Raw genomic sequence first — 71,397 nt, 5'->3', positions numbered from 1 at the left:
ACTGGTGGAGAGGGATGAAGAAAGAAATAGCTCAGTATGTGGCTCAGTGTGACATCTGCCAACGAACAAAGGCCGAGCACCAAAAACCTGCAGGCTTATTGCAACCCCTCCCGATACCTGAATGGAAGTGGGAAGAAATAGGCATGGACTTCGTAACCGGACTACCCCGGACGCAAAAAGGGAATGACTCTATCTGGGTAATAATAGATCGCCTCACCAAGGTAGCCCATTTCATCCCAGTGAAGACTACCTTTGGAGGAGCCACCCTTGCCCGGATTTATCTCAAGGAGATAGTGAGACTCCATGGCATCCCAAGAAAGATAGTGTCAGACAGGGGAACCCAGTTCACCTCCAAATTCTGGACAAGCCTTCAGAAAGCTATGGGCACCAAGCTATATTTCAGCACCGCTTATCACCCTCAGACAGATGGACAGACAGAAAGAGTCAACAAAGTCCTCGAAGATCTATTAAGAGCATGTGTGCTAGCATTTGATAGAAGTTGGGAATCCAGTCTACCCTACGCAAAATTCTCATACAACAACAGCTATCAGGCCAGCATCAAGATGTCACCGTTCGAAGCGTTGTATGGTCGAAAATGCCAGACCCCCTCATGTGGTCCAATGTAGGGGAAAAGCACTAGAAGGATCTGCCTTTGTCAAGGAGGCGGAAGAGAAAGTTGCTCTAATCCGCAGAAGGTTACTTGAAGCTCAGAGTCGGCAGAAGAGTTATGCGGACAACAAACGGAGGGAACTCAGATTTGAGGAAGGAGACTTCGTCTACCTCAAGGTTTCTCCAATGCGTGGTGTCAGGAGGTTCTAGGTAAAAGGAAAGCTAGCACCGCGATTCGTCGGTCCCTATCCCATCATTGGCAGGGTAGGACCCACAGCATACTGCCTTGAACTACCGGAATCCATGTCCGACATCCACAATGTGTTTCACGTATCTCAGCTCCGCAAATGCCTGCAAGCACCAGAAAGTCACATCGAAGAAGAGGCAGTGCAGATTCAGAAAGACCTCCAGTACCGTGAGAAGCCAGTGAAGATTCTTGATTCAGCAGTCAGAAAGACCCGCACCTCAGAGGTGAAGCTCTATAAAGTTCAGTGGAGCAGAGAAGGAGAAGAGGAAGCTACCTGGGAGAGTGAGGACTCCATGAGGAGGGAATACCCTTATCTTTTCTCAAATCCGTGAGATTCCTTTAAGTGGGGTAGGTTTGTAACATCCCAAAAATCCCAACCCAAGGTTTGAAACCCTAACCTCCTAACCCCCCTTATTTTGTTTTCTCCCTTAACTCTACCCTTAGGACACCTCATCATGTGCATACACTTGAAATAATTAGAGCACCTCACATAGACTATATTTATCACCCAAGTTCATTTAGAGAATTTTTTATTCAAAGGAAAAAGAAACAAAAAGAAACAAAAATAGAAAAAGGAAAAGAAAAGAATTAGAAAAAGGAAAGAAAAAGAGAAACTCTCTCCCCTCCCTCGGCTCGGCCGAATCCGGCCCAACCAGCCCCGCGCTCCCCTTCCCCTCTCCCCGGCCCAGGCGGCCCAGCTCCGCGCGCCGCTCCTTCTCGCTGACAGCTTGGCCCCGCCCGTCAGCGACTCGCCCCCTCCCTCTCGCGCTGCTCCCTCTCTCTGGCAGCTCGGGCCCGCCCGTCAACTCCTTCGTTCTCACCCATCCCTCACCGGCGCATCCGCCGCCGAACCCCCTCCTGCCCCCGTCGCCTCGCCATTAAGGCTCGCCCAACCTCCGCGACAATCCCGCCACTGTACACGAGCCGTCCCCTCACCCCCGCCTGCCCGAGCCATCTCAATCGGCGTTAGCGCCATTCCCGCCATCATGGTGAGCTCGCCGGTGCTCGTCGTCCCCTCCATCCCCTCCCTCCCCCGAGCGCCTATAAAAGCACCCGCCCGAGCTCCTGTCCTCACCACACCAGCTCCGCCCATCTCCATTGCTTTCCCCCGAGCCATTCGAGCTAGCGCCGCCGTGCTTCCCCCGTCGCTCCGGTGAGATCCTTTCCCCCTCTCTAGCGATCCTTCGTCCAATTAAACTATGCTCGAAGCTCCGCCACACTCTCACGGTCACAGGCCCCCCACTTCCCCCTATTGTGGCCGGCAACCGCACCGGCGGCATCGCCGCCACGGACACTCGCCACCGCGCCGCGGACCAGCCGCCATAGGCCCCCGCCGGTCCAATTAACCCCACCCCCGTGATCCCCTGCACCCCCCGTGCTTCGCCACCGCTTCCCCGCCGAAGGACCGGACCAGCGGCGGAGAACCGCCGCGGGATTCGCCGCCGGCCGGACTCCGGTCGAACCCCCCTCCTTCCGTTGCCATCCACGTCGTTAACCACCCCCCTCACTGGCGTGTGGGCCCCGCGCCACGGCACCGTCCCCCGTTGTCCCCCGCCATCGCTCCCTCACGGCTGGGCCAACTGGGCCGCAAGCGCGCCTGGGTGGGCCGAAATCCCCCCCCCACCCAGCTAGTTGGGAATTCCTTCTCCTTTTTATTTTCCCATTTCTTTTTCCCATTTATACATATATATTTATATGCTAATATTTTATGTACCAAAAATGGTCCAAATAAATTATAGGGCACCAAAATAACGAGATACAAGAAATGGCACACCCCACTAAAGTCACCATGTTTGATGTATTGTTATTATCTGTGTTGATTAGCGGAAGAGGGATCCAATCCTCCGGAACTTATAGCTCCAGAAGAAGGGCAAGAACCCGACCCCTCCGAGATAAACCTCTTCTGCCAGGAAAGCTTCGACGAAGGCAACTCCATCCTTCCCTTGATGCATTATTTACCTATTTCTCTCTACCACTGCCTAAGCCTGGATTATGGGATGGGAATCGATTTGCATGGTGAGCATGAGAGAGCCCGCATTAACTATTACTTTGATTACAAGATATGGGTTAAGTAAAAGGGTGCAAGTAACATGTTTTCCAAAAAGGACAACCACTTGAGGCTGTGTGGGCAGCCACTCGATCTGAACTCGTACGATCCAACCCTAGGGTTATGAAGGCTGGAGAGCAATGGGAGGATAAGGAGGGGGAATGATTTGTCCGATTTGGACATGGCGGTGGCCTGACTCCTTCCGGTATAACCGTTAAGGTTAGGACGTGCAAGGAAGGAAAGAGTTTCGGATTCGGGTCTCATTGGCCATGAGATCGCAGAGCCGGACTAGTGGGTAAAGTGTACCCCTCTGCGTAGAGTCTAAATCTATTCGAATAGTCCGTGTCCACTGGTATGGACGAGTCTGGTATGGTATGGTAATTAGTGTTTCTACTACAACCGGGAACAAGGAAATGTGTGTGTATGTTCTGGAAAGAAAGTCGTGCCACAGGAGCGGGAAGCTCAGTGGTGGTCAAGCAAGTGTTATTTCTATTGTCTTGGGAAAACCCTAAACAACGAGTTATGCCTTTCTCTGAAAAAGTATGAGTGACTACAACTCCACCATATGAAGCAGCAGGCGGACGACGCCAGCACGCTCGCGAAGGACTTGCTGAGCGTCAGCCTTGTACCTGGGACAACGGTGCAGTCCGTCCCTGACGCGACTCCGCCACCGTCCGTCGATCAAGAGGTACCGACCGTTTCCCATCTCGTGTCTTTTAGATTCAGCTTCGAACCACCAAGCGATCCTGCTTCGGTGGGCGCTTTCCTTAAGGCACGCCCAAACCCTCCGGGGTACCATATGCGGTCACCCTGGGACAGACTGACGGTTGTCTCGACCTACGGGCCCTCAGGTTCCGAGGAAGATGACGAGCCCGACTCTGGTTGGGATTTCTCCGGGCTCGGTAACCCCAGCGTCATGCAGGACTTCATGACCGCATGCGACTACTGCCTCTCCGATTGTTCCGACGACAGCCGCACCCTCGGCGATGAGGACTGTGGCCCAAGTCGTGAATGTTTCCACGTCGATCTAGGGGGTCCCGGCGAAGGCAACCATCTTGGTATGCCGAAGAACGACGATCCCCCTAGGCCTGCGCCTCGCGTTGACATCCTTCGGGAGCTAGCTGTGGTCCTAGTCCCTGCGGGGGGTCAGGACGCACAGCTCGAGCAAATCCGCGGGGTGCAGGCCAGGCTCGACGAGGAAGCAGGAACACTTGCGCAGCTCCGACAGAACATCGGGCAGGAGTGGGCAGGCCGAGCTCTGGCCGGAGAAACACGTCATCTGCTCCAGGACGTCCAGTACCGCATCGCCGACGACGCCAGGGCAAGGCCGCCACCGGCTTCCAGTGGGTCGGCCAGAACCTGGCTGCAGCGGCAATACTACTCCGAGCGATGCCGGAACCATCCACCACCGAGGGCAGCGTATCCAGGGAGAGCTCAAGAATCTCCTGGAGGATGCCGCGGTCCGACGGGCCGAAAGCTCTGCCTACCGAAGGCAGGGATACCCCCCGGAGCATCGCGCCGCGACTTCCCGGCTCATGCGGGAAGCCTCGGTCCACACCGGACGCACGCGCAACTCAGCGCCTGCGGCCCCGGGTCGCCTCGACAACGAACACCACCGCCACGACCGTCGAGCCCACCTCGACGAGAAGGTGTGCTGAGGCTACCACCCCAGGCGTGGGGGACGCTACGACAGCGGGGAGGATCAGAGCCCCTTGCCCGAACCACCTGGTCCGCAGGCTTTCAGCCGGGCCATACGATGGGCGCCGTTCCCGACCCGTTTCCGAACCCCGACTAGCATCACCAAGTACTCGGGGGAAACAAGGCCGGAACTGTGGCTCGCAGACTACCGACTAGCCTGCCAACTGGGTGGAACGGACGATGACAACCTCATCATCCGCAACCTCCCCCTGTTCCTGTCTGACACCGCCCGAGCCTGGCTGGAGCATTTGCCTCCGGGGCAGATCTCCAACTGGGACGACCTAGTCCAAGCCTTCGCCGGAAACTTCCAGGGCACATACGTGCGCCCTGGGAACTCCTGGGATCTCCGGAGCTGCCGCCAGTAGCCGGGGGAATCTCTTCGCGACTACATCCAGCGATTTTCGAAGCAGCGCACCGAGCTGCCCAACATCACCGACTCGGATGTCATCGACGCGTTCCTCGCTGGCACCACATGCCGCGAACTGGTGAGCAAGCTGGGTCGCAAGACCCCCACCAGGGCGAGCGAGCTGATGGACATCGCCACCAAGTTCGCCTCTGGCCAAGAGGCGGTCGAGGCTATTTTCCGGAAGGACAAGCAACCTCAGGGACGTCAGCCGGAAGACGTCCCCGAGGCGTCCGCTCAGCGCGGCGCAAAGAAGAAGGGCAAGAGGAAGTCGCAAGCGAAACGCGACGCCGCCGATGCTGATCTTATCGCCGCCGCCGAGTACAAGAGCCCTCGGAAGCCTCCCAGGGGCGCCAACCTCTTCGACAAGATGCTCAAGGAGTCGTGCCCCTATCATCAGGGTCCCGTCAAGCACACCCTTGAGGACTGTGTCATGCTTCGGCGCTACTTTCACAAGGCCGGGCCACCGACGGAAGGTGGCAGGGCCCACAACAACGACAAGAAGGAGGATCACAAGGCAGAGGAGTTCTCCGAGGTCCACGACTGCTTCATGATCTACAGTGGGCTAGTGGCGAATGCCTCGGCTCGGCACCGCAAGCAAGAGTGCCGGGAGGTCTGCTCGGTGAAGGTGGCGGCGCCAGTCTACCTAGACTGGTCCGACAAGCCCATCACCTTCGACCAAGGTGACCACCCCGACCGCGTGCCGAGCCCGGGGAAGTACCCGCTCGTTGTCGACCCCGTCATCGGCAACGTCAGGCTCACCAAGGTCCTCATGCACGGAGGCAGCAGCCTCAACATCATCTACGCCGAGACCCTCGGGCTCCTGCAGATCGATCTGTCCTCGATCCGGGTCGGCGCGGCGCCTTTTCACGGGATCATCCCCGGGAAACGCATCCAACCCCTCAGGCAACTCGATCTGCCCTTCTGCTTCAGGACTCCCTCCAACTTCCAAAGGGAAACCCTCACATTCGAGGTGGTCGGGTTCCGAGGAACATACCACGCAGTGCTGGGGAGACCATGCTGCGCCAAGTTCATGGCCGTCCCCAACTACACCTACCTCAAGCTCATGATGCCGAGCCCCAACGGGGTCATCACCGTCGGCCCCACGTACAGACACGCGTACGAATGCGACGTGGAGTGCGTGGAGTACGCCGAGGCCCTCGCCGAGTCCGAGGGCCTCATCGCCGACCTGGAGAGCCTCTCCAAGGAGGCGCCCGACGCGAAGCGCCATGCCGGCAACTTCGAGACAGCTGAGACGGTTAAGTCCGTCCCACTCGACCCCAGCAACGATGTCTCCAAGCAAGTTCGGATCAGCTCCGAGCTCGACCCGAAATAGGAAGCAGTGCTCGTCGACTTTCTCCACGCAAACGCCGACGTTTTCGCGTGGAGTCCCTCAGACATGCCTGGCATACCGAGGGATGTCGTCGAGCACTCGCTGGATATTCGAGCTGGAGCCTGACCCGTGAAGCAGTCTCTGCGTCAATTCGACGAAGAAAAGCGCAGAGCCATAGGCGAGGATATCCACAAGCTGACGGCTGCAGGGTTCATCAAAGAGGTATTCCATCCCAGATGGCTTGCCAACCCTGTGCTTGTGAGAAAGAAAGGAGGGAAATGGCGGATGTGTGTAGACTATACTGGTCTAAACAAAGCATGTCCGAAGGTTCCCTACCCTCTGCCTCGCATTGATCAAATTGTGGATTCCACTACTGGGTGCGAAACCCTGTCGTTCCTCGATGCCTACTCAGGGTATCACCAAATTAGGATGAAAGAGTCCGACCAGCTCGCGACTTCTTTCATCACACCCTTTGGCATGTACTGCTACATTACAATGCCATTTGGTTTGAGAAATGCGGGTGCGACATACCAAAGGTGCATGAACCACGTGTTTGGCGAACACATTGGTCAAACGGTCGAGGCTTACGTCGATGACATCGTAGTCAAGACGAAAAAAGCCTCCGACCTCCTCTCTGATCTCGAGACAACATTCAAGTGTCTCAAGGCAGAAGGCGTAAAACTCAACCCTGAGAAGTGTGTCTTCGGAGTCCCCCGAGGCATGCTCCTGGGGTTCATCATCTCCGAGCGGGGCATCGAGGCCAACCCAGATAAAATCACGGCCATCACCAACATGGGGCCCATCAAGGACTTAAAAGGCGTACAGAGGGTCATGGGATGCCTTGCGGCCCTGAGCCGCTTCATCTCGCGCCTCGGCGAAAGAGGCCTACCTCTGTACCGCCTCTTAAGGAAGGCCTGGCGCTTCACTTGGACCCCCGAGGCCGAGGAAGCCCTCGGGAACCTAAAGGCGCTCCTAACAAGCGCACCCATCTTGGTGCCCCTGCTGCCGGAGAAGCCCTCTTGATATACGTCGCCGCTACCACTCAGGTGGTCAGCGCTGCGATCGTAGTCGAGAGACGAGAAGAAGGGCACACATTGCCCGTCCAGAGGCCGGTATACTTCATCAGTGAGGTACTGTCTGAGAACAAGATCCGCTACCCACAAATTCAGAAGCTACTGTACGCGGTAATTCTGACGCGGCAAAAGTTGCGACACTATTTCGAGTCTCATCCGGTGACTGTGGTGTCATCCTTCCCCCTGGGGGAGATCATCCAGTGCCGAGAGGCCTCGGGTAGGATCGCAAAGTGGGCAGTGGAGATCATGGGCGAGACAATCTCGTTCGCTCCTCGGAAGGCCATCAAGTCCCAAGTCTTGGCAGACTTTGTGGCTGAATGGGTCGACACCCAGCTTCCAGCAGCTCTGATCCAACCAGAACTCTGGACCATGTTTTTTGACGGGTCGCTGATGAAAACAGGAGCAGGCGCAGGCCTGCTCTTCATCTCGCCCCTCGGAAAGCACCTCCGCTACGTGCTGCGCCTCCATTTCCCGGCGTCCAACAACGTGGCTGAGTACGAGGCTCTAGTTAACGGGTTGTGCATCGCTATCGAGCTAGGGGTCCGGCGCGTCGACGCTCGTGGCGACTCGCAGCTTGTCATCGACCAAGTCATGAAAAACTCCCACTGCCGCGACCCGAAGATGGAAGCCTACTGCGACGAGGTTCGGCGCTTGGAGGACAAGTTCTACGGACTCGAGCTCAACCACGTCGCCCAACGATACAACGAGACTGCGGACGAGCTGGCGAAGATAGCCTCGGGGCGGACAACGGTTCCCCCGGATGTCTTCTCCCGAGACCTGCATCAACCCTCAGTAAAGACCGACGACACGCCCAAGCCTGAGAAGGCCTCGACCCTGCCCGAGGCGCCCTCGGACTAGCCCAAGGCGCCCTCGGCTCAGCCCGAGGCACCCTCGGTCCCCGAGGATGAGGCTCTGCGTGTCGAGGGAGAGCGGAATGGGGTCACGGCAAATCGAAACTGGCAGACCCCGTACCTGCAATATCTCCACCGAGGAGAGCTACCCCTCGACCGAGCCGAGGCTCGGCGACTGGCGCGGCGCGCAAAGTCGTTCGTCTTGCTGGGCGACGGAAAGGAGCTCTACCACCGCAGCCCCTCCGACATCCTCCAGCGATGCATATCCATCACCGAAGGTCAGGAACTCTTGCAAGACATACACTCGGGGGCCTGCGGTCACCACGCAGCACCTCGGGCCCTCGTTGGAAACGCCTTCCGATAGGGTTTCTACTGGCCGACCGCGGTGGCCGACGCCACTAGAATTGTCCGCACGTGCCAAGGGTGCCAATTCTACGCAAGGCAGACACATCTGCCCGCTCAGGCCCTACAAACGATACCCATCACCTGGCCGTTTGCTGTATGGGGTCTGGACCTAGTCGGTCCCTTGCAGAAGGCACCCGGGGGCTTCACACACCTGTTGGTCGCCATCGACAAGTTCTCCAAGTGGATCGAGGTCCGACCCCTCAACAGCATCAGGTCCGAACAGGCGGTGGCATTCTTCACCAACATCATCCATCGCTTCGGGGTCCCAAACTCCATCATCACCGATAACGGCACCCAGTTCACTGGCAAAAAGTTCTTGGACTTCTGCGAGGACCACCACATCCGGGTGGACTGGGCTGCCGTAGCTCACCCCATGACGAATGGGCAAGTGGAGCGTGCCAACGACATGATTCTGCAAGGACTCAAGCCGAGGATCTACAACGACCTCAACAAATTCGGCAGACGATGGATGAAGGAACTCCCCTCGGTGGTTTGGAGCCTGAGGACGATGCCAAGCCGAGCCACGGGCTTCACGTCGTTCTTTCTGGTCTATGGGGCTGAGGCTATCTTGCCCACAGACTTAGAATACGGCTCCCCGAGGGCAAGGGCGTACGACGACCGAAGCAACCGGAGCAACCGAGAAGACTCACTGGACCAGCTGGAAGAGGCTCGAGACATGGCCTTACTACACTCGGTGCGGTATCAGCAGTCCCTGCGATGCTATCACGCCCGAGGGGTTCGGTCCCTAGACCTCCAGGTGGGCGACTTGGTGCTTCGGCTACGACAAGACGCCCGAGGGCGGCACAAGCTCACGCCTCCCTGGAAAGGGTCATTCATCATCGCCAAGATTTTGAAGCCCGGAACATACAAGCTGGCCAACAATCAAGGCGAGGTCTACAGCAACGCTTGGAACATCCGACAGCTACGTCGCTTCTACCCTTGATGTTTTCAAGTCGTTCATACACCTCGTTTAAATACGCAAGTAAAGTCTAACCATCAAGGAAGGGTCAGCCTTGCCTCGGCAAAGCCCGACCCTCCCTCGGGGGCTAGAAGGGGGGAACCCCCTCTGCGTCAAAATTTTCCTCGGAAAAAGTCTTTCTGTCAGAACATCTTTCGTGCTTTCCGACTACTTCGATGGTGGGATCCTGAAAACGACGGAGTACACGTAAGCAGGCAAGGATGACCGAGCCGAGGGACTCCTACGCCTCCGGGATACGGATACCTCACTCATCACCTTCTGCGATAAGTAACTCACGCTCGGATAAGCGGCCCCGCTGACCGAACAAGTCTTAACGCTCGAAGACTCTTCTGCCGAAACGATTTTTCGAGCCTTCTCGACTACATCGATAGCAGAATCCTGCGGACGAGTAAGAGTACACATAAGCGGCAAGGCTGACCGAGCCGAGGGACTCCTACGCCTCCGGGATACGGATACCTCACTCATCACCTTCCGTAAGAAGTAACTCTCACTCGGACAAACGACTCGGCTACTGACGAACAAGTCTTGATACTCGAAACAAAGGAAAAAAGAAACGTAGCTTTACAACACAACGACGGTATGTTTGGGCCTCGGCGGCCGCAAAAGACATACACATACTACAGACGAACTAATCCTGCAGGTTCAGACGTCAATGGGGGGAGCAGCAGCACCCTCGGCACCGACTCCACCTTCGGCGGAATCCGACCTGGCGTCGGATGGCAACACGGTCGGAGGACCTCCACTCCGAAAGAAAGACATCAGCGTCGCGCCCGAGCCCAGCCTCGGGCGAGGACCCGGCTCGAGCAGACGGCTCGGCCAACCGAAGCCTCAGCCAGCTGTCCCCAGAGGACGTCTGCCCGGCTCGTGGCCTCGGCAACTCGACTCCGGCGTCGGTCCCGCCAGAGGACGACCCGGCTAGGCTCCGGCCAACGAAGCTTCTTTTCGAGCCAACTCCGCCTCTGTCCATGCTGATGTCGCTGCCCTCGGCTCCGGCTCACCTCAGAGCGGCCGAGGGTTTCGTTTAACTAAGCAAGTGAAGCCTCGAGCGGCAAGGCCGACCGAGCCGAGGGACTCCTACGCCTCCAGGATACGGATACCTCACTCGTCACCTTCCGCACAAAGCAACTCACATTTGGTTAAGCGGTTCGGCTAGCCGACAGGCGAGTTCTAGTGCTCTAAATGAGGAAGAAACATGGTATTACATCCAAAAATACCTACATGTTCAGGCCCCGAAAGCCACAATGAACAAACACCGGCACTCAAGGTGCCATTACAAACGGAACTTCGGTTCCACTCCCGCAGGTACGAACAACCCCCCACATTGGAGGGCCTGCGGGACGACGAAACCCCAGGTGGCTCGCCGCCGTCCACTCCGGTAGCAGCGACAACGACCTCCGCTCCGAGCAGCCGAACAGCAGCAGCGATGACCTCAGGGCATACGCTACTGCGACAAGGCCCTCGCTCGCGTCTGTTGGAACTCGCTCTCTTGTGCAAGAAGGCCAACAAGGGTGAACGGTGGTGACAACAGGGTTACGTGCACGGGGGCAATAGCTCTGTTGATCTAGCCTCTCACGGGCACTGTGCGGGGGTATTTATAGGTATCTGAGTGCCCAGCGTCTTGTGTTAAGGACGCATGTGCCCTCAGACACCTATTTTATCCCCAGAATATTCCCATAAAGCAGGGTTACAGACCGTAATTACAAGTATTCCTTTACAAGTTAGGCCCGTAATACAGAGGCGGCCACGCGGGGCCCGTTACAATGGGCCAGATCGCACGTGGGCCTTGGGACTGAACGAGGACGCGCCGTGGTAGGACGTCGCCGCAGGCCTTCGTCAAAGTGCCGAGTCCTGCGAAGGGTGTCCCTGCCCGCTTTGTCTCTGTCGGACCAGCGGCTGCAGCGAAGGCCTCGAGCGAAGGGTGGCGTCTTTGCCTTCGCCCCAACATTTGCCCTCCGAGGGACCAGTTCGACAAAGTCACCTGGTGCCGAAGACGTCGCTAGATGGCGGAGACGCTGCCCTCGCTCGAAGTGGTTCCGCAGGGGTTTTTGATGTGACCGTTGATGGACGGCGTACTGTTGGATTGCGGGTTTCCCGAAGCGTCGCGGCCTGTCGGATTGCGGGTTTCCCGAAGAGCCGCGCCCCGCCTATAAAAAGGGGGCGGGGGTGGCGCTTTTTGAACTCTGCCTTCCGCGCTCCGTAAAACCCTAGCCGCCCGCCGTCTTGCTGCTCCTTTTCCTCCGCTGCTCCCTTAGCTCGCCGGCGTTCTGGCTCGAGTGAAGCAGACCGCCCGCCGCCGACGACGGTACGTAGCAATGCCATCCTCTTCTTCCTCCGCCGACGCCGCGTCGCCGGCCGCCGCCTCGTCTGAGGAGACGTTGAGTAACGTGGAGGTGGAGGAGTTGCGCGCCGGCGACTCTGTTGAATTTGGTGTGTCACGGATGACGTCAGCCCGTATTGAAGATATGCAGCGGTTGGGCTACTTTGGCGGCGGGGTCGCCCGTGCTCCGGGGACGGAGGAAGTCCCCGAGCCGGAGGGCGAGTTGGTTGTTTTCGAGGCGTTCTTCGTCGCCGGACTCCGCTTGCCTGCGCACCGTTTTGTCAGCGAAGTCCTGCGTAGATTCAGCGTTCAAATACATCAGCTGACACCGAACGCCATAGTGGCGCTGGCGAAGTATGTCTGGGCGACGACTTCGTACGGCGGACAGCCGTCAGTTGAAGTTTTTGCGAAGAATTATTGTTTGCATTGGCAGAAAAGGATGGTTGGGGACGGAGTTGCCCAGTTCGGGTCATGCACATTCACGCCGAAGACCGGCAAGACCACAATGCCAGTAGTGGAGTTGGTCCCGTGCGCCCGCAACAAGTGGGGCAATTGGAATGAATTTTGGTTTTATGTTGCTGAGGCTACTGCCGAAGGCCATGAAGGGCTCCCCGTGTCCTTAATGTGCTCTCACTATTACTCTGCGTATCCACCTTATGAAGTGGCAGAAGAGGATGCAGACGAAGGGGCCCTTCGGTGCGCCGCCGGTCAGAGCAGCGGTCGAGATTTAGTTGAAGAGTTCGTGGCGTACGGGGTCTGGCCCTTGGCGCACGGCTGGGCGCTGGGCGAAGTATGCCCTCGCCAGATGCCCTTTCACGGAGGAAGGGTGGTGCGAAGTCCTGCCTTCGCACTGAATTTGCGAAACCGTGACCCGGCCGCCTTTGTGCGTGATGCGGAGGGCTTGGCGGTGCGGCTCATGGGGCGTTACGTGCCGAGGACGGAAGGCCAGCGCAGCTTTGACATCCGCGGGTCAAATGAACGTTTGAACAGGGTCTTCGAATTAAATCAACTGCCGTACGACGGTTACCCTGGTCAAGACGAAGCGGACCGCCGTGGGAAGAAGCCGGCGGTGGAGACTGGAGGCGACCCTGCGCTGGTGGCCGCCGCCTCCTCGAAAAAGAGAAAATTAGGTACTGCGATGGGAAGACTTGGGGTGTCTGATAGTTTCGCTAGAGATTTAATGAGGACGTGTGCGGCCCCGGGGGAGAGGATGTCTTCGCCCGAGCTCCGGGAGTCTTCGGCTCGGATGCTGAGGGTTACCGGGGGTTGTTGGCCTAAAAACATTCCTATCCCCTGCGCGGCTGAGGAGGACTGTTTTACATCTCGTATGGTTCATCGGTGGAAAGTTTTTCCTTATGGGCGAAATATCGGTCATGTTGTGTGGGCAGTGATGGACAAGGATCGCCAAGGCGCGGCGCGAAAACGCCAGGCGACTGTGAGGGTTCACGAAGCCCGGCCGAAAAGGCAGCGGGGAACGGCGAAGGCTGAGGCCTCCGGCGGAGGCAAGCCGCCGCTGCCGACGAAGGTGGGCGCCTCCGCGCCTGGCAAGGCACCGGAGACGATGGTGGGCGCCGGAGGCCCCAAGCTGTCGAAGGTGGTGCCGGCTGTCAGCGGGGTGGCGGAGGCTGCGAAGGCGGCCCGATCGCTACCGCCGCCTGGCAAACGCGTTGCCGACTTCGGCACCGAGATTGATGTGGAGGATTATCTTGGGGGTAAGTCTATATGAATATATATATATACCCTTTTTTTTAATTTGTTGACGCGTTGCAGGGTCGGACGAGGGCCCGCTTGCTCTAGTTGTGCCTGGCGCGGCGATCGCGACGGCTGCGCCAGCGCCGAAGGCGGGGGGAGAGACCCTTGGCGCTGGAGGCGAGGTGTCTGCCCTCGCGCTGGTCAGAGACGAGGCGGGCGTGGCGACCCGTCGGCTGAAGGGAGCGACGGAGGCGCTGAGTCGAGCGACGGAGGCGCTGAGTCAGGTCCGCCGAGCTATACATTTTTTTTTACACAACGACCTTACGTGTGTTCTGCAGGTGGCGGACTTCACCAGCCGCACTGCGTCGGGGGCCCTTACGGCAGCGTTGTCTGCCGAGGTCGAGAGACTTCGGACGCAACATGCGGACGCTGTCCGCGAGAAGTCGGCCTCCGACAGCAAGTGCCGCAAACTGGCGGAGAAGGTGGCCGCCCTTGAGAAGGAGAAGGGTGACCTCCGGCGCCAGCTGGCGGGGGAGAGGAGGGAGGCCAACGAAGCCATCGCCAAAGAGCAGGCTGCGCAGGCGGAGGCCAGGCTGGCGCGGGCGGAAGGCAATATCGCCAAGGAGCTCGCCGGAGAGCTGCAGCGGCGGCTTACTGCCCAGGAGAGCCGCGCGGAGGGGGCCGAGGCCGCGATGCGAGCGGAGGCCGAACGGACGCGCACGCAGCTCATGACTTCATATCGCGAGCTGGGTGTGCGGACGGGTGACTTCGAGGTGCCGGAGCGAGAGGCCGGGCTTCGCTGTCTGGAATGGGTGCAGGAGGAACTGCAGGAGCTCCCCACTGTCTTGGCGGGGTTGATGGCGTTCACCTCCCTGGTCACCTGCGAGGCAGCGATGAACGCGCTCTCTCGCGAAGGCTGCCGGCACTTTGAGGCCCTCGACCAGGTGGATGAGGATTTTGGGCGTGATATCTTTGAGGTCGAAGACCCCGTGGTGAAGGAATCCGCCGGGGCCCTCTATGACCGGATGTGGGGTTCGTACGGTCGTGAGGTGGTCCGGGCGCGGGCCGAGGCTGCGAGGGCTCAGGTAACGTTGTCGTTTGCCCGGCGTCTGCTGGATGCGGTCTGTGCGTGTGTTTGCTGAGTTTTTGTGCGTTTTGTTTTAGGCGGAGCGCGGCGAGCGGGTGGACGACTTCGGGGCGCTGAACAGCGCGCTGCCTGAGCCGGAGACGACCCCTGCGGAGGCCGCGACTGGAGTCGCCCCGGGACCGACCCCGGAGACCGCTGAAGATGCACCGGGCGCTCCTGCATCTGCCGCGGCCGGCGAAGACCTTCCCCCAAAGGTGGCCGAAGGCGCGCCAGATGCCCCCGCAGCTGCTGTGCCGAGCGCTGAAGATCCAGCAGAGGCAGCGGCGGAGGCTCCCGCAGCGGCCGGGCCTTCGCAGGTGGCATAGGTGGTGTTTAGGGTTGAGGGATTTTTGGATGTTGTACTGAATTTTGGTTGCTGCGCAGGTTCAAGATTTTGGGCCTGCGCACGCAACCGCTACCACTGAGTTTTTGGCGGCTTCGACCGCGGAAGATGGAAATGAATGTGGTGGGTCTGTTTCTGAGTTTTTTGATGTTACTGACTCTGGGAGCTCGGTTGAGTGGACTGAGGAGTCGTCGGAGGAGGACTTGGATTATTTTGCGGCCTTGGACGTGGCTGCGGCGGAGGCTGCACCACATGCTGCGGACGCGCCAGGCGTGCCCGGTCCTAGCACCGGGCACCGACGACGAAGGGCGGTTGCAAAGCGTAGGATTAGTGCGGAGGAAGGGGCTCGGCTTCGCGTTAGTAGGGCTGGCCGGCAGGAGCTGCTGTCTTTGCCGGCCGCCCCGGGTGTAGGGGAATGGGAGCTGCGAAGCCTTTTTGCGGGTGAGGAGCTTAGGATAATGTTATTTAATTATAGAGAGATGGGGATTATTCCTAAGGTTGAGCCGATGTAGGGCGTGGTGCCCTCGCTTGTGTATGTGTAAAGGCTTGTAAAATGGAGTTGTGTGCCCTCGCGTGCCTGTGCCTGCGAGGGCGCTGTGTACTTTGTCTGGTGTGATTGATTGATTGGTCTTGCTGTCGTTTCTGCTTTTTGTTATACTGTGCTGTCTGCGCCCTTAGGCGGCTCCTGCGATAGACTTCGGATTTTTGCGCGTTTGTGCTTGGTCCGGCTGCACCTTTTAGGCGACTTCTGCGCGGATAGTCTTCGCGATGGACTTCGGATTTTTGCGCACTTGTTGTGCTAAGTCCGGCTGCACCCTTAGGCGACTTCTGCGCGGATAGTCTTCGCGATAGACTTCGTTTTTTGCGCACTTGTTGTGCTAAGTCCGGCTGCACCCTTAGGCGACTTCTGCGCGGATAGTCTTCGCGATAGACTTCGTTTTTTGCGCACTTGTTGTGCTAAGTCCGGCTGCACCCTTAGGCGACTTCTGCGCGGATAGTCTTCGCGATAGACTTCGTTTTTTGCGCACTTGTTGTGCTAAGTCCGGCTGCACCCTTAGGCGACTTCTGCGCGGATAGTCTTCGCGATAGACTTCGTTTTTGCGCACTTGTTGTGCTAAGTCCGGCTGCACCCTTAGGCGACTTCTGCGCGGATAGTCTTCGCGATAGACTTCGTTTTTTGCGCACTTGTTGTGCTAAGTCCGGCTGCACCCTTAGGCGACTTCTGCGCGGATAGTCTTCGCGATAGACTTCGTTTTTTGCGCACTTGTTGTGCTAAGTCCGGCTGCACCCTTAGGCGACTTCTGCGCGGATAGTCTTCGCGATAGACTTCGTTTTTTGCGCACTTGTTGTGCTAAGTCCGGCTGCACCCTTAGGCGACTTCTGCGCGGATTGGTCGCACGCGAGGGTGGCTAGCGCTTAGCCTCGCGGTGACTTCGAATTGGTCGAATGCCGAAGACCGTTGTTGCGGTCTTTTTTCGACATGCTTTTGCGGGGGATTTTTCTCACATATATTACATGGCTCCGCCTCGTTAAAAACCTCACCCCCCGGGAGGAAAAGAGTGCGGGCCGGTACAAAATTGTTTGCGGCAAATTACAAGGGCGAAATCGGCCCTAAATGGGTCAAACAAAAAATTTGCGAAGGTTGTCGACGTTCCAGGAGTGCTCTAGGTCCTCGCCGTTTGGCGTTGTGAGCCTGTAAGCACTGGGGGAAGCTTTTGACTTGACTATGAAGGGGCCCTCCCACTTGGGCTCCAATTTGCCCTTGGACTCCGTCCGAGCTGTTCGGATGAGTACGAGGTCCCCCTCGCTGAACTCCCTCGGGATGACTGCACGGTCGCGCCATGCTTTGGTCTGTGCCTGATATTTGTTCAGGGCCTGTAAGGCGAAGACCCGGTCTCCGTCAATGAGATCTTTTGAAGTTGGCTCATCCACGTCGGGACGGCTGACGGAACTGTACGCGGGGACCCATGCTTTATTTCTTGCGGGGTCATTGCCTCCGATCCGTATAGAAGGCGGAAAGGAGTGAACCCGGTCGCCCTGCACTCGGTTGTGTTTAGCGCCCAGACTGCCTCTGGTAATAAATCGGTCCATCTGCCTTTTCTTTCATCGAGGAGCATCTTTTTGACAGCTGTGAATATTTTCCCATTGGCGCGCTCCACGACCCCGTTGGACTGCGGATGATAGACTGAAGCGAAGGCAAGCTTGGTGCCGATGGAGAAACAAAAATCCTTGAAATCTTGGCTGTCGAACTGCTTGCCGTTGTCGACTGTTAGCTCGGACGGTACTCCGAAGCGGCAAACGATGTTCTGCCAGAAGAACTTTTGGGCAGTCTTTGATGTGATTGTGGAAACAGCCCTCGCTTCAATCCATTTGGTGAAGTATTCGACAGCTACGAAGGCGAACTTAAGGTTCCCCTGAGCGGTGGGCAAGGGCCCGACGATGTCCAGGCCCCAGCGCTGGAGAGGCCATGTATGGGTGAAAGTGCATTCATCCCTTTTGTGAGTTTTGGTGATTTGGATAACAACACATTTAAAGGTCTAACAAGTTTGCTAAGTGTTGAACAGGAAATTCAGTATGATGAACATACTTGAATAGTGTATAATGATCAGTGAACAAGGTTCAACACAAGGTGAAATAACCAGTGAGACAATGCAAATGGATATAATATGGTCTCTATATTGGTTTGAATATATGGACAAGTCCTGAGAAATCACTATGCATAAATATGATCATAATAGAGGTTGAAGTGATTAAGAGGATTGGTCAAGCCAAAGTGAATAAGATATGAGGAATCGTGAATTGGCTTGACCATATTACTATTAGTCCATATATGAATATATGAGAATCAAACTAAAGCTTGATTAATCTTAATAGTTATATCTAGAAGACATTCAAGCAAGGTTCACAATATTGAAGAAATGATTCTCTTAATGGATGCTCAATAGGATGTGACTCAAGAATGGCTTGATAGGGTGAAGATAGCAAGGAAAGGGCTTCGAGGAACTAAGCGAAGGTGAAGGCCAAGCGATGGCTTGTAGACCGAGGTACCATGGCTAAGGTGAAGAAGAGAGTACTTGCACTAAGTCGATGAACTAATCAGCTATGAAGAGTTACAACATGTTGATGCATCAGTAAGGTGACTTGAAGCCATGATTTGAACTCATATAAGGTGATATGGTACAAGTCACAGGGTTTGATTTGAGTTTGCTTCAAAAGGTGAGACAAAGATGTTTGTGATCCTTATGAAGCAATGCCATGGAGAAATCACACATGAGACACCAATGACTCAAGGAGTTTACTTCATTTTATTTTATTTAACTTGAGTATAGGAATCGTCGTACTATAAAGGGGGATCCAAAAAGAAGGTTGGTGTTTGCCAAAGCTCAAACCTCTCTATTCAAAAGCTATTTATGAAAAGCAAAAATCTCTTTATCGTTCTATGGTTGACCATGGTTAGGTTTGAGAAACCTAGAGTGTTCTTGCTGAAAAGCAGCTGAACTTGTTCAGCTGCAGCTGAGCTTTTCAGCTGAGCTGGACTTCAGCTGAGCTGAGCTCCTTCAGCTGCAGCTGAGCTGGACTTCAGCTGAGCTGAGCTTCTTCAGCTACAGCTGAGCTTTTCAGCTGAGCTGGACTTCAGCTGAGCTGAGCTTCTTCAGCTACAGCTGAGCTTTTCAGCTGAGTTGAGCTTCTTCAGCTGCAGCTGAGCTTTTCAGCTGGGCTGAACTTCAGCTGAACTCAACTTCAGCTGTGAACCTCTTTGACCATACATCAGCTGAACTTGCCTCCGGGCAGTTGAGCTGGGGTTTTCTCTCCTAAACTCTCTGGTCAAGACCAGTTGAACTGGTCCTGAGGGGCAGTTCAGCTGGTCTCTGACCCCTCTGACCTCTGATCTGCAGTCTGCCAGTCAGACTGGCAAACAGGTCGCCAGGAGCTGTCAGGGGCGGTTCAACCGCCCCCCCCCTGGGCGGTTCAACTGGTTTTGGTCAACTTTGACCAGTCTGCGGTCAGTCTGCGCGTCAGTCTGCCAGTCAGACTGGCAGACAGGCTACCAGGCCTGCCAGGGGAGGCTCAACCGCCCTAGGGGGAGGTTCAACCGCCCTCAAACAGAAAAATCTGCCCAACGGCTAGTTTTGAGCTCCACCTATATATACTACCTCCTACCTCTCTCCCTAAAGCAGTGAGCACGATTTGAACTCCATTTCTAACCCAAGAAACACCTCCCTCTCTCTCTCACACATCTCTTGCCTCTCCCATTTCAAATCTTTGGAGAGAAATCTTTGAGTGAGCTTGAGAGCTGCGGTTTTGTGCTTCATCTCTAAATCTCTCTTGCTCTTCTTCTTCATTCGAGCTTTGGTACTACATCGAGTTCTTTGTGGATTCATTACTCTTGGAGCTTCTAGCTCCTAGACGACTAGGTGTCTCTTGTGAGTCTCCAAATCTTGTGGAAGACCACAAGAAAGTTTGTATTACCCGCTCGTTTGAGCAAAGATTATTGTGTGGGCTTGACCTTTGTGGTCGGCAAAGGGAGGATTAGGGTTGAAAGAGACCCGGCTCTTTGTGGGCGCCTCAACGAGGAAGTAGGGCACCTTTTGTGGTGTGACCGAACCTCGGGATAAATCTTGTGTCTCTTGTGTTCTTGCTCATTGTGTTTGTTCATGTTCTTCGTTCTCTCACCATTCCGTGGAAGATTGTTTATATCTTTTTGGTGTGTGGATTTTGAGAAGTGCCCTTCTCAGATCTACTACTTTGAACCCTGTGGATCATTTAGAACATCTCATTTCCAAAGTTAACTGGGTGAATTTCGAGATCAATTCAGTTTTACCCAGTTTGCTTCTAGTTTTTGTTGAAAAAGTTTTAACTTGCCTATTCACCCCCCCTCTAGGCAACTTTCAATTGGTATCAGAGCCTAATCCTCGTTCTAACGCTTAACCGCGTGAGGAAAGATCATGTCGGGGGGACTAAGAAACGAAAGTGCTTCTAAGCTTGAAAAAGTTGAGGTTGCCTCGACTTTATCTTTTGGTGCAGATGTTGATCCTAGGGCAATAGATCTTGCCATGAAAATCGCCGAAAGGATGTTCCTCAAAATGAAGGAAGATGAGGCGAAGAACAAGATTGAAGAAGAAGAAAATGATCGATGGAGACCAAACGACGAATCCACCTCCTCACAAGGTTCGTCTTTCAAATCCACTTCTCATATGTGCTTTATTGCTAATGGGAGTGACAGTGAAAGCGAAAGTGAGGATGAGGAGGAGCAAGAAAGTGATAGTGAAGATGAGGATGATCTTCAACAATTATTCACTCAACTAAGCAAGAAACATCGGATGAGCTTGCTTAAACTCATGAAAAGAGCGGAAGAACAAAAAGAAATGCTTCATAAGCAAGAAGACTTCCTCATCAGAAAAATTGAAGACTTAGAGAAGTTGACCAAAGAGCATGAGAAGCTAAAGTGCTCTCATGATGATTTGGTCCAAAGGTATGAAGACATTTCAATTGAGCAAATTAAAGCTGTTAATCATTCATCATATATTGCTCAATTAGAAAATAAAAATGCTATGTTCAAGAACACGATAGAAAGGCTAAATATTGAAAATCTAGCTTTACAAGAAAAACATGATATGCTTGTGTGCTCTCATAATAAATTTATGGATTCACATATCATGTTAGAAATGGCTCATGAGGTTGTGTTAACTAATTTGAAATCATACCAACCTCACATGTGCACATGTGTTGAAATTGAAACTATATTACCATGTGCTAACAAATGTTGCTCTCAAGAAAGCCAATCTTCCATTGAGCTAGACATTTCAGGAATTAGTGATATTTCTATCACACAAGAAAATATAGAGCTCAAGGAAGAAGTTGGAATGCTAAGAAGGAGCTTAACTCGTTTGAAGGGAAAGTGTCATGCTCAACCTTCTCAAGATAACCATGATAATGTGGTGAAAAAGCTTGAGAAGGGGACAATCGTAGCATGCACAAAACCTCTTCAAAAGAATACCAAGCTTTCCAAGAAGGGCATGAGCAAAATCCATGGTGAGAAAATTAATGCTCATATGATTTGCTCTAACAATGTACCTATGTGCTTCAACAAAGAAAGATCAAAGAGAAGCGATAGGAGATGCTATGGATGCAAGGAGAAGGGCCATGAAATTGATTCATGCCCCCACATGAAGAATCAAGACCTTGCACGATCAAGAAAGATGACCATCAAAAAGGATGAAAGCAAAAGGCAAAAGCATTGCAAGGACAAGCATCGCATTTGCTACAATTGCCGTGAAAAAGGTCATCTATTCAAGGTTTGTCCAAAGGGTAAAACTCCTAAGCCTAACTTGTCAATACATTCAAATATGCTTAGAAGACCCAAATTTGACTCTTGTGCTAGAAAGGTGATGAGTTCACCACATTCTAGGACCAAGGCTATTTGGGTGCCTAAGTCCTTATTGGCTAACCTTGATGGACCTATCATGAGATGGGTACCAAAATGTACTTAATAAGTTTTGCAGGTACCCAGAGATGATATGAAGCTTTGGGGTGCTTGAGCGGTTTAACTCAATTCTTACCTCAAGCTATCAATCTTACATTGTCTATCCTTTAAGATTGACCCAAAGATGAATTGTGTTGTTATATCACTAACTTCATATTCATCTCTAGCAAGAACTTGTGTTGTAGGGAATAAGGATTAATCTTTGTAGGAATCAAGCAAAAGGCCTACAACCAAGTGATATCCAAAGGATGGTAACAATTAATACTTAAGTGCACATTGCTTTTAATTGGTATATTCCTTTGTGTCTTTTGTAGCCACATAAGAAAAATTGAAGCACTTGAGAATGAACTTAAAAGATTTTACCTTGCTTTGGAAAGGATCTAATTATATGGTAGATTGCAAGTTCATATTTTTATATTATGACAATCTACATGCTTTAAATTGGTTGTATGTATCTTGTGGCATATTTCAAATTGATTATCGTATTATTGCCATGACCTAGACATAAAGAGGACTATCCCATGTTCTTAAATGAATAGAGTGCTAAGTAAGAAATTCAAATTCTTAAAGCACTTACCAAAAGGGAAATTCTCTATATGACTAGAGTTGTGAGACTAATGTTTTTATCTAAGTGATTTATGTAGTTTCACAACATGAGAATGTGTTTCCCAAATGGAGTGTGACATTCAACGTTCAAAGAAGATCTAACCAATACTATGTGATGTATTCATTCTCATTTAAATTGGTTTTGAGTCTTCTACATTAATCACTCACCATGCTATGAATTAAACTTGCCATGTAAACTTAATTAAATAATCATTTTTTTCTTGTTTAATTTTGGTGTTATGCATGATGCATGTAAGGGCAATTTAGTTCATATCATGAAGTTTCCTTATTTTAGTAACCTTCTTGTCATTCATATACTAGAGGTTTCTAAATAGGAAACTATTGTTTGTGTTTCTAATGCAATCTCTTTAAAGCCATTTCATGGAAATTCATAAGTAGAGATTGTGCTCTTTCATTTGGTAAAATCACAAGCATTAAAGGTTAATATTCAAACAAAGAAAGATTAGGAATGCTCAAGGCAAAGGTATGGAACTAGTTGTTTCATTTGGTATGTGACCAATAATAGTTCCTTTCAAGTGGCATCCTTTCAATTGGTAATAATCTATTTTATGGAAAGAAATGCAAATATGAAGGTTAAATTCCTTTTGGCTTAAATTTGTAAATTGGTGCATATTATTAATTCACTCATCCATGTGCATTAATTTAAAAGGAATTTAATTTATGCCTTTATGCCTCATAAATGATGATTTGTTTGCCATTCATATATAGTTATCATCATTCATTAAATACTTCCTTGTACTACTAATACCTCTTTTCAAAGTGTTTTTATCGACTAGTTTTAAAAAGAAAAGAGATAACAAAGAAGGAAGTCTCCACAAATGATGAAAAGAAGAATACTAAGGTGACACCACCACAGATAGTAAGATCTGTCAAATTGGTATAAAAAATGGTACATCCTATTTGGTGGTAAGTACTCTTAGGCATAAGTTAATTCATTGCAAATTTGTCATGCCTTGACCATGATATGTAATATACTCCTCATGAGACTCTTAACTAAATTGAAAGTGCATGTGGCAAGTCATTCAAATACTTGATGCACATATCTAGTGGGAGAACATTATATATCTTGTGTCATAGAGAATAAGTTTTACTTGAGTAAGCTATACTAAGACAATCCAAAATGGTAAATTTGTATCTCATTCATATGGATTGTAATCTTTGTTTTCTAAATAGCTACTCTTGATGCAGTTTAAAATTCCCTTATAGTTAAATCTAAAAATGCATAAGAACCTTTTTGTTGATATTCATCTCATACTTATGCACTAACATGGATATGATTTTTAAACTTTAAAAGGTACAATTAGTGATCCATACTCTTTAAATTTTGGAAACCCATATTTTGATATCTTAGAAATCTACTTCAATCGGTATCCATATGCTTCACATTGAATTGGATCACTAAGTTGTAAATTCCATGCATAACTTGTCTTCATGATATGAATGCTTGTGCGACTAACCATGATAAGCTAGGTGCACCCAAGGTCAAGCTAGGTTCATCATCAAGAAGGCAACACAATGATGTATCAAGAAAAGGAGAAAAGGCTCCTATTCTCAACTCTAGCTTTTATCTATGTGATTAAATATTGACTTGAAACCATATGAGATGGTTGTCAAGTATATGTGGGTGCCTACACAAAGAGAAAGGCCACAATAAGAAATGTGTGGGTACCCAAGGCTCTTACTACTAATCTCAAAGGACCCAATTCAAATTGGGTACCAAAATACGAAGCTTAAATTTGTTTTGCAGGATCACTCCTTAAATGGATCAAGCTGGGTGTTCGATAATGGATGTATAAATCATATTTGGAGATAGTAGCAAGGGTGGTAACAACTGAATCTCAAGTGCAAATTATTTTCAAATCTTATCTCTTTTGTGACTTGTGTAGCCACTAAGGGAAAAGAAGCACTTGAGGATATACATCAGTTGTTGATTATGAAATAAAGGTCTAATTGGAAGATGAATGAATATTATCATATGGTGAACAATCCAAAATTATGTGACGTATTTTCTATCTAGTTAATTTGGATTTGATTCTTCTTTATTAGACACTCACCATAATATGGATTAAGTCAGCCCTTTAGACTTCATTGAACAACCATGCATATTATCCATGTCATTCAAAATATATTGTGCATAAGGGCTCAAGGGAAATTTAGTCCATATTATGAGGTTTCTTTATTTTAGCAACACACTTGCCTTCCACATATAAAGGGTTGCTAAATAAGAAACTAGTGCTTGTGCTACTAATGTCATCTCTTGTGTTGAGTTTATCCATAAGAAAATCTATGTTGAGAGATGGTGCTTATTATTAAATTGGATAAATCACAAGCTTAAAGGATACTATTCAACTAAAGTAAGATAAAGTTGATAAGAGGCCAAGGTATGAAAACTTCCTCTCCTTCAGTTGTTTTAGTATTTTATCCTTAGTGGAATGTACCATAGTGTAGGTCAAATTCCTCGCAATATAAAATGTTCAATGGTGCATATAACTTTGACATCAACTATATGTGCGCACTTATTTAAAATAATTTAGTCTATCATTTTGGGTTTCAATAATGATGATTCATTTGCCATCCGTATATAAGGATCATCATTTGTGAAACCCTCTCTTGTGTTTCTAATGCTCTCTTTTCTAAGTGTTTCAATAAGGTCCTTCCAAGTGTTTTCAAGATGGATTCAAAATCCACGGATATAAGAGTCTTGGTTGTTTCAATCATTGAGTTTCAATGGGTCTCATATCAAGTATGATTGAACCAAGCCAAGATCAATGAAGTTCAAGATCACCTGGTTGGATGAAATCATAAAGAGAAAAGAAATCACAGTGATTCAAGAAGGGAGTTACACTTTTTGTCAACCTAATAATGAAGATGTAGTGACATATTTATATGATATCCTTCATTATGAGGTTTGAGGTTCATATTAGCATGCTTTACCCTTCAGAATTTCAATTGATATACTTTAAGTTCTTAAACTTTCAATTGGTTTAATTTTCATCATCTATGTAAAACATGTTATGTTAAACCAAGATATAGTGCAAACATCTCCTTTAACCTCGTATTGTTGATGTGCATAAGTGTACTTTGTGTACTCTTGCATGCACAAATTGAAGGAGAGTTTAGCCTATATCTTGTGAGACTAATGATTTCTTTCAAGTTCATGATTGTGTAGTCTCACGCCTTGGAGAACATAAAATGAGGATGAGTGGTTCCAAGGAAATGATCAAATATTTACCACATGTCACCCCATGGATTAGTTCTATTGGGGATCGATATGTGTTCTCTAGCATAAATTCAATTGTTTCAAATATATTATGCCTTGACCAAGATATATGATGAACTCCTCTAAGAATCTTAATTGAATCAAGTGCATGTTACAAGTAATTCAAGTACTTGATGCATACATTTAGGGGGAGCTCATTCTATATCTTGTGTCCTTAAAGACTAACATTTTCTTTTAGTGAACTTGTGTAGTTCTTTGAAGAGAATGAGTTTCTCTTGATCGTTTAAAGAGGATAAGTTTCTCTTTGAAATATCAAGCCTATCAAAAGCTAAGATAGAAATTCATGATTATAATGAAGACCATATGGCATGGAACAAAGGTGTGTCACTCCATGAACTATTGTATTACATTTGTGTTTCTAGGCTCTTACAAGTTAGTGTATGCATGTATATGCAATATCTTAAGTCACATCATAAGGTTGCACTTGAATCTTGGCTTAAAATATTGCATATCATGTCTATTAGTATACCGTTTGATTATGAGTAATTCCTTAAATTGGTGCAATTTCATATTTTCATACTTTATTTGTACCAAGGTTCAAATTGTAGAACTTAATCCCCTGGCCTCACAAGTCCAAGTGCATAAGCTAAACAAGTATTCATCACTTGTATGCACACATTTTGGGGGAGAATGGTCTATAATTTGAATCTTTGAGACTAACTTCATTTTCAAGTCTATTATGTGTGTAGTCTCAAATTAGAAAGGAATCTTCAAGCAAAGACAATCGCTTCCACTGCAAATTTTGATGGGTATCAAAGATTCTTTGCTCTAATAAATGTATCTTCTATACATTTTATAAGAGAATGAGTTTCTCTTGTATATGCTACTCCAACGTCATCTAAAATTGGTAAATATGTATCACATCTTTTTGGATTACAAATATCTGAAGTAGCATAACTTATAGATTCTCCTGTCTAGAACTTAATTGATTAAATAGTGCACATGTTTCTTATGTTGCATGATTATTTTCAATTGATACTCCTTTTATGCCAATGGTACTTTAAGTTGCAAATAAGTACTCTCAACAGATATCAATTGAATTCATATAGGTGTGCACTAAAACTTGAGGAGAACTTAGTGTAATATGCTATTAGTGATCTATTTATCTATCAAATTGTATCAATTGGTGTTTTTCAATTGATATTTTTCATACATGATCACTAGTTGCATAATCCATACTTGTGCAATTTTCATGTTGCCTCTTGTTGTGATAAGAAAATGCTAGGTGACATCTTTCAGTTAGTATGACAATCTTCATTTGATATCTTTGACCTATGTCACAATTATGCCAACAAGAGCTTGCAAATGAATTCTAAATCCAACACAAGTCTGGAAACCCCTTGAAAAGGTAAAACGCAAAGGTACATCACTTATGACAGTTATCCATTACCTTTGTGCCATATAAGGACCCCTTTCATGATAGTGTGTTCACATCTTGCTTAAATCATAATTTCTACCCTTTATATTCTTTGTATCCTTTTTGGAGATTTATGACAAAGGGGGAGAAATTTTGCATTAAAGCTTATCTTTATTTTAGAAAAGGGGAGAAATAATTAACAAAAGGGGGAATCATAAGAAAAACATAAGATGAAGAAAGTTGATAAGTGCATTCCATGTCATGAGCATCACGTTTATTTTATGACACACTACACCCTATGAATAGTATGATATAAGTTGTCTATACTTTGACCTAAATATGTGCTTTTGGCATTTGAGTACAAAAGTGTTATTTTCTGAAATGCACATGTTTAGGGGGAGGAAACTATATCATAGGATTCAAAATCTTATTTATCAAATCTTATGTAAGCTTTAAATGTGTTGTCATCAATCACCAAAAAGGGGGAGATTGAAAGTGCATTCATCCCTTTTGTGAGTTTTGGTGATTTGGATAACAACACATTTAAAGGTCTAACAAGTTTGCTAAGTGTTGAACAGGAAATTCAGTATGATGAACATACTTGAATAGTGTATAATGATCAGTGAACAAGGTTCAACACAAGGTGAAATAACCAGTGAGACAATGCAAATGGATATAATATGGTCTCTATATTGGTTTGAATATATGGACAAGTCCTGAGAAATCACTATGCATAAATATGATCATAATAGAGGTTGAAGTGATTAAGAGGATTGGTCAAGCCAAAGTGAATAAGATATGAGGAATCGTGAATTGGCTTGACCATATTACTATTAGTCCATATATGAATATATGAGAATCAAACTAAAGCTTGATTAATCTTAATAGTTATATCTAGAAGACATTCAAGCAAGGTTCACAATATTGAAGAAATGATTCTCTTAATGGATGCTCAATAGGATGTGACTCAAGAATGGCTTGATAGGGTGAAGATAGCAAGGAAAGGGCTTCGAGGAACTAAGCGAAGGTGAAGGCCAAGCGATGGCTTGTAGACCGAGGTACCATGGCTAAGGTGAAGAAGAGAGTACTTGCACTAAGTCGATGAACTAATCAGCTATGAAGAGTTACAACATGTTGATGCATCAGTAAGGTGACTTGAAGCCATGATTTGAACTCATATAAGGTGATATGGTACAAGTCACAGGGTTTGATTTGAGTTTGCTTCAAAAGGTGAGACAAAGATGTTTGTGATCCTTATGAAGCAATGCCATGGAGAAATCACACATGAGACACCAATGACTCAAGGAGTTTACTTCATTTTATTTTATTTAACTTGAGTATAGGAATCGTCGTACTATAAAGGGGGATCCAAAAAGAAGGTTGGTGTTTGCCAAAGCTCAAACCTCTCTATTCAAAAGCTATTTATGAAAAGCAAAAATCTCTTTATCGTTCTATGGTTGACCATGGTTAGGTTTGAGAAACCTAGAGTGTTCTTGCTGAAAAGCAGCTGAACTTGTTCAGCTGCAGCTGAGCTTTTCAGCTGAGCTGGACTTCAGCTGAGCTGAGCTCCTTCAGCTGCAGCTGAGCTGGACTTCAGCTGAGCTGAGCTTCTTCAGCTACAGCTGAGCTTTTCAGCTGAGCTGGACTTCAGCTGAGCTGAGCTTCTTCAGCTACAGCTGAGCTTTTCAGCTGAGTTGAGCTTCTTCAGCTGCAGCTGAGCTTTTCAGCTGGGCTGAACTTCAGCTGAACTCAACTTCAGCTGTGAACCTCTTTGACCATACATCAGCTGAACTTGCCTCCGGGCAGTTGAGCTGGGGTTTTCTCTCCTAAACTCTCTGGTCAAGACCAGTTGAACTGGTCCTGAGGGGCAGTTCAGCTGGTCTCTGACCCCTCTGACCTCTGATCTGCAGTCTGCCAGTCAGACTGGCAAACAGGTCGCCAGGAGCTGTCAGGGGCGGTTCAACCGCCCCCCCCTGGGCGGTTCAACTGGTTTTGGTCAACTTTGACCAGTCTGCGGTCAGTCTGCGCGTCAGTCTGCCAGTCAGACTGGCAGACAGGCTACCAGGCCTGCCAGGGGAGGCTCAACCGCCCTAGGGGGAGGTTCAACCGCCCTCAAACAGAAAAATCTGCCCAACGGCTAGTTTTGAGCTCCACCTATATATACTACCTCCTACCTCTCTCCCTAAAGCAGTGAGCACGATTTGAACTCCATTTCTAACCCAAGAAACACCTCCCTCTCTCTCTCACACATCTCTTGCCTCTCCCATTTCAAATCTTTGGAGAGAAATCTTTGAGTGAGCTTGAGAGCTGCGGTTTTGTGCTTCATCTCTAAATCTCTCTTGCTCTTCTTCTTCATTCGAGCTTTGGTACTACATCGAGTTCTTTGTGGATTCATTACTCTTGGAGCTTCTAGCTCCTAGACGACTAGGTGTCTCTTGTGAGTCTCCAAATCTTGTGGAAGACCACAAGAAAGTTTGTATTACCCGCTCGTTTGAGCAAAGATTATTGTGTGGGCTTGACCTTTGTGGTCGGCAAAGGGAGGATTAGGGTTGAAAGAGACCCGGCTCTTTGTGGGCGCCTCAACGAGGAAGTAGGGCACCTTTTGTGGTGTGACCGAACCTCGGGATAAATCTTGTGTCTCTTGTGTTCTTGCTCATTGTGTTTGTTCATGTTCTTCGTTCTCTCACCATTCCGTGGAAGATTGTTTATATCTTTTTGGTGTGTGGATTTTGAGAAGTGCCCTTCTCAGATCTACTACTTTGAACCCTGTGGATCATTTAGAACATCTCATTTCCAAAGTTAACTGGGTGAATTTCGAGATCAATTCAGTTTTACCCAGTTTGCTTCTAGTTTTTGTTGAAAAAGTTTTAACTTGCCTATTCACCCCCCCTCTAGGCAACTTTCAATGGGCAATCAGCTTTGTATATTGCGAGGGGTTGCCTGACCGAGGGGAGAACTTCTGGCAGGCTTCGCAAGACCTCGTGACCCGATTTGCGGCGCAGATCATTGCGGGCCAGTAAAACCCTTGACGGATCACCTTGGCAGCCAGGGCCCTTGGCCCTGCGTGCGAGCCGCACGTGCCACTGTGGACTTCGCGTAGGATCTGCATGCCTTCGGTTTCAGTGACGCATTTGAGCATTGGCTGACTGACCCCTTTCTTGTACAGTTGGCCCTCGATCAGGGCGAAGTCCCGGCTGCGATGTCTGAGGCGCTTTGCCTCACTGACGTTGGCTGGATGATAGTACCCCTGTAGGAACAGGGTTATTGGTGCCCTCCAGTCTTCTGTCATGATTAGGTTGACCATACGGTGGCCTTCGCTATCATTAGTGATCTGGAGCCCTTCGGGGCTCCGGACAGCCGGAGTGCCGATGGTGTGGAAAAACACGTCGGAGGGCAGGGGCTCGCCCCTGGCGTCGGCCTTGGCTAAGGCATCGGCCTCCTCGTTCTTGGCCCTATCCACATGCTGCAGGGTGAATCCCTTGAATTGTCTCTCGAGACTTCGGATAGCCGCGAGGTATTGCATGAGGGCGGGGTCTTTTGCTGCATAGTCTTTCTCGACCTGACCGGCAACTATCTTGGAGTCTGTTTTGATGATACATGTGGTGACTCCGAGGGCCCTTAGCTTGCGGAGGCCGAGGATGACTGCTTCATACTCTGCTATGTTGTTTGTACATTTGTCGGATTCCAGAGCGAAGCTGAGGCGTGCTGCATATCTGTGTTTGACTCCGGCTGGCGAGGTGACGACTGCAGCGACGCCTGCCCCCGCATGACACCATGCACCGTCGCAATGGATAGTCCAGACCTTTTCTTTGGATGGGTCCGGCTGCGTTACTGGCCCAGTCCAGTCGACGACGAAGTCTGCCAGGACTTGCGACTTGATAGCTGTTCTTGGCTCGAAGCTGATGTGGTAGCCGGAGAGTTCGGCTGCCCACTTGGCAATCCTCACTGATGCCTCCGGGTTCCTGAATAGTTCGCCGAGCCCCCTGTCTGAGGTGACTCGGACCTTGAATGCTTCAAAATAATGACGCAGCTTGCGCGAGGACATAACAACTGCGTAGGCAATCTTCTCCAGCTCTGTCATGTTGCATTTGGACGGTGTCAGGACTTCGGAGACATAGTAGACAGGGCACTGTCTGACTGCGCCCTCGACTGTCTGCTCCTGCACCAGTGCCGCGCTGACCGCGTGCGGCGAAGCCGCGACATAGAGCAATAAGGGGAGCGAGGAGTCGGGGCTCGTGAGGATGGCCAGCTCCGCCAGGTACTGTTTTAATGAGGCGAAGGCCGCTGCTTGCTCCGGTCCCCAGGCGAAGTTTTTCGCGCCGCGGAGTGTTTTGAGGAATGGAAGACTTCGCTCGGCGGACCTGGAGATGAATCTGTTGAGAGCGGCCATCCTGCCTGTCAGGCGCTGGACGTCCCTGGCCGACTGCAGAGGCGACATATCGACGATGGCCTGGATCTTGGTTGGGTTGGCCTCGATGCCCCGGCGGGACACCAGGTAGCCCAATATCTTGCCCTGGCGAACACCGAAAACACACTTTTCCGGGTTTAGGCGGAGTCGTGCATCTCGCATGTTCGCGAATGTTTCCGCCAGGTCAGCGAGATGGTCCTCCTTATTCTTGCTGGCGACGACGATGTCGTCCACATATGTGAATATATTTCTGCCGACCTGCCCCTCGAGCACTGTTTTGGTGAGTCTGGAGAAGGTGGATCCGGCATTCTTGAGACCCTCCGGCATTCTGACAAAGCAATAGGTGCCGAAGGGTGTTATAAAGCTGGTGCTGGCTTTGTCTTCCTCCTTCATGTATATCTGGTGATAGCCGGAGAAGCAGTCGAGGAGGGACATGACCTCGCATCCGGCCGCGCTATCGACTATTTTGTCGATCCGCGGCAACGGGAAATTGTCCTTTGGGCAGGACTTATTGAGACTGGTGAAGTCTATGCACATGCGCCATTTTCCGCTTTTTTCTGCACCATCACAACATTGGAGAGCCACGTGGGGTAAGCCACTGGCTCGATGAATTTAGCCTCCAGGAGGCGATGCACCTCCGCCTTGGCGGCCTCTGTCTTTTCGTCTGACATTTTGCGAAGCTTCTGCTTTTTGGGTCGCACCGAAGGGTCAATCCCCAAGCTGTGCTCAATTATGGCTCGGCTGACTCCGACCAGATCGAGGGCTGACCAGGCGAAGACATCTTTATTCTTGGCCAAGCAGCAGAGAAGTCTCCCTTCTTCAAGTGAGGTGAGGTCTTCGCTGATAGTTACTGTCTGCTTGGGCGTGGCCTGATCGAGGGGGACAGTCTTGGTCCCATCTTGGCACTGCAACTGTGCCTTGTCGTGCTGCTTGTCGGTTGGGCTAGCCGGCGCAGGGACCTCGCGCTGGGTCGTGAGACAGTGTACATTTCTCTGACCGGGCACGAAGTCCCGCTCAATGTTGCGCGCCGTCTGCTGGTTGCCGTAGACTGTGATGGCGCCTAGCGGGCCTGGTATCTTCATACATAGGTACAACCCGTGGATGGCGGCTTCGAACTTGTTGATGGATCCCCGGCCCATGATGGCGTTGTATGGATATACCATGTCGACAATGTCGAAGGTTACTTGCTCACTTCGGGCATTGGGCGCTACACCGAAGGAGAGGGGCAACTCTATCTTGCCAACTGGAAAGGTGCCCTTGCCGCCGAAACCATACAACGGGTTGTCCGAAGGCTTCAGCAAGCTGTGGCTTATACCCATGCGGTCGAAGGCGTGGAGGAAGATGATGTCCGCCTGACTGCCGTTGTCGACTAGGACTTTGTGTAAGTCCCAGCCTGCCACGCTGCAATTGATGACCATAGCGTCGATGTGGGGGGCGCTGCGTAGGTCGACGTCTCGTGCGTCGAAGGTTAGCGGTATGTGGGACCACTTCGTCTGCACGACTGGGCCAGTGACGGCGACGTGGTTGATGCTGCGGTAGTGGTCCCGCTTCTGCCGCTTGGTGTCGAAGTCAGTGCTGGACCCCCCTGTTATCATGTGAATGACTCCGCGATATGGTTGATCGGCGAAGTCTTCCTGCTTTGGGGCATGGGGGATGTTTTGGTGTTGCTGGTGTGGTGGTGGCGGTGGAGGAGGTACGATTTGTACTTCCTGATGATGTTGGTAAGCGTGGTGCGGTGGGTGCGGAGCGGGAGCGTGGATATATGGTGGAGGGGGTGGCTGGTAATTATGCGCGACGATTCTGGGATTGTCGGCTGGCTGCGCCCGCGCCATTCTGTCTCTGGTGGCCTTCGTCTCGGGGCAGTCTTTGGTCTGGTGGGCGCAGTCTTCGCCGTGGAAAAGGCAATAGAATCGGCGCGGCGGCTGCTGCGCCCGCCCTCGACCCCTGCCGCGTGTTCCATTTCCGCGGCCCTGGGGGGGATATTCCTGGCGGCGAGGGGGATCAGCAGCAGGCTGTTGATTGACGATGTTGTGCACTTGCTGTTGACTGCGGCCATCTCGACCGGAGTCTGGTTGCGGAGTCCTCGTCCACGTGCGGCTGGACTGCGGGGCATCTTTGGGCTTCCGCTGTGACTCAACCTTGCGCTGGTGGAGCTCTTCGGATTTGGCATATTTTTCGAAGAGCTGATATAGCTCCTACAAGCTCTTGGGTGGATCTCTGATACAGTGGCTGTAGAGGACGCCAGCCCGAAGGCCATTGATGGCGTAGTGGATAGCAATCTGATCGTCGACAGAGGGCAGCTGTGACTTGAGTGTTAAGAACTTGCGGTAATACTCCCGCAGAGTCTCCTTTTCCAGCTGTTTGCAAAGCGAGAGCTCGGCCAAAGCGTCGGTGTCTGGACGGTACCCTTGGAAGTTGAGGAGGAACTTGTCCCTGAGACTTCGCCACGAATCAATGGACAGCGGAGGCAATCTGGTGAACCAGGTGAGTGCTGGGCCCTCTAGTGCGATGATGAAAGACTTCGCCATTGTGGCGTCGTCTCCGCCGGCTGATGCAACGGCGACTTGATAGCTCATGATGTACTGCGCCGGGTCGGTGCTGCCGTTGTACTTGGGGTATGCCCCCGCTCGAAAGTTAGCTGGCCAAGGCGTCACTTGTAGGTGTGGCGCCAGGGGACTTCGCTCGTCGAGGTAGTTGACCCCTTGGAATGGCGCGCCGTGCTGGGAGACGTAGTCATGCTGGGGGAAACGCGGGTTCTCCGGCTGCGCCCGGTGCTGCAGGGGTGGGCCATGCTGCCGGCCGAGGTGGCCTTCGCGCGTGTCCTCCGGTTGTGGGCGCTGTTGGAGGGGTTGCTCTTGCTGTAGACCGAGGTGGCCTTCGCGCTGCATCAGCGCGATCTCGCGCTCGAGGTCTTGGGCTTTCTGCTCCTCGTCGCGTATCATCTGCCGCACTTTGGCTAATGCGGACACACGCTGGCGCTTGGCTTCCAGTATCTCTTTCTGCCTCTGGAGATTGCGGTTCCTGAGGCGCAGGGCGCGCAGCTGCAGCTGTTCTTCTGTTGAGACGCCGAGGACCTCACCGTCCTCGGTGAGGTCCGCGCCTTCCAGTGGAGCGAAGCCTGGGGGCGGCTGTGACTGTCCTTCGGTTCCGCAGGTGCGGAAGGTGTCGTCTTCGCCGGTGTGGGGAACATTGTCTTCAGTGGGCTCTTGGTGGGTGGATTGGGTGAGGACGAGGGCCTTGTCCTTTCTTGCGGCCAGCAGTGCTGCCTTCGCAGCCTCGTCAGCCTTGGGGTTAGCTCTCTTGGGTGCCATCGCGGGTGGTTTTATCGTAGCACGAACGGTGGGCGCCAAATGTTGGAACTCGCTCTCTTGTGCAAGAAGGCCAACAAGGGTGAACGGTGGTGACAACAGGGTTACGTGCACGGGGGCAATAGCTCTGTTGATCTAGCCTCTCACGGGCACTGTGCGGGGGTATTTATAGGTATCTGAGTGCCCAGCGTCTTGTGTTAAGGACGCATGTGCCCTCAGACACCTATTTTATCCCCAGAATATTCCCATAAAGCAGGGTTACAGACCGTAATTACAAGTATTCCTTTACAAGTTAGGCCCGTAATACAGAGGCGGCCACGCGGGGCCCGTTACAATGGGCCAGATCGCACGTGGGCCTTGGGACTGAACGAGGACGCGCCGTGGTAGGACGTCGCCGCAGGCCTTCGTCAAAGTGCCGAGTCCTGCGAAGGGTGTCCCTGCCCGCTTTGTCTCTGTCGGACCAGCGGCTGCAGCGAAGGCCTCGAGCGAAGGGTGGCGTCTTTGCCTTCGCCCCAACAGCGTCCCCGCTCGAGGAGCGAGGACAAGCTACCAAGGCCGTGGAGTCGGAGGTCAGTCCGCGGGTGGCACCGACTATCTCATCGGCGGAGAAACCTTCCCCGGCTGCCTCGGAGGGAGGTGGCACCGGAGGCAGCGCCAGAGCCGCTCAGGCCGGAGAGCCGGACACGCGGCAGCTGCCAGCGCCACGAACGACGAACGCCCTTTCCCCCCGATCACTGAGGGAAGGAGCGGGCCGCTGCCCATGCGGAGGCAGGCCCCGACTCGGCACACTCCCCTCCCCAGCACGGATGATGAACATCCTTGAAGCTGAGGGTAGGGCAGAGGCCGCAGCCCGACTCACTTTTCCCCACCATCAAGCTGGTGGTCACCGTCTTGGGTGACCATTGACGAGGGATGCAGCCAGGCTGCCTGATGAAAATCCTTGAAGCCTAGCGATGGCTGAAAGGTACCAACTTCCGTGAAGTTGTGTTCCTCCAACGACAACAAAGACGAAAGCGACGCGGGCACCCCCCATCCGGGGGCTCGGAAGGTGGAAGGGCGCAATGCATAAGGGGAATGCGAAGGCATGGCTGCCATGCAAGGGAGTCGCCCTCCTTTTAAAGGCGACTCTCCCCACTTGCGTCCTCAACCGCCGCGGACTGAGTCTTCGCCAACACGGTCCAAGATCCTCCCCTATGACACGGGGGCTGGGTCCCACACGTCATGCAGGCTGGCCCAGGGCAGAAGAAGCTAAACCGCCGCGCGCGGAGCGCGTAACTGCCCAGCGGTTACAAACACACCTCCACTTTCGCCCAGACCAGCGGGTGAAAGGGCGGACCGCCATGCAGGAGGCATGCAACCGCACCAAGGGGGCGCACCCTTTCGACTTCAACGCATCCAGCATGGAGGCCCAGGCCCACACGTCATGTAACCGGTGCGTCGGTTACTACGTGCAAGAAGCTGCACCGCCACTTGCGCCAGTACCGCGCCTTCTCGACTGCGGAATCAATACCGCGACTCGAGGCGACCCTGCGCATGTGTCACACCCGGATTTCGGGGCACCAAGACCCGGCGCGAACATAATCACCAGGTGTGCTGGGACCAAGTCTCACACATATGATGAATCATGGCACAGGATCGAATGTCACATCTTTACTATATAATAGGAGTTCTGTACAAAATAAATAATTACATTATAAGGAGACAACGGTCCAGCAAACCAAAGTTGACTGGGAGACGGCGACCTAGACCTCTCACGAACACATCGCAGCATCCTCCACGCGCCTCATCCTGTGGTACCTGTTCTTGACCTGTGGGGGGGTGTGAGACAGCAAGAGTGAGCTCACATACGTTCATCGCTCAACAAGTTGTGGGGAATAATGTGAATGAACTCGCCAAAGGTGGGAGTTCATGTGAAGTGTAAGGCTTACCAAAAGAGGATGGTTAGAGCTGAGCATTGCTTTTAAAGTTAGTCAAAATTTTATTAGCAATTACTAAGTATAAGTAAATACCAACCCAATTAAATAGTAGAACAGAAGTAACAACATCACCTGCGATGCAATGCATATGACAAATTGAATTTAAGTTCCATATATTAATCATGTGAGGGTCTGAGCCGCTCATGACCGTGAGCACGGCTAGTATACCAGTTTTACACTCTGCAGAGGTTGCGCATCTTTACCCACAAGTCATGTTACCCATCTGCCAAGGGATCGCGACTTCCCATACACCTCTACCGAGGAGGCGAGGCAGGGTAACACTACGAGGCCTTTACAAAGTTCCACTAGCTTCAGAAAACCCGCTACAGTTTATAGGAAGCTCCAATGCAGGAATCCCTTGCAGGACCGCCATCGCAGCAAAATCCTCCCGAGGGCCTCCCTACACTGACCACTCCCCTACTGCCCTTGCCCCTTTCGGGTAAGGTAGTCCTCCACTAGCTTTCCTAATTAATCAGCCAAGGGCGTCCCATTAAACCCTTGTGGTAGCACTGTTTTCCCGGGTGGTCGCTCCATGTTCCAATTAACATAATGATCTTATCATGAACGATAAATAACAACGGATAACAAAAGTATAATCATGAGTAATGTATCTTCATACCCAAAACCACATAAAGCACTAGCAAGTACTACCCAAAAAGTTCAGTGGTAAACAAGGTATAAAGATATACAAACTAGGGTAACCTATTAGGTCCCATCAAAATTAACCTATGTAGATCATTATGATTAATTAGAACATGAGTGGGTAAAAGAAGTGATCAAGGGCACAACTTGCCTGGGACTTGAGATTCCAGGTACCAACTTGCTCTTCAGATGACACGTGACCTCGCTCTAGTCGTAGCAATACAAACAAACATTGTATAGGCAAAATTAACATTACACCAAACATAAGTACAAATATATATATATTAATAATCTACATATTGAAATAAGATCACAGAAACAGGAATTATTAATTTTGGATTTATAGATTTTAAGTTATGGATTTTCCAAGGTTTTACGTATTTAATACAAGATTAAGTGATAGATAAATTTTTAATGTGTCTTTCATGTCAAAACAATGGCACTAATGGATAGACAATAATATTATAGAAATTTAGGAACTGGAATGAACTAATTTGGAGTTCATATGGATTTTCTACAAATTAAACAAGTTTCTACAATTAAATTTGTACTAAAAACTATTTTCTAAACTATTTTTCTGATTTTATCAACTATCTGGACTGAGCACAGATTTCTGGGAAGTGCAGGGGCTATCGTGAAAGAATTCACCAGACTCATCGCACTATTCCTATGGACGGCGGGTTATTTTAATGAAACTCCGAGGGCTCTTTAACAAATAGTACCAGCTAAGGGGGTACGCTTGGATCTCGGCCGCTGGATTAGCAGCAGGCGGTACAGATTAGATCGTATATCCGACGAATCGGTACGCGATCCCGTCCCCAGGATCTGGAATCGACGGCACAGATTTTATTTACCCCAAAGTCACTTGATCCGCCCGATCGGATCTGAACGGATCAGATTTCTTGACCTAAGCGTTACACCCCAGGGTTCCATCGTAGCCGATCAGAGGGCATCCAACGGTTGAAAACTCTTCTTCCTACCCAGCTGTAACAGCGCGGCGGCGGCCCAAGGACCACGGCGGTCCATCGTCGGAGTCCCAACGATTTCCACGCAGCAGAGCGCAAATTCCCAATTCAAGCTACCCTACTAGTTGATCAGTGAAACGCGAAGAAGATAGTACACTAATTACCTCGATTCGAGGTGAAGACTCCCCCTGGCCGCGCGATGGCGCGAATCTGCGGAAGGTCTTCAACCACGGCGAGAAATTGCTCACAGCCGGGGTAAGGTTCGCCCAATCCAGTGCGGGCCGAAGCTTCACCGCACCCAGCAAGTTCCCAGATTCCAGCGCGGAGGTGCAGCCACAGCGTTGGCGAGGGCAGTCGCGGCGGCGGACTTCTCACCTCCGCGACACGCGTAAAATCGCTCGCGTCAGGGTTCTATCGGCTTGAGTACGAGTGACGGCTCGCGGGCGTGGTCAGCCTTTATCTTCCAGGACCGGCGGAGTCGGAGACCTGGGGATCTAGCGCGGAGGATAGGGAAGAAGCGCCCGCGCGATGCGCACGGCCGTTAGCCCCGCCCACGGCGCGAATTTCGCGCGAGGAAGACGACCAGCTGAGGGAGGCCCGCACGGTAGTGTAACAGTGAGAGGGGGGTTTGGGCTAGCGCGAGGTGGGCCGAAATGGATGAAGCCAGCCCAATCAAGGTTTTAATCTTTTTCTTTTTATTTTCTTTCCTTTCCCTTTTCAAATTCAATTTGAATTCCAATTTTAAGTTCAAAATGTGTGGTGAATTCATCTTCACATTTTTTTTGTTCAATTACACATAGTATGGTAACTATTTATTTATGTATAATTTTTATTTTGTTTTGTATAGTATTTCCCTCTTTCTATGTTATTTCCAAGTTCCCCAATTTGCACTTTTGGGGTTAAATCCAAATTCTCAACTCATTACTATCTTATTTTTATTCATATTATTATTGTTTTAAATGCACAAACAAAACTCCAATATGATGCATTTTCTCTTTATTTTAATATCATTGGTTTTAAATAAATCAATCTCAATTATATGTGTTCTCTTTTTATGATGCAAATAGGGCACATGACATGAGGAGACCTCTCCATATTCTTTGTTTACAAAATCGAGTATTACAAATCCTACCCCCCTTAAAAATAATCTCGTCCTCGAGATTTGTAAGAAAGAGGATATAGAAAGTGTGGTTTGGAATTTTAGCTTTTAGTTTCTAATTAGTTCAAAAATCAAGAGTCCTTTTTTTCATTAGTGAGTGATTTGGAGAGCATGGGTATCCAACTACGTATTATGTAGCATATAAGAGATGGATAGGTTAGGGCAAGAATAGCCAGGGGTAAGATGGTTTATGGTGAGGAAGAATTCCGTGTTGGGTGGTAATGCATCTAAAGATCAAGTTTGACTTCTCTTCTTCCTTGACGATGTTGATCTTTTCTTTTCCGATCTTGGTCTCAATGATTCAAGGTTAGTGGATACCATCAGAGTGGAGGAATATGGTTAAGATAGGTATGGGTGGGATAGACTACATGATGTAGGTCAAAATCTGGTTTGATTTCAGGTGGTGTTTGACAGATTATGCAATCCATCAAGACTCTATTGGTTGGGTAAGTTATTTAACTTGTTATATAGGTCAAGTTGTTGTGTATGGCCAAGTTGATATAAGTCACCAATTTAGGCTTAAGTGAATTAGGAGTATGGCCTTATCCTTTCTACCGGCATTAAGTAACTCACACTAGATTAGAACATATTAAATTAGATATGATCTAGATTAGACTAGTTTAGGTTAGATAGATTTATTAGGGTAGGATATATCTTGTTAGGATATGTTATAATCTTTTGAGATATGATGGGGTATATGGTGTGGGTAGATCATAATCCTTGTTAGGTTAAAATAGAGAGGTTATGCAACTATCAGATGGTTAAGGTAGTTGCATATGGCTAGGTTATTGTATGTGGTCTAGTCTAAATTGGGATCTGAGTCCAACTTGGATTAAAACATATTTATAAGAGTAGGATCCAATCTTATTTTACCAGTATTATCTAACATGTTTGTCTATTAGGTTGGATCTGATCAGATTAGATGGGATCAGAATTTAAATTGGTATAACCAGATTACAATAGATAAGATCTACTTAATTTATTTTAGAATAGATCATGTTTGTTACAATGTCATGAGATAAGCCAAGTGGTGAGGACAAGTATGCTTATTGGGACAAGATGAGTCTCTAAGAATAAGATAGAATCTTTTAAGATGAGATGTATATTGTTAGGCTAGATCCTTTAATGAGGGATAATCTAGTTTGTTTGAGTATATTTTTTTATATATGCATATGTAGATGTAATTATGGACATTACTCCACAACCCATCACACTCAATCAAAGATCCAAATCATACATGTATCACAAGAACAAACATTCAGGCATGCAGGTACTTACAAAAATAGTTTTGATTTTGTTCCTAAGATTAGGTTTCCTATTCCGAAAGGTCACTTTAGGTACGAGATTTCAAAGTGTGAAATCCACTTTTGTCTTTAGAAGGAACAGGTAAGAATAATCAGAGTATAACGGAAATAGATGAGAAAAGATTAAGATAAGTTTAGAAAAGAATCAGAGTAGCAAAGGTAAGTAGGTAGTGGTTGTCCGGTTCTATCTAGGTTTCGTCCTACAGTCAACATTCCTCTGATACCACTTCTGTCACACCCGGATTTCGGGGCACCAAGACCCGGGCGCGAACATAATCACCAGGTGTGCTGGGACCAAGTCTCACAAATATGATGAATCATGGCACAGGATCGAATGTCACATCTTTACTATATAATAGGAGTTCTGTACAAAATAAATAATTACATTATAAGGAGACAACGGTCCAGCAAACCAAAGTTGACTGGGAGACGGCGACCTAGACCTCTCACGAACACATCGCAGCATCCTCCACGCGCCTCATCCTGTGGTACCTGTTCTTGACCTGTGGGGGGGTGTGAGACAGCAAGAGTGAGCTCACATACGTTCATCGCTCAACAAGTTGTGGGGAATAATGTGAATGAACTCGCCAAAGGTGGGAGTTCATGTGAAGTGTAAGGCTTACCAAAAGAGGATGGTTAGAGCTGAGCATTGCTTTTAAAGTTGGTCAAAATTTTATTAGCAATTACTAAGTATAAGTAAATACCAACCCAATTAAATAGTAGAACAGAAGTAACAACATCACCTGTGATGCAATGCATATGACAAATTGAATTTAAGTTCCATATATTAATCATGTGAGGGTCCGAGCCGCTCATGACCGTGAGCACGGCTAGTATACCAGTTTTACACTCTGCAGAGGTTGCGCATCTTTACCCACAAGTCATGTTACCCATCTGCCAAGGGATCGCGACTTCCCATACACCTCTACCGAGGAGGCGAGGCAGGGTAACACTACGAGGCCTTTACAAAGTTCCACTAGCTTCAGAAAACCCGCTACAGTTTATAGGAAGCTCCAATGCAGGAATCCCTTGCAGGACCGCCATCGCAGCAAAATCCTCCCGAGGGCCTCCCTACACTGACCACTCCCCTACTGCCCTTGCCCCTTTCGGGTAAGGTAGTCCTCCACTAGCTTTCCTAATTAATCAGCCAAGGGCGTCCCATTAAACCCTTGTGGTAGCACTGTTTTCCCGGGTGGTCGCTCCATGTTCCAATTAACATAATGATCTTATCATGAACGATAAATAACAACGGATAACAAAAGTATAATCATGAGTAATGTATCTTCATACCCAAAACCACATAAAGCACTAGCAAGTACTACCCAAAAAGTTCAGTGGTAAACAAGGTATAAAGATATACAAACTAGGGTAACCTATTAGGTCCCATCAAAATTAACCTATGCAGATCATTATGATTAATTAGAACATGAGTGGGTAAAAGAAGTGATCAAGGACACAACTTGCCTGGGACTTGAGATTCCAGGTACCAACTTGCTCTTCAGATGACACGTGACCTCGCTCTAGTCGTAGCAATACAAACAAACATTGTATAGGCAAAATTAACATTACACCAAACATAAGTACAAATATATATATATATATTAATAATCTACATATTGAAATAAGATCACAGAAACAGGAATTATTAATTTTGGATTTATAGATTTTAAGTTATGGATTTTCCAAGGTTTTACGTATTTAATACAAGATTAAGTGATAGATAAATTTTTAATGTGTCTTTCATGTCAAAACAATGGCACTAATGGATAGACAATAATATTATAGAAATTTAGGAACTGGAATGAACTAATTTGGAGTTCATATGGATTTTCTACAAATTAAACAAGTTTCTACAATTAAATTTGTACTAAAAACTATTTTCTAAACTATTTTTTTGATTTTATCAACTATCTGGACTGAGCACAGATTTCTGGGAAGTGCAGGGGCTATCGTGAAAGAATTCACCAGACTCATCGCACTATTCCTATGGACGGCGGGTTATTTTAATGAAACTCCGAGGGCTCTTTAACAAATAGTACCAGCTAAGGGGGTACGCTTGGATTTCGGCCGCTGGATTAGCAGCAGGCGGTACAGATTAGATCGTATATCCGACGAATCGGTACGCGATCCCGTCCCCAGGATCTGGAATCGACGGCACAAATTTTATTTACCCCAAAGTCACTTGATCCGCCCGATCGGATCTGAACGGATCAGATTTCTTGACCTAAGCGTTACACCCCAGGGTTCCATCGTAGCCGATCAGAGGGCATCCAACGGTTGAAAACTCTTCTTTCTACCCAGCTGTAACAGCGCGGCGGCGGCCCAAGGACCACGGCGGTCCATCGTCGGAGTCCCAACGATTTCCACGCAGCAGAGCGCAAATTCCCAATTCAAGCTACCCTACTAGTTGATCAGTGAAACGCGAAGAAGATAGTACACTAATTACCTCGATTCGAGGTGAAGACTCCCCCTGGCCGCGCGATGGCGCGAATCTGCGGAAGGTCTTCAACCACGGCGAGAAATTGCTCACAGCCGGGGTAAGGTTCGCCCAATCCAGTGCGGGCCGAAGCTTCACCGCACCCAGCAGGTTCCCAGATTCCAGCGCGGAGGTGCAGCCACAGCGTTGGCGAGGGCAGTCGCGGCGGCGGACTTCTCACCTCCGCGGCACGCGTAAAATCGCTCGCGTCAGGGTTCTATCGGCTTGAGTACGAGTGACGGCTCGCGGGCGTGGTCAGCCTTTATCTTCCAGGACCGGCGGAGTCGGAGACCTGGGGATCTAGCGCGGAGGATAGGGAAGAAGCGCCCGCGCGATGCGCACGGCCGTTAGCCCCGCCCACGGCGCGAATTTCGCGTGAGGAAGACGACCAGCTGAGGGAGGCCCGCACGGCAGTGTAACAGTGAGAGGGGGGTTTGGGCTAGCGCGAGGTGGGCCGAAATGGATGAAGCCAGCCCAATCAAGGTTTTAATCTTTTTCTTTTTATTTTCTTTCCTTTCCCTTTTCAAATTCAATTTGAATTCCAATTTTAAGTTCAAAATGTGTGGTGAATTCATCTTCACATTTTTTTTGTTCAATTACACATAGTATGGTAACTATTTATTTATGTATAATTTTTATTTTGTTTTGTATAGTATTTCCCTCTTTCTATGTTATTTCCAAGTTCCCCAATTTGCACTTTTGGGGTTAAATCCAAATTCTCAACTCATTACTATCTTATTTTTATTCATATTATTATTGTTTTAAATGCACAAACAAAACTCCAATATGATGCATTTTCTCTTTATTTTAATATCATTGGTTTTAAATAAATCAATCTCAATTATATGTGTTCTCTTTTTATGATGCAAATAGGGCACATGACATGAGGAGACCTCTCCATATTCTTTGTTTACAAAATCGAGTATTACAGCATGGCCCAACAGTGGCAACCGAGCAGATCGGTCACGGGTCAGTCGGCTGCGGGAGAAGGCGCGACCGTCGACATGGCCAAAAATGGCCCGGCAGTAATGGCGGTAGCAGGCGGGCGGAGGCAGCGGTCGAATCGTCTGCAAGCTCACGTCCCCTCATGGAGCAGCAGGAGAGCCCTCTCCCATGGCGTGAAGACGACGCGCCCGTGTCCCGTTCCTCGAACAGCTCACGCATGCACAACGGCTGCCCCGCGAACCACTCGTCCCGTCGCATTAACTCTACGGCAGGGCAGGCGACACCATCGGCAGGCGAAGCAGGCGACGCTTCACCTCCGCCATAATGATCGCGTCAAAAAAGGTGTGCCACGTCGTTCAAATTCGTATCCTTTTCCTCTTCCCCTTTCTCTCTCTCGCTACAGGGACCGGGAAGGGGATGCCTCGAAAGGGATCCTTCTCCGTGAAGGAAATGGGCCCCGAGCCCTCCTACTGATCAGAGGTTCGAATGCTGGCCCCTCGGAAGGGTTCGACAGCCGCCTCAGAGCACTCGGGCTCTGCGCCCATTACTGGTCAGAGGTTCGAAGGCTGGCCCCTCAGAAGGGTTCAACAGCCGCCTCAGGCCGCTCGGGCTCCGCGCCCATTACTGATCAGGGGTTCGCAGGCTGGCCCCTCGAAGGATTCACAGCCGCCTCAGAGCATGCAGAGCGAGGGATGACTCTGGGTACGTTCGATACATAACCAAGGCTCGAGCAACGCTCCCGAGGTACCCTAAGACATTTCCGAGACCAGCAGGAACGATTTGTAACGGAATCCCACCAGAGAGAGGCATCGAGCCCTCGGACCCCGTTAAAAGGGGACCGGGTCCGACGAATCACCCGCAGGTACTTTTGGAGCGCGCCTCTGGGCCACTAGCCGACCCCTAACAAATGGGGCACATGCGTCCACTCGGATCACCCGTTAGCAACTCATTGGAGACACCATGTTCGGCGCCCTCCGAGGGCAACATGGCGCTTTCCCTCCCCTCCTCCTTGCGGAAAGGCGACGTAGGGGCGTATGAAAAAAGCCGAGTCTGTCCTTGACCGTCCTCTCGCTCTGTGCGGAGGCTCGGGGGCTGCTCTCGCAAAACCGGCTCCGGCCAAACCGTTGACAGCGTCAACATACCAGCCCGAGAACTTGGAACCTGACTAAGCACCCGGGCAACGTCTAGTTCGCATGAGGGAACGACCAGACCGGTCGAGCCATCGCGAAAGACATTAAGACCTCGAAGGAGTCAAATCACTCCTCCGAGGCCTCGGGGGCTACACCGGCGGGTGCGCTCGCGCGCACCCACCAGAACGAAATGCAACCAAGAAAGGCCGGTCCCCTTGCAAAAAAAGTGCGAACAAAAGCCTCCAAGCGAGTGTTAACACTCCCTTCGAGGCTCGGGGGCTACTGTCGGGGACCATAATTAGGGGTACCCCCAAAGACTCCTAATCTCAGCTGGTAAACCCCATCAGCACAAAGCTGCGAAGGCCTGATGGGCGCGATTCAGGCCAAGGCTCCGCCCAAGGGACACGATCCCGCCTCGCTCGAGCCCGGCCTCGGGCAAAGACAGCCGACCCCGGAGAATTCACGTCTCGCCCGAGGGCCCCCCCAAGCAACAGGCGTACCTTCGGCTCGCCCGAGGCCCAGCTCGGGCAGGCTTCGCGGAGAAGCAACCTTGGCCAGATCGCCACGCCAACCGACTATATCGCAGGAGCATTTAATGCAAGGGTCGCCTGACACCTTATCCTGACGCGCGCTTAGTTGACAGGGCCGAAGTGACCGTAGTCACTTCGCCGCTCCACTGACCAACCTAACAGGAAAACGGCGCCGCCTGCCCCGCTCCGACTGCTGTGCCACTCGCCAGAGTGAGGCCGACAACAGCTAAGTCCAGCCTCGGGCTCTATAGGAAGCTCCGCCTCGCCCGACCCAGGGCTCGGCCCCCGTCTCGGCTCCGGAAGATGACGGACTCCGCCTCGCCCGACATCAGGGCTCGGACTCAGCCTCGACTCTGGAAGACGACGAACTCCGCCTCGCCCGACCCCAGGGCTCGGACTCGACCTCGACTCCGAAAGACGACAGACTCCGCCTCGCCCGACCCCAGGGCTCGGACTCGACCTCGACTCCGAAAGATGACGGACTCCGCCTCGCCCGACCCTAGGGCTCGGACTCGACCTCGACCTCGGAGGAGTCACCGCCTCGCCCGACCCCGGGCTCGGACCAACCACGTCACAAGGGGGCCATCATTACCCTACCCCTAGCTAGATCAGGCTACGGGGAGCAAGACCGGCGTCCCATCTGGCTCGCCCCGGTAAACAAGTAATGATGGCGCCCCGCATGTTCCACGACGACGGCGGCTCTCAGCCCCTTACGGAAGCAAGGAGACGTCAGCAAGGATCCGACAGCCCCGACAGCTGTACTTCCACAGGGCTCGAGCACTCCTCCGACGGCCACAACATCACATGAACAGGGCAGCGACACCTCTCCAACAACCACGTCATCCCACACTTAGGGCTCCGGCTCCTCTCTACTAGACACGTAGCACGTTGCTACGCTCCCCATTGTACACCTGGGCCTCCTCCTTACATCTATAAAAGGAAGGTCCAGGGCCCTCACGCGGGAGAAGGGAGCGAATTAGCGAGAAAGGGTAGCCGCAAGTGGCAACGGAAGGTGGCCGCGCGGGAGAATGGGGCCGACGAACTAGGCTCTCTCTCTCACTCTCCCACGCGAACGCTTGTAACCCGCTACTGCAAGCGCACCGCCCTGGGCGCAGGACAACACGAGGTCGCGGTTTCCCCCTAGTGTTCTCTCCCCTTGTGTTCCGTCTCGCGCCGACCCATCTGGGTTGGGACACGCAGCGACAATTTACTCGTCGGTCCAGGGACCCTCCCCGGTCCGTTCTTTCGGTACACGTTTAACAAAAAAACATTGAGAGCTCTAACGACTTCATATAAGTTAGTGTTTAAAAAGACTACTAGAGTCCCTCTTATTAGCTAGTTGTGCTTAGCTAAAAACATGATCTGTCTAGATTATATAATCCTGCTTAAATAATCTAAATAGAAAACAATCAGACACATTATTATGCCAAATTATATAACCTAGACGTCAGACTATCATAATCTACTCAAGATCTAGGTCCCTATTTGAGATTAGTTTTGGCAAAGGACTCATTGTTCATGGCAATTTTAGGAGAAATTACCAAACATTGCCACTCTTGACACACACACAAAAAAAGTTTCATTTATTTTTCCTTGCACCCGCTATGTTACACGTGAAAAAAAATCAATAATCAAATTCTAATTAGTTAAGTTGACAAGCAGTTACGTCCAGATTATTTAATTTTATATACAGTTCAAGTTATATAATTTATAAGCTGAAACAAGGAGACCTTTGAACAGCGTTCTGCACATGTAGGGGATGTTTGGTTTATTGCCTAGGGCGCCACGGCCTAAGATTAGGCATGCCACATTGTCTTGGTCATGTGTTTGGTGTTTCCCTAAGGTTAGGCCGCCACAAATTCTTAGGCATGCGCCACACCACTCGCCACACCAAAAATTCGCCACAACTGCGGCGTCCAAATCGAGCGCCTCAACCCTACGCCAGACGCTGCCGCAAAAATCTGCTCGTCGCTGCCACAGGTAACTGGCGATTCCTCTCATCTCTCCTCTGAGTTCGTCGCTCCTGTGCTTGGGTTTTTGAGGGGGGGAGGGAGAAGGCGAGGGACGGTCACCTGGTAGGAGCTGCGCGGCGGCAAAGACGAGGCCATGGTGGGATTACTGGTGGGGATTAGGGGTTATAGCTGCTAGATTTTTCTTGTGCGCGGTGGGGGAGGTGGAGCTTTCTTGGTCGCATGGAACTGGAGTTGTTCCGTTGGTCTGGATCCGTCGCTCCTGCGCATGGTCTGCGCATCTCATGCTTTCTTGGCCTGCGCATGGTCTGCGCATCTCATGGAACTGGAGCTTTCTTGGCCTGCGCATGGTCGCCGCTCCTGTGGCCGTCGTGCCTGGGTGCCATGGTCCCTGGGTGGCTGTCGTGCCCCTGGGCGGCCAGGATGCCAGTGCCTGTACCAACTTCTTGGATGCTGATTTCAGGACCAAAATTGATGTATTGTGTTAGCTGTTTCAGGGCCAAGACTCATGTAATGTGTAGCTGTTTTTAGGACAAAAAACTCATGTACTGTGTTGCTGTTTTGTGGACCAAAATTCATGTAATATGTTGCTGTTTTCGAGTACTATTTCAGATTGCTTTTATTTCAATTGTTGCAGCTAGACAACATGATTTTTTTGCTACAATAGATTTCTAGTTACAGTATAGCATATTTAGTAGGAGACCATCATTAATATTTTCATCATCTTTTTTAGGGACTTGTTGCAAGCTGAGGGCACTAGGAGACCCTTGCTGATCAAGGTACGTGAGCACAAGCAGTCAGATTGCATTTTTCTAGATTGGTTCAAACAATTCATAAATCCATTAGTCTGTCGAGTGTACATTTTAATTACCTTGCATTTTTTAGATGGGTTCAAAGAAGATGTATCTTGAGTATTGCAATAACTATAATCATTACCTACGAAGGAGAAGGGTGCTTGTTTTCACTACCATCCGCATTGTTTTATTGTGGTATAAGTTGCAACTGAATAGATTGAATAAGAAGCACACCAAATACGGTTCTTTGTTACAAAGAGATTTGGAAAGGGAAAGGCGGCTGGACCGTTTGTACCATGGGACCGAAGCCAACTGCATTAGTGAGTTGCGTATGCGCAAATTTGTTTTTCACAGGTTATGTGGTCATTTAAGGACCCATGGGCTTTTAGTGGACTCTATCAATGTCTCAATTGAAGAACAGGTAGCCATGTTTATGAAATTTGTTGGCCATAGATGGACAAATAGATCTGTTGGTTTTGAATTCTTGCGATCTGGAGAGACAGTTAGTAGGTACTTTAACGCTGTTTTAGATGCTTTATGTGTCCTATCACGTGACCTCATTACCATGAGAACCACGGAGACACATCCAAAGATATCTAATAGCTCGGGAAGGTTTTATCCATACTTTGAGGTACATATATATAACTGGAGTCCATCCTTATATCAACCTTTAACATGTACTAATAAAATTATGTTTTTTCATTGTTGTTAGAAATGTATTGGAGCACTAGATGGCACACATATACCAGCATGGGTTCCTATTTATATGCAAGATAGGTTCAGGGGTAGAAAACACTACCCAACACAGAATGTATTAGCTGCGGTGGACTTTGATCTTAGGTTTACGTATGTGTTGGCTGGATGGGAAGGATCAGCTCATGATTCCTTTGTGCTCCAAGACGCATTGTCACGCCCTTCGGGCTTAAAAATTCTTGAAGGTATTAGTAAAGTCATAAATATATATATCATATTTTCTCTTTTAAATGCATAGCTAATTATAGTAAAATCCAATTGTAGGTCATTACTTTCTAGCTGATGCTGGTTATGCAGCAAGACCTGGTATACTACCCCCGTACCGTGGTGTTCGGTACCATCTTAAGGAGTTTCAGGGTACTAGACGACCAGAAAATCCAAAGGAATTGTTCAACCTACGTCACTCATCTCTTAGAACAACAATTGAACGGGCATTTGGCACACTTAAAAATAGATTTAAGATACTAACAAGTCAACCATTCTTCCCTTTGAAAACTCAAGTGAAGATAGTTTTGCCTTGTTGTGCATTACATAACTTTATAATAGATGATGGTCCTGATATTTATGTATATGATGATGAGACCTGGTTTCAAAGCCTTCCAAGAAGCAATCGTTCTCATGTTGACATGAATAGAGACAACCAACAATGGGCTAACATGCGTGATCAGTTAGCTCAACAGATGTGGGACGATTTGGAGCACAATTGATGTATTTGTGTGGCTGCTTTGTAGTAATGTATTTCAGACCTATTTTTTGTATTGTGTCGTTGTTTGTATTGTTGTTTTGGACCTTAAGCAGTTGTTTTGTATTGATTATTAAGACCTAAAGTGCCTATTTTGTTATTGATATTTCCGATCTTAAGTGGTTAGTTTATACTGCTACTATATTGTTGATGCCCACAGATGGGCAAAGGGAAGGATAAGGTTGACGGTGACAACTGTACTCGTGAGAGGACCATTCTATGGGATGAGGATCAAACAAAGTTCATGCTTGGTTGGTACATGGACTTCATAAAGGATCAACATGCCGGTTTTAAGGTTAAAAAACAGCACCACTTTAAGTGTGCAGAATCATTGAATAGACAATTCAATATGGGGGTAACAGCAACTCAAGTGGAGAGACATTTTAGGCATTACAAAGAAAATTGGAAGTTCATTGCAACAACCTTAAACAAGAGTGGTAACACTTTTGACACAACAAGGTCTATGGTAATCATATCAGAATCAGAGAAGGAAAAACTAAAGGTATTCTGTTTTTCTATTTTAATTTTATTTTCACAGCATGGTCCATGAATATTACTAACAAACATATAACCGGATGCAGGATAGAGCAAGGAGGCTCCTTTCAAAGCCCATCAAATTCTTCAATGAAATGCAGGAGCTATTCCTTGACAGTAGTGCTGATGGATCTCTTGCCATGGATGCTACTACTTGCCTAAATGAAAGTCAACCTGTCGATGATAATGATAATGATGATGACATATGCAATGATGTCTCCAACTATGGTCAACCTGAGGATGACCTAGGTGATGACTCTGACACTTTACCATCTCCTAAAATTCCATCTCAAGTTATCGATCAGAGCTCATCTAGCTCTGGAATCAAGCGTCCAAGAGGAGATGCCATACCAGTCAAAAGAGATGTGAGACCACGGAGCCGCATGGCAAAGATAGGAGATGAAATCAACACTACTTTGATGGATCTTCGGAACGAACTTAAACAACCACCACCTCCACCTATTATACCTTCTTTGAACTCTGATGCCGAATTATGGCAAAGGCTTGAAAAAATGACATTGACTACTGATCAAAAACTGATAGTTGGGACATTTCTAGCATCAAAGGATTAAAAGGGCATGCGTGGTTTCTTATCCGCTTCAGCTGAAACAACATTTCAGTCATGGGTATTCAAGTTTTTGAGTGATTCAACACTACTGTGAAGTGATTAGGTGATTCACATATCATTAGTTTTATTGTTTCAACTTGTACTTAGCTGATATGTTTTGCACTTGTTTTAGGCTCAACCAGGTACTCTTTTGTGGATGGAAGGGTGGTGTTGTTGGCTGGCTGTTTTGGTGTGAATTCCTTAGGTGGTTGCCTGTTATTTTGCTCAGTGGCCAGGTGATGTTTATGGCGGTGGTGATGCCTCATTCTTTTGCACGTCTTCTAAGCTGATCAATAAGGCTTAAGGAGATGGATGGTGCTGCTCATAGCTGAATGTTTAGCACCATTATATATACATATTTGTGTGTGTATTGTAATAGCAACTACCTCAGACTGTTTCGAATCTATTTTAGACCTATTAATCAGCTGTAATGAACATGTTGTGGAGCTATTATGAACTGATTATTAGCTTATCATGCGCATGTGATTATAGTGGTGTAAGTTTTTTATATTCTTATATATGTGTTCATGTGATGCACATGTTTAGTTTATGTGGCGTGAATGGAGTTTTGGTGAACAACCAAACAGCTGCCACATATTGACATGTATGCCTAAGTTTAGGCGTGGCAATAATCCAAACAAGTGCCACAGTTTTTAAAGTCAAGCCTAATCTTAGGCGAACACATGAACCAAACACAAGCTAAGCTAAGGCAGATTAGGCAAGCCACAAATGTGGCAGCTAACTAAGGTTAGGCGTGGCATCCTAGGCATAGAACCAAACATGCCCGTATTCCGCCCAGAAGACGTGCGACGAGAATGCGCCGTCGGTCTCAGTCAGACGGAAATCTGGATTCGCCGCCAATCCAGACCCACGGCCTGGGAATCCTACATGTGCTTGCAAATGATGGTGCGCTCCGGTTCGGCAGCGGGAGCGTACGTACGGCGACAACGTGGTGGAATGCGGAACAGATGGCGCACCATCGGTCGGTCGGTCGTTTTGTTCTCGTGTCTGTGCTCCAGACGATCCGAAGAACGCCGCAGCCGTAGCCGCTGCCAACCGCATTGGTGTGTTTGGATAGAGGGACGAGTAAGACTGTCTGCAACGGTTACCCCTAAATTTTTCCCCCTATATCACTTTTTTACATCACATCATCAACATTTCATCCCCTACTTTTTTATCTCCCGCAGCGGTTCCCCCTATATTCTCCCCCTATACCCCACTACAACTGTAAAATATCATTTCCTATACCTACTTTTCATTTACTATCAATTTTTCTCTATCTAATAAATACTCACGTGTTACAAAAATACGCAAGAGGAGTCGTTAGCGTTACCCTGCATCTGGCGGTTCACTGTGCATTGCGCTTGTACTGTAGCAGCGGTAGCGGTGAGCGCTGCAGCGTGTAGCGTTGCTCTGCACACGCTAAACGAAGGGGAGAGGGCGTGTGGCGGGATGCGCTGCGCATAGCCTAAGGACGAAGAGGGATGGGATGAGATCATTTTAACTTGATCCGGTTTGGAGATCTAGAGTCAGGGTAAAGAAAATTCTTAAAAATGGTGGATGAGGTCCTCCCTCAAAAAAATAAGGGACGAGGTCAGTCCAAGATTGATTCCATCCCATCTCGGTTTGACACCGAACCTCAGCGCGGTACCGCCGGAGCACTGATCACCTCACGCCGCCATGCGTTTCATCTGCTGTGAACTCCTGTGAGCAGTAACCACTTTTGTAGCTCAATTACTACTGAGTCATGACTGACAGGGCTCACAGGACGGTAATAAAAAGCAGTGAAGGGAATGACCATTTTTTAAGACGGCGCAGTGCACGGAAGCGTGTTTTCCTGTCAGCGCACACCCTGCCAAAACATTCCGTCCCTTTCTGAGGCCACCGTCACCCGCCCAACTCGGGTGTCCTTTTCGCGCGTCGCACCAGACTGATCGGCACTGCTCCTCGCCGCGCCGCGCGGGCAGGCGCTGCCCATTGCCAAATTCCCAGGGGCCATCGCCCATCCCCTTCCCCACCAGGCCAGAGGCCACCGCTTGCCCTTTCTTCCCTGCCGGCTGCCGCGCTCCTAATAATTGCATCGCCGCCCCATGTCCGCCCTGCTTATTCTTGTGGCTAGCCTCGCTGCTTAGTGCTTATATCACCATTCACCAGCTAGCTTCTCACCACCGCCACCGCCACCGCCGGCTCCTGCTGCCACCGCCCGCTGGCTGGCTTAGCGCGTAGGCTGTGACTGACTGACTGACTGACTGCGAGACCACAGCACCGGAGGACGCCCGCGCGCGCGAACCGCAGCGCAGAGGCAGGGGAACCTTGTCCGCGGCTCGGCCGGCATGAAGCTCCCGCTGCTGCGTCCGCTGTGGCCGGGCCTGGGGCCTGCGGCGGCGGGGCCGCCCGACGCGGCGCCGGAGCCGGCCAAGCCCTCGCTGCCGGCCACGTGGCTGCTGCTGCACGCGCTCTTCTGCGCCACATCCATGGCCGTCGGCTTCCGCTTCTCCCGCCTCATCGTCTTCCTCCTCTTCCTGCCCACCCCGCCCATCAACCCCGCCGCGCACCTCGTCTCGCTCGTGTCCTCGCCCGCCGTGGCGCTCGCGGGGGCCAACGCCACGGCCACGATCACCACGACCACCACCACCACCACCACCGTCACCACCACCACCACCACCGTGGCCGCCGACATCGGCGGCGCCCACCCGCACCACCACCACCACCGCCACGGCCCCGTCTTCGTCGGCCGCCACCCGATCCGCGTCCGCGCCTGGCCCCACCCGGACCCCAGCGAGCTCCTCAAGGCGCACCGCATCCTCGCCGCCGTCCAGAACGCGCAGCGCAGCACCAAGCGCCGCGGCGCGGGACCCGCGAGGCCCGTCATCGCCGTCACCCCGACCACCACCTCCGCGCTCCAGGTGCCGTCGCTCACGTCTCTGGCGCATACCCTCCGCCTCGTTGACGCCCAGCTCGTGTGGATCGTCGTCGAGCCGGGCAACCGCACAGACGCCGTCGCCGCGGTGCTCTCCCGCTCCAACCTCGACTTCCTCCACATCACCGGTCCTGGCGACTCCACCGCGAGCCTGCGAATCCACGCCCTCAGGTCCGTACGCAAGCTCCAACCGCGAGATGGGAGGGGTCTCATCTCACGCACGCGGCGCCTCCCTCTCCGCTCATCATCTCTCGCTCATTGATAATGCAACAGGGAGATTCGGACGAAGCGGATGGACGGCATCGTGGTGTTCGCCGACGAGAACAGCATCCTCCGCACCGAGCTGTTCGACGAGGCGCAGAAGGTGACCACCGTGGGCGCCGTGCCCGTCGGCATCCTGGGCGAGGACGACGGCGCCAGCGAGTCCTTCCTACAGGCGCCGTCGTGCGACGCGGAAGGGAATCTGGTGGGCTACCGCGTCTCGGAGGAGACCGTGCTGCCGGCGAACCGGAGCGACATGCTGATGGCCAGCAGGCTGGAGTGGTCCGGCTTCGTGGTGAACGCGCGGGCGCTGTGGGAGGACGCCAAGGAGCGGCCGGTGTGGGTGCGCGATCTCGACGACGCCGACCCCCGCGCCGCCAGCCCCCTCGCGCTCGTCACCGACGCTGGCCGCGTCGAGCCGCTCGCCAGCTGCGTCCAGGCGGCTCTCGCGTGGTCCTCGCTGCGTTCCGACAGTATCCACGAGGTCAAATTCCCACACGAGTAAGTTCGCCGAACACCTCGCCTGCTACTTTGCAATTTCAACTTTACAAATTGCCAACAGGTACTTTGGAACTATTATAGCCAATTTGCATAACATGGCCACAATTCCACAAACAGTACTCTTAGCACTGTCACAGAATACTCGTTGTGTACAGACTGCAGACTGCGAGCTGTGAGCTGTGACACCCCGCCGGTGGTTGCCGTTTTCATGAACAGAGTTGGTGTCGTTGGTTCCTGTTCCTTTCGTCTTCGTCTCGTAGCATGCCGCCTTGTGTTATAAATTAGTGATCCCTAAATACAGCCATGATATTAGGACTAGGACGCATCCTTTTAATATAAGCAGAGTAATGATAGCAATAAACATGCATCATGACACTTCATTGTCTGAGAAAATCGTTTTCCTTCAAGACAAATCATTTCATGATCTTCGTGGTGCGTGTAGTTTAATCACAAAGGATTACATAACTGGCGTGCGTACACCTTACTTTCTCCAAAAGCTCCCCATTTGCTCCACATGCCCACCTAATCTAGTAGCTGTCCTATGCGCTGTGTCAAAAGCAGAGCCAGGTCATTCTAAATTTCCATACCTACTATCACTTCAATTAACATATCCTATCAACTCCGCCGATGGAACATTTCTAGACCATTACTCGTGCTGACGCTACAGATCATATTAAAGACAAACTTAATTATTATCTATTCATAAAATAGAATACTTAAGCAAATGGTCGGTTCATGTTCCTCAATAATTCACAGGTCCAGCTCTTCTACCGTTCTTGTCCTGTCATTACAACTATACAATACCATGACTAGACCATTGCGTATTTGACTTAATAGGGGTCACATCTGTGCTCATAGAAACTATGTTAAGTTATCGCTGCTTTCGTCATACAGTAAATGCTTGTTTGATCATGTGGCATTTGTGTGCACAGATGGAAAATCGATCCTCCATCGCTGAATACCGGTGCCCGTCAGCAAACTGTTCAACCAGAGACGCAACCAATGCAAGCTACTCTAGCAAGCACTGAAGACCAGCAGCACTAGAGGACATTTCTTCCTTTTTGTGTGTGTGTGGACTGCCCCAAGATTGGCCGGAAGTCCCCAGTTCCCCCACTGGCCACCGATGCACCGTCGGTGCCAACCGCTGCCAAAGTAACAGAAGCCGCCTCCGCTCAGCTCATTTCTTTGGACTATACAGATAAAGCTACCAGCAGTGCATGTAGTCTTGGACACTTCCGTCGTCTAAAAGTCCCTTTGTTTCGACGTATAAAAACATAGGTAAAAAGTTTAGTTATCCGTGCCTCCGCTCCCCTTGCTGTAGAATAGCATTGTTGTTTTCGTGTAAAATAGATGAGAGCAGTGACTTGCAAAAGTCTTGCGGTTTGGGAGTCGAAGCATTGGTTGTACACTTGTATGAAATAACGACGATCCAGATTTCACTCCAGTTTGTATACTCTCTATATACTTTAATACTTACTCTATGTCAAGATGCCAATTGGTGTTGGTGTTCCAAATTTTGAAACCAGTTCGTCGGCTATCCCAAATCCTAGGGCAGCTTCTCTGAACATGTAGTTACCTTTGATTTTTTGACTGGCAAAGTCAAATGTCATCAAAGCATTGGCTGGTGTGTCTATTCCGCACAGCCGAATCATTCTATTTTAGCTTCATATTTCAGTCGACTCAAATACTTTCCAAAGCATTATCTTCTGCTAGTGGTCCTAAATTTTCTCAGAGCCTGCAGGATTTCGTCCAGATCTTCATTTCCCAAGTCCTGAGCTAATGGCTTAGTTTTGTTTCTTCTTACGGGGCGTTTGGATCACTGGAATTGAATTCCATTCTAATAATAGTAATTTAGGCATATATCAATTAAGTTAATTCACTTTTATACAAAATATATTTGTATACTATTATTAGCAAGATGTCCTAGATATTTATGTGCTACATTTTTATTATAGAGGAGTAGAACAAAGAGTGTCATGTAAGTTACAGATTAGAAACAAATTCTAATCATGCATAAAATCATTTCCTATCCTACACCCTATGAATTTTGGATAGACTTATATCTGAACTTTGAAAAGTGGTGGAATGACAAATTCCAAACTAAATAAGTTACTTTATTGAGTGAATTCCAATTCTTTTAAAATGAAGGGATCCAAACGCCCCGTTAATATAAACCTGGAAGTTGGATTGGAAATTGGAGGTTGCATGCTCGCGTCGCGTCGCGTCGCGTGTGAGTGAACCTGGGCTGTCCGACATTTGTGGAAGGAGTTGACCTCGGCCCTTCAAAAGAACAAGAAAGCCTCTCTCGGCGACTAGAAGTTTAAAGCTTGCCAGCCCGGTCCACGTCGTGTGCACAAACAGCGACGCGAGGCTTAACGGGCCCTAAACATCTTGGGCTAGAGCTACCCAAGCGACTGTCACAACGAAGAATCCTATCCATCATGTCATGGGCTGTAAGCTGGATGGACCTGCGATGAATCCGCGCATAGCAGCCCACAGCTCACCACCCACCTTTTTAAGCATTTCTGACGAGTTTTCTAAAAAAAAACCAGACCAATCGATACCAATGTAAAAAGTAGGCATACGCCTAAACTCAAATAGACTAAACTTGGGTGATCGAGTGTATGACCATATTTAACGACGAATTGAGCCAGATTCACTTTTCTATATTTCATGAGTCGTTGATGATCCTCTTTGTAAATGTGCAGCGATCACAATTCACCAATGAGTCCACGTCACCAAAACAGGAAGGACACGGAAAGGGAGGGAGGGGGCAGAGAGACAGAGACGAAATAGCCCGGAAATGTGACTGGCTAACCGGAGCGCATCAGGTTCAGAGTTCACGAACGTTGAGGGCTAATTTGGTGGCAAGTGATTTGGAGAGGATCTATAAGGAAGGAATTCCCTTCCTATTCAGAACTGATTTGGTGATCAGAAAAATAGAGATGATCCATAAAAAAGAAATCCTTTTATATTCAATTTTAAATAGCATATCATGGTAATTTCTCTCCATGGATCTCATTGATGAATTTCTTATCATCGAATCAGCCCTGAAAGGCTAATTAAAAAGCCTGGTCGGGAAGGTAGAGCCCAAATGAGAAATGACAGGAGAAAGCGACAGGAAAAAAAAAAAGCTGTTACAGTAATGCAAACGATGAGATAGACTTTCACTGATAGGGGCATCTTTCAAGCTCACACGTGTTCACGATTGACACAGTTCAACTTCACACTGCTCACTGCAGGCCAGGCTATGCTTGTACGCTACCGTAATAGCTATGCTCAGCAGCTATTGCTGGACTGGACATGGACAGGATGCCAGGACCAGGAGCGTGGCCGGCCGATCGAGCTCGAGCAGCGCTGCGTTGCGTGCGCGCGGCTGGCTTTGACCTCCGCTACAGCAGCATGGTTTCGATCCGATCCACCGGTCACGCCCGGATCTACGGCACATCGGTCTCTCACGACAATAATACATATCATATCGATCATTTGGACGCCACATGCATGCCGTAGCTAGTATATATATAGGCGTATAGCTTTCTGTATAGTACTGTGAAGAAGAAAAATCTTCTAGTGCCGATCCGTTTGCTCCTCCAAGTGCATCCAGAATTCCAGATTCAGCAACCGGGTCAGATCAGATCACCGAGCGAGCGAGATCAGTCAGGAGCAGCAGCCTGTTGACGCTGGAAGGTGATCTCCGCTGATTCCGGATTAGTAACGAGCTTAGATTAAAAACTAGATCTTGCGGGTCAACCTGTTAGTTATTGGTCATCCATTCCAACTGCGAAGTTCTTGCCGTAATCGATGGTAACTCTCTATGTCATTCGCACGCTTCCAATCTCCTAACCGAACACTAACATGATGGAAACTCATTCCGTATCTGCCACCGTGTTAGAAGCAGACTAGCACAGCCAGTACGGCTGCACTGCGTGTCTGCATCGTCTAGTGGTGTTAATAACTAGCCGGTCGCGCCATCGCGGCAGGAGATGGAGCGTGTGGTCGCTCGCTGAGGCTGTGGCTGCTGCCTCACACAGGCGGCGGGGTGCGCCCTACCAGTGAGAGCTAGCTACTACTGCCTCCGACTGCCGTGACAGGCACTCCAGCTGCGGCGCTGCCTTTCACGCTTCATTCACGTTACCAAGCCTGTTTCAATTGTCTACGGCAGTGGTAGCGCTATCTTGTTTCTCAAGTCGACAGGGACGTCAAATGAGTTTTTTTTTTTTTGTGTTCCGCGAATATAAATATAAATCTATATTTATACTACTATAATGCAACACTTTTATCGCACACACAGTTTCATGTGTCGCAATGTAAAGTTGGGAGGCCGCTCCCACCCCGTTCGCATCGTGCAGCATCGTCATCCCGTGCCCCAACCCGCATCGCATGTGCGTCATCATCCCCGGCCCTCTCCGCACGCGATATCTTCATTCTCCACCCCATCGGCACCCGATCGACCCCACCCCCACCGGTCCGCTCGCATCACGTTGCGTCGTCACCGCCCCTCACCCGCATTCGCCTTCCTTCCTCGGTTCCCTTTGTATGTACCCTTCAAATTCCACTCGTGAACCCTAGCCGCCCTCCACAAGATGGACGATGACATGAAGCTCCTCCTCGTGTCTCCAAGTATAGGTGTACATTCGGGCCGCCCGGCCCGGCCCGGCCCAAGCCCGAAAAGGCCCAGCACGTTTAATTTCGGGCCGGCCCGACCCAGTATTAAATTCGGGCCGTGCCGTGCCGGCCCACGGGCCGACCCCTCGGCCCACGGCCCGGCCCATATTTCACTAAACGTGCCGTGCTTTAAACGGGCGGCCCGAATTAAAAAAAGGCCTGAAATAAAAAAGGCCCGAAATACACATTTTGGGCCCGAAATACACATTTGGGCCCCGAAATGCAAAATCGAGCCCAGAATACATAATTGAGCCTGAAATACACTAAAGCTTAAAATTGGAAACATTGAAACATACAATCAAATATGATCAGTAAACCAACAAAATAGAAGACAAACAAATTTTGACCAAAACAAACTTAATATTATTAGAGCTGTGCAATGGCTGCCTCATTAAAAAACCCTTTGGTCAGAAGGGAAAAAGAGTGCAGCCAGCTCTAGATGCAGTTCAATAGTTCATAAGTTCAAAGTTCATTGTCCAAGTACAGAACAAAAGTAAAATTACATCACAAGAAACATCTAACTACGACCAACGCCAGCTTCGCGTTCTTCATCCAAGTACATATTCTTGTAGTGTTCTTCCAGGTCGTTGTTTGCAATGTTGTGCTGCTCCCGACTCTCTCCTAGCTGCCAATCCTTTAAGCAAGTCAGAATCTCCACCATTTCACTTGTTAGAGACCGTCTTCTCTCCTCAATCAACCTGCCAGCAAGACTAAAAACAGACTCGGAACTGATAGTTGAAACAGGAACAGTTAAAACATCCTTGGCCAAAAGAGACAGGATAGGGTAATTAGATTTATGCTCATGCCACCAACTTAGAATATCAAATCCATCATCAAAGACAGTGATTGGGTCACTATCTAAGTACATTGCCAACTCAGAAACTTGGGAGCCAAATGATGAACTCGAAACAGCATCACTTACCTCACTTACCTCAGGCGATGCATAAATTTTGCCCCAAGCTGTTTTCTTCCTGCTAGTACTTGTGGTGTGGGTTGGTCTCCGCAATTTTGCTGCACCAAACTTTATCTCATACTTGGAAAACATGTTAGTCAATTCAGATCTAATGACATTGAAGTAATCAGAGTAATCAGTAGTAACATATCTAGACAGAACTTGAAGAGCATTACTGAAACCTCTTATCTTGGCTCTAGGATCCAACACAAATGCAAAGGAATACAAAATAGGAATGGTTTTCCAATATTTGAGAAATTTAGATTTCATTGGAACTACAGTGTCTCTTAACATAATGTCATTCTCAAAGTTATTCAAATGTTCAGCAATCTCAATGATATGGTGTAGCATCATAGGAGATGTTGGATAGTAAACACCAGATAGAGCAACAGTACAATCATAAAACAGTACAATCAGAAATGGTGGCCGACTCAAGTTGGCCGTCGGTAGCAGGAGCAGGCCCAGCAGGGACACACAGACGCAAAGGTGGTCGGGGAGGAAGGGAAACTCCCTGTCCTGGAGGTCGGGGAGGAGCAGGGGGGTCTGCTCCAGCCGTCCCCGCGGCGGTCGGTGGGCCGGGTGGCCGTGGAGGTGGCGCCACGGTTGCCGCCTTGCCGGAGTGCTGGAGCTCGTGGGGGCAGGGCGCAGGCCGTAGAGGCGGTCGCGGCTCTGCAGGGACGCAGCGCGGCAGGGCGCAGAGGCAGCCGCGGGCCGCGGCTCCGGTGTCCGGTCGGCGGTCGCGCTCGGCTGCAGAGGCAGGCTGCTCGGCTGCAGAGGCAGGGACGCAGGGGCAGGGCGCAGAGGCAGGCAGGCAGCCGCGGCTCCGGTCGGCGCCTCGGCGGTCGGCGCCTCGGCGCTCGCGCTCCCGCAGCGGAGGCCGCGACTCCGGTGACCGCCTGACCGGTCGCAGCTCGCGCAGGGCAGCTCGCGCAGGCCGCAGTGGAGGCTGAGACGGCGGCGGGATCGGGATCGAGATCAGGCTCGCGCAGGCCGCAGAGGAAAACGGCGGCCGGGTAGGGAGACTGGGAGTCTGGGAGTGGGAGAGCCGGCGGCCGGGTAGGGTTTCCGCCTCCGGTTTCAGTGTTTCACGTTAATGGGCCGCGCGGGCGCGGTTGCTAAATTTCGGGCCTTTTCGTGCTACTAAACGGGCCAATTCGGGTCAGCTTAAACGGGCCGGGCTCGTGCCCGCCCGTGGGCCTTGGGGTCGGCCCAAGCACGGCCCGATGCAACGGGCCGGGCCGGCCCGGCCCGAAATAATTTCGTGCCGTGCCGGGTTTGGGTCGGGCTTTTTTTTTCGTGCTTCGTGCCCGCCCATTAGGCCCGGCCCAAATGTACACCTATATCTCCAAGGCTAGGCTATAGAGAAGGAGGAGGCGGGGAGGACAACATCGACGCCATCAAGCACGACTACTTCTACCTCGACTCCAACACCAAGTACCCCCCGAAAGGTGTCACCGTCAAAGGGAAGCGAGGAGGAGGACGAGAAGGATGCAGAGAAAGTCAAAGGGAAGAGAGGAGGAGGACGAGAAGGATGCGAATGAGGGGCCTTTCGGGGCATCGTACGAGTTAGACAGAGACAGACCCCAACAACCTTTTCTTCCCCAACCCCGATCCCGAGCTGATCAAAATTCATACCAAAAAGTCAAATGATATTCTTTATAGAATGAAGGGAGTATTTGTTTCCTTGTAAAATTATATAATCTAGCTTATGGATTATATAAACATTTCGCACCCCAAATGCGTGAGGGGACTTTTACGGGACTGGACCGGATGATCTGATGGCGGGATTCCTCTTCAAGCGCCGGCTACGGTTGGCACAACTTTGGCCACTAGTTGGCTTCGTTTCCGCCGTCCATGGCATTCAGTTCCATTGCGTCATGTCAGTGCCATACCAGAACACGTCTACCCCGTCAATTTTTTCCCCTACCGTTCACTCAGCAGGAGCGCCAATACAAGAGGTGTGTCCCAACACGGAACCGTAACGCACGCGCGCTTCGTCGTGGGTCCTCGAGCTAATCCAGGACAGTGATGGCATCGTCGTGTTTTCGACCCCTTAGGGCTTGTTCGGTTAGCTCTCAATCCATGTGGATTGAGTGGGATTAGATGGGTTTGAATCCCAAACAAGTCAAACTTCTTTTCAATTTTTTCCAATCCCATCCAATCCATGTGTATTAGGAATAACCGAACAAGCCCTTATTGTGTCCGGCGAGCGATTAGTTAAAGTGCACCGGCTGCCGGAGATTAAACAAAAACAATGGCAGACTAATAAATAGTAAAACGAGCATTCCAGTCAAATTCATCCACCTCCACGTACGTTACCACTCTGTCACCCCTCTTCTCATGCGCCCGGTCTTGATTAACACACCGACTAATCCGGGATTACCATTTGGACCGGTAGGCACGCAATTCACAGCAACACGTCACGAGAAAAAACTATTGCACAACCTGTGAGACTATTCAGCGATATTTTCTAAATTCATTCTCTATATTTATTCTTTACAACACATTTTAAAAGATTCTGTCTATCTATATCTATAGCTAGTGGATGGCGCGCGCCCTGCGCGCGTTGTAAAATTCAATTCTAGAGTATTTGGATATATCTAAATTTAAATTATTGCATTTTACAATCAATAATCTGTATGGTTAGGCAAAGTTAAAAGAGTAGATTGTATCATTGCAAGATATGTGCAAAATGATATTTGTTGAGCAAGTTTTTAGCTGGATTATGTTCATAAAATTTTGACATATATATACATGCAGAAAGTGGTCGGCTGATGTTATTGTAGGAGCATAGCAGACATTGCACAGAAGACAAAAGTAAACATCGTACAAAATATAGTAGTTGTGTATTACAATAAGTTGTTCGCAATTTCAGTTTGACGCACAGTCAATAAAATCATCACATGTCATATCCAAGTGCGGGCATCAATTAAATTGTTCCTATACAATGAAGCATTTTTGAGCTTTTAAATATCAAAGAGAAGTTGTAAAATGCAATGTTGAAGTTATATATATAAAAAAGACAAACCATGCACTGATTGCAAGTATTGGAATGACATATATGACATCTAAGTATCTACAAGATTTAGAGGTGTTCAAGGAGATTGTGATACAAATGTTTTTTTGTTACCCCAATCCAATGCTCCAGACAAAAGTTGGCTTTTTTTGTTTACCATAATTTCTCAACATTTTTTTTCTAATCAACCTATATATATTGTTCTCGCATGTCGTTGTTGATTTGCTGATAAATTCATTTCTCAAGTGAAACCAACTAATCTTTCGTATATCTACGTAAACTTCCTGGCAATGACATTACAGTTTGCATGCGTTGAGGCACAAAGTTACATAAGAATCAACTATTAGAAAATCATGTTTGGAGGCATTAAAACGCAAGAGCACCGGAACAGCTTGATGAACAAAATCTGAACAACTATATGCCTATTTGTCATGGTAAAAAATGTTCAAAGTTAAAAAGACAAAAAAATGAATTGTAAGAAACTTTTTGCTGGTGTTTCTAATGTGTTGGAGGAACTTTTAGGAATATTAGATGGTAAAATACCTGTGGCCTACGATGAGGCTTGATTGAACAATTAAGTATGGTGGAATATGAACTTGTTGTATTAAGTTCATAAAGCATACCTAATGTGAAGATTTAGCATCTGTTTGAGTTTTTTTATTGATTTATGCTTTTGTAACACAAAAGTGAATGCTACTAAATAAGAGTATCTAGAAGCACGTAATAGTGAGATGAAAAAATGTAATGTAAATACACTTACATGGTATTGACATCATCTAAAAATGCAATAGATTTAGCAACCTGCAACATAATTGAATAGAGAGTTACACAGTAGAGGGAATACAAACAGCTATTTTATGTGTAATACTTCTTTTTTACCTATCAAGGCCAGTCCACGCTGAGCTAAAAACGTCTTCGAGACTGTCAACCATCCATAATTAAAGGACATGTATTGGAAGTACCCACTAATAACATATGTTAATGAAATTACCATTTCTAAAAAAACTGTAATCGTTGTATTTGGCGGAGAGTAATTTCATATGATACATGGTTCTTTGTTTCCCTAAAACATTTTGGGGGAGGTCTGTTTGAGCCTGTGGTGATGTTTTTTATGAGGAATGTGTTAAGTGGGAATATTTGGCATTGTAAAGAAAATGCTTTCAGTTCAAAATGAAAAAAGTGTTGTAAGAACCTTTTTGCAGGGCTTTCTAATGTGTTGGCGGAACTTTCAGGAGTATTGGATGGTAAAAAGTCTTTGCCCTACAATGAAGTTTGATTGAACAGTTAAGTATGGTGGAATGTAAATATATTGCATTAAGTTGGTGAAGAGCCAGATTCAACGTCTGTTTTCAGTTCTTTCTCCTATTGGTTTATGGTTTTGAAACATGTAAATGAATGATATTAAATAGGAGTGTCTAGTGCCAGCACATAATAGCGAGACCAATGGAATGGTAATGTAAATATACTTACATAGTCTTGTCTACATCTGAGAACGTAACAGACTTAACAACCTACATCATTGTCCAATAGAGAGTTACATAGTAAAGGAAATTTAAGTGTTTTTTGTCAGGAGAAAATAAACCTTACATGGGAACGTCAAAGTCCGTGACTTTTTGTGACGGATGATTCGTTTTTCTTTGACATTATAGAATAGCGGCAAGGGACTGTTTTTGTAATCAAATCATTTTTCAAGAAAAATAGACAGAGAAGCAGGTTTGCAAACATACGTAACAAACAAAAGCAAAAAAACGAAGAGTTTCATAAAATTCTGGTAATTTATTAATTGATATTCATTTTTTGAGTATTTGTTGGCAGCGTGTGGAGCTTACGTTCTTTACGAAACAAATGGAAAGAATAGTGCAATTGAAGGTAAAATAGTATTGGCACAAAGTGATAGTAGAGATGTTTAAGATAAATGTTTGGTGTGTGATGGTGATGGTAACTGGCTAAGCATACTTGAAATTGTAACTGGCTAAGCAGGAGTCACGTTATTAGGAAAAAGGATAATGAGTCCTTGCCTCTTTGTCAGCTTAAACCATATCATTGTGTAATATGGGCCCGGTGTTTGTATTTTCATGGAATTCCCATTTTCTTGAAACCTGTACTTTGATGGTTGCCAACATATCTTGAGGTTTTAGGCTGCGGAGTAGAGTAGTCGCCATTTTCTGCTTTAGTAGAAATGTTTGAACAAATTGGTGTTAGATGTACTTCCATAAGAAATTTCTATTCTAACTAAATTACGTATTATAAATAATAGTAAAGAGTAATTTGAAATGTATAAATTAAGACATATTTAAGTATTCAGAGTTAACATAGCCTTACCATGTATGGAGGTGAGAAAACCACAGTATTTTCTATAAGCACATAATAGCAAGAAACATGAATAGCGTGGTGGAAAAGAACTATACAGTTATTTGTAGCCGCAGGTGCCCATGTTAATAATAGTTGTTGATATAATATTCAAAAACCAAATGAAAAATGTGAGTGTCCATATAATTAGTTGAGCTGATTTCAAAATGAATATGAAAATACATAGTCCACCATGTAGTTTGATCTATAATTATATGAAATTGTAATGATGAAGCTCGTGCTGCGGATAGCAGCTCACCATACACAATGTTTTCATTAGTGAACCAATGCCGACGTCCTTCAAGTGGATGAGGGACCTGCAAAAGCACAATTAGTACGTCTTGTTAGATATGCACAACAGTTAATGTATAAAATATGCAAGGTGCTTAACAACAATACAAATGTCTTGCAACCGTGATTCCGTGAATATGTGTTAAGCACGCCATGTAATGGTAATAGATGAGAAAACTTTTGTTAGGACATTTCATCGAACACCCTCCGCGCACGGCTGAGAACAATTCTACCTTGCTTTCCATTTACGTACATGGCAATACATGGGGATGTATTTTGAAGAATAATTGGAGAGACGGCGACATACGATAGATATTAAGATTGTACGAAAATGATATGATATTCAGATTCATTGGCAAGATTTATTGCATGACTACACTTCATAAATAAATAAATTTAGTGATAAAAAACCACTAAGGCTTATGGAGCATCAACATGGATAAGTGTACCATGTTGGCACATCAGGGTCATATGACTAGGGATAAAAATTATTATACACGAGAATAATATGCTATTAAGATTTATCGGAAAAAGGAAGTTCTGGGGAGGAAATAAAAAATAATAAAAACATAACACGCAGTCGACGAATGGCGTCTTACTCGTGTGGAAAACAGGATAATTTTAGACATAATTACCTCGCTGGTGTAGTCCTTAAGGAGCAAGGGTACTTCTCAACATGGTTAAAAACGAAGCTGTCATGAAGATTTTAAAATACAAATTCAATCCTTTATGTATCGTTAATAAAATAAATTCGCAAGGCGTGCTTGAGCTGAGGATATGAGAAAGTGTATAAATTGATTCTTACAAAGTTCAGTTTCGTTTGTCAATGAGTTGCTTGGATGTTCATTTTCTGGTGCTTTTGTCTGCAGAACCTGATCTAAGGAGACTATAGAAGGAGGGGAAATGCAGAAATTGGGGAAAATAAAAAGGAAAGCACAGAACCTATCCTCTGGCCGATTTGGGATAAGTGAAAATGGGTAATGGGACTTGGCAAACACCGAATAGAACACAAACCCAACAGGTCAGATGTGTGGAGCTGGTGTGCTGCCCAAAGGGAATGTGGGGCCGTGGGGTGTCGAGGGAATAAGAAGATGGGAAATTGGGGAGACAGCCGAAGCGGAAGAAGGCAGATCCGCCGCAAGCACACAACTTGGGGAAAAAGAAAAGCGAACCTTTTTTCTAATTTGACAACTCGAGGAAGAAGCGGAGCCGATGAAGAAAGCGACGAATTTCTCAGAGCGGATGATGTCGTAAGGACGAAACGATGGAAGATGAAGCAACTTGAAGATGGAAGATGCGGATGGAGCGAGGAGGAGGAGGGACGAGATGGCAAGAGTGAGGAGAGGCGGTCGCAGTCAAAGCGTCCAGAAGTCTCGAGAGGCGAAGGTAACGAGGGAGTGAGGAGAGTCAGTACTAAAGTCTCGAGAGGCGAAGGTGAGCCATTGATTTACAATCAAGTAGCTAGGAGAATTTCTACCGACGTGGATAGCGTCAGTAACACCGTTTTGAAACGGCTTTCATATATCTACTATATAAAGTCTCAACAACATACTTTAAATTTTATCCTATCTTATACTCCATTTCTTTTTCCAGCCATATTAATAAAAAGAAAATTCCAACGTACTATTTTTTCATTAATGTGTAGAAGCAGTATTGGACTGGTTGGGAGTCTGACGGGACCAGCGCATTCACCATAGCTCGTACTGTAGCATGGCAGGAGGCAGCGTATGTCAGCCAATAACCGATCGAGCGTCCAACCGTCATGCGCTACCGTATACAGCAAGCGCCAGAATTGGCGGATCAGCTGCAGACTCTATTTTAGCGGAAGTTGTTGGAGATAAAAACGAGATTGGGAAACTTTAAATTTAAAGTATTTCTTGCTAGAGATAGTAAATGGTACTCTATGTAAATATCGATTACCGATATTATCAGTATGTATTCGAATTTGATCCGTCTAAACGTGTTGATATCTAATTTATATTTGAGTCGGTATTCAATATTCAATTCGTATTTTATTTATATCTATATTTATACACTTAAAGTTAGATATTGAAGATATCAATATCTATGTAAATCTTACCCGTCACAAATCGATAATACTGTATCCCATTTGAATAGGAAAATAAAATAAAAATTAAAAATAAATATGAACCATTAATATCAGTTCGTAGCCCACACAGTCGGGTAAGAATAAAAAAGGTCGCCCTCATCCAATCCAATCCAACCTGTCCACTTCCGCTCCACAACCCCACGACCAATAAAAAACCAACGGAAAATATCGTACAGCTGACTGGTCCAGTAGATTAGATGCGAATGAATTTAAAAAAACAAGGGGATCACGGAATCTGGGCCCACCGCTCCCTCGCCCACTTGTATTAAAAGGAAGGGCCTCCATCTCAACTCTCATCCATCTGCTCTGCTCCGGTCCGTTCCGCTCCTTCCTCCCCCTATCTAGCTAGCCTTCCCGTTCCTGCATCGCGGCGGAGATGGGCGCCTCCACCACGCCGCTCGCGTCGGCGGCGGCGCTGCTTCTGCTGCTGCTCGCGCCGCTCGCCGCGGCGGCGGACAGCATGTCGATCGTCTCCTACGGCGAGCGGAGCGAGGAGGAGGCGCGGCGGATGTACGCCGAGTGGATGGCGGCGCACGGCCGGACCTACAACGCCGTCGGCGAGGAGGAGCGCAGGTTCGAGGTGTTCAGGGACAACCTCCGCTACGTCGACGCCCACAACGCCGCCGCCGACGCGGGCGTCCACTCCTTCCGCCTCGGGCTCAACCGCTTCGCCGACCTCACCAACGACGAGTACCGCGCCACCTACCTCGGCGTCAGGAGCAGGCCGCAGAGGGAGAGGAGGCTCGGTGACAGGTACCTGGCCGGCGACAACGAGGACCTGCCGGAGTCCGTCGACTGGCGGGCCAAGGGCGCCGTCGCGGAGGTCAAGGACCAGGGCAGCTGCGGTGAGCTTCCATATCGATCTCCGCCCTTCCACTTTCTTCTTTTTTTTATCCCTCTCCTGCTTCTGAATCAAGAATAATTCTAGATAGAACATGGGGAAAACTGTCAAGTCTGCTCATCCACAACTTGCGGTAGTTTGTTACTGTTATCCACATGAACAGAGAGAGAGAGAGAGAGAGAGAGAGAGAGAGAGAGAGAGCAGGGGACTAGCTGAAGGTCAACGCTCAGCTTCACGTTCTGCGATTCGTTAGCCGGGCACCAAAACGGGTGGGTGGTTGCGCAGATGCCACGCGTATATAGATTAGCATGCACTTGAATTCGAGACACACTAACAAATAAAACTATTTAAAAATATTCCATTTGGTACTGGTACTGGTACTGGTTCTGTGTCTTGTGCGTGGGCGTGACAAATATTAGTAGAACGATTTTCGCTACGGAAGGTGGAAAAGTGATCCGTGTATTTGATCTTTATTGCCTTGCATGAAGGGGGACACATACTATGTAGGTAGGTTCATCGAACATGGACATCACCTTTAAACCTTGCGAGGCAGTGACCTTCCTGGAAGGAGCAACCAAGAAAGATATTTACACTAGCAGTCGCTGTCTAGCTGACAAGGTGGCTGGGCCAATATGCTCACTTCATTCATGATTCCAGATAGTAGGCTCTTGGAGACGACTTTCATCACGGATTCACGGCTCTTGTGACCGTTTCACGTTTCTATTGGTCCACACCCTATTCACCGGTCACAACCAAAAAATTATTCTCTTAAAAAAAATGCTATGTCCATAAAGTGTCTAGTTTGAGTACTCTAATATTGAAGTGGTTTGGAGGGATTAGAGAGTATTTACATCCGCAATAGATAAAAAAACACTCACAATACATCTTAATCCACTCCGATTTTCTCATTACTATAGTACCTAAACTAGGTCTAAAGTGATAATGATGTTTTCCACTCTATTGCAGGTTAACTTTCACTCTTTGGAGTTTATAACTCTGACTTGTTACTTGTCCGCCTTTTTTAATCGACGTGGATGACTAAACAATAATATTGATAACATATTGGTACTGGAATCTGATATATGTTTATCTTTTCCAGGGAGTTGCTGGGCTTTCTCAACAATAGCGGCTGTGGAAGGCATCAACCAGATTGTTACTGGCGACATGATCTCCTTGTCTGAGCAGGAGCTTGTTGACTGTGACACTTCATACAACCAGGGGTGCAATGGAGGTTTGATGGACTATGCGTTTGAGTTCATCATCAACAACGGCGGAATCGACACCGAGGAGGATTACCCTTACAAGGGCACGGACGGACGGTGTGATGTCAACAGGGTATTTTTCGCTTCATGGTCTTCCTTGATCTTCCAAATATCAGTGTCATTTTTTTCTTCTTGCTGATTTTATGTGTTGGGTTCATCGCAGAAAAACGCCAAGGTTGTTACTATCGACAGCTATGAAGATGTACCAGCGAACAGTGAGAAAAGTCTGCAGAAGGCAGTTGCGAACCAGCCCATCAGTGTTGCAATTGAGGCTGGTGGCAGAGCATTTCAGCTCTACAACTCGGTAACTGACACTAACCTTGCTGCTGGGTTCATCTGTGGACCATCTCGTTAAATTCGTAGATGAATTATGGAATCAGCTAGTATCTGATTATCAGTGGGTGGGAATCAGTTGATGGTATATCCATGGCCATGAAAGAAAAAAAAAAGATGTGCCTTGAACAAGACATGCACATGATTGTTCGAGTCGAGTCACCTAATTGCTTTTTTTTAAAAAAATCTGCCTTGAACAAGACATCACATCTCTACACTCAAGGTTATTTTCACTGGAAGGAATGATTCTGTTGTCACTCCGCAAGTTGCAACTACTACATCAATTATGATACCTTGTTCATAGTTCATACCCCGACTTAGTTTACTACAATTCAGATTACGTATTGGCAACTTTTGCGATACAATAGTGCTTCAGTACCCCCACCACTTCGCACGAATCATGCTCCTTTGTTTTTCTCAAAGACTATGCTGCCACTTCTTGTGAAGCAATTTTTAATGCTACACAGAGTTTTCATCTGTTTTTGTGAGGGCTTTTGGAAAGACGTCCTTTGGTAGGAGAGTGGTGTGAGCTATCATCCACTTCGAGCAAAAGCCGAGCAGAAGATTCTGAAAAATGTTTCCCTTGCCATAAAGTTAAATAGGCATTTTATTATCTCATCCTTCGTTGTTGTCACTATTAGTGTCAACTCCATGAATCATCTGCCTTGTACTGGTGACTAATCATCTTTTCCTGGCCTCTCAGGGTATCTTCACAGGAACCTGTGGAACAGCGTTGGACCATGGTGTCACGGCCGTCGGCTACGGCACAGAGAACGGCAAGG

General features: G+C 48.7%; 3 protein-coding genes and 1 long non-coding RNA gene across 5 annotated transcripts in view; all 4 read left to right on the top strand.

Annotated features, from left to right (window-relative positions):
• Positions 1–48,060: 48,060 nt before the first annotated feature.
• On the top strand, positions 48,061–49,617 carry LOC103642128 (uncharacterized). Its single transcript, XR_002265812.2, has 2 exons — positions 48,061–49,416; positions 49,496–49,617. It is a non-coding gene; the product is annotated as an uncharacterized lncRNA (long non-coding RNA).
• A 320-nt stretch (positions 49,618–49,937) lies between these two features.
• Positions 49,938–51,624, top strand: LOC103642129 (uncharacterized). 2 transcript variants are annotated; one of them, XR_002265623.1, is made up of 3 exons: positions 49,938–50,475; positions 50,555–51,178; positions 51,248–51,624. XR_002265623.1 is itself a non-coding variant. In XM_020545770.1 (2 exons), exons 1-2 carry the CDS (start codon positions 50,134–50,136, stop codon positions 51,077–51,079), a joined length of 867 nt encoding a protein of 288 aa, XP_020401359.1. In that variant the 5' UTR covers positions 49,938–50,133; the 3' UTR covers positions 51,080–51,624. The 2 variants fall into 2 exon arrangements, 1 of the variants encoding a protein (XP_020401359.1); XM_020545770.1 differs by having other exon boundaries at positions 50,555–51,624.
• Positions 51,625–53,100: 1,476 nt separating this feature from the next.
• On the top strand, positions 53,101–56,238 carry LOC100281712 (uncharacterized). The gene is made up of 3 exons (NM_001368084.1): positions 53,101–54,205; positions 54,308–54,796; positions 55,729–56,238. Exons 1-3 carry the CDS (start codon positions 53,448–53,450, stop codon positions 55,838–55,840), a joined length of 1,359 nt encoding a protein of 452 aa, NP_001355013.1. The 5' UTR covers positions 53,101–53,447; the 3' UTR covers positions 55,841–56,238.
• Positions 56,239–68,478: 12,240 nt separating this feature from the next.
• The window catches only part of LOC100283284 (cysteine protease 1), a 3,595-nt gene continuing 676 nt past the window's right edge, over positions 68,479–71,397 (top strand). The window contains exons 1-4 of the mRNA NM_001156186.2: positions 68,479–69,024; positions 70,120–70,355; positions 70,446–70,586; positions 71,319–71,397. The exon at positions 71,319–71,397 is cut by the window's right edge and continues 371 nt beyond it. Coding sequence (NP_001149658.2) covers positions 68,556–69,024; positions 70,120–70,355; positions 70,446–70,586; positions 71,319–71,397 — 925 coding nt within the window. The 5' untranslated portion in view covers positions 68,479–68,555. The remainder of the gene's footprint in view (positions 69,025–70,119; positions 70,356–70,445; positions 70,587–71,318) is intronic.

This window comes from Zea mays, chromosome 10 (assembly GCF_902167145.1).
Source record: "Zea mays cultivar B73 chromosome 10, Zm-B73-REFERENCE-NAM-5.0, whole genome shotgun sequence".
Lineage (NCBI taxonomy): Eukaryota > Viridiplantae > Streptophyta > Magnoliopsida > Poales > Poaceae > Zea > Zea mays.
This window is presented reverse-complemented; position numbering and strand designations above follow the sequence as displayed.

Coding starts and splice junctions, on each gene's coding strand:
- LOC103642129 (XM_020545770.1), top strand. CDS start 50,134: ATGGGCAAAGGGAAGGATAAGGTTGACGGTGACAACTGTACTCGTGAG. Junction 50,476..50,554: donor CAGAGAAGGAAAAACTAAAG/GTATTCTGTTTT, acceptor AACCGGATGCAG/GATAGAGCAAGGAGGCTCCT.
- LOC100281712 (NM_001368084.1), top strand. CDS start 53,448: ATGAAGCTCCCGCTGCTGCGTCCGCTGTGGCCGGGCCTGGGGCCTGCG. Junction 54,206..54,307: donor CTGCGAATCCACGCCCTCAG/GTCCGTACGCAA, acceptor ATAATGCAACAG/GGAGATTCGGACGAAGCGGA. Junction 54,797..55,728: donor GAGGTCAAATTCCCACACGA/GTAAGTTCGCCG, acceptor TTGTGTGCACAG/ATGGAAAATCGATCCTCCAT.